Source organism: Elgaria multicarinata, chromosome 2 (genome assembly GCF_023053635.1).
Source record: "Elgaria multicarinata webbii isolate HBS135686 ecotype San Diego chromosome 2, rElgMul1.1.pri, whole genome shotgun sequence".
In the NCBI taxonomy this organism is placed as follows: domain Eukaryota; kingdom Metazoa; phylum Chordata; class Lepidosauria; order Squamata; family Anguidae; genus Elgaria; species Elgaria multicarinata.
In genome coordinates, this window is record NC_086172.1 from 2825997 (window position 1) to 2884275 (window position 58279).

Below are 58279 nucleotides of genomic sequence, written 5' to 3' on the forward strand. Positions count from 1 at the left end.
CTAGAAAAACTGAACTCTAAGTCCTACCCCATTGAAATGAATGGAACATAAGATAACTAGTTTAAGCCCCATTCATTTCAATGGGGTAGGGCCTTAGAATTCACAATTCTTCTAGCTAGTCCAACTCTTATTGGAACATTTTAATTCAAATATTACAGAGAGAGTACTTATGTGGAGTGCTTTGTACGCTCTAAAACATTATATAAATGGTACAATTAGGCTGTAATCCTATATTCACTTACCTGGGAGTAAATTTCATTGAATTCACTGGTACTTACTTCTGAGTAGACATACCTATGATTGCATTGTTCTTATATTAGAGTTGTAACCATTTCACAATCCCAATGATACTAATAACATGCCATAGCAGTGCTTGACTACATTTTTATTTAAAGATCCAACTTTGGAAATAAAAGAAAAACGCTTAACTCTTTTAAGACACTTTATTAACTTTAAGAAGAAAAATACTTTGTCTGCCCAGCACTAAAAGAAATAAGCTTTATTTATTCATATAAATAAGTACCAGAAATCATGAACACTTGTGTCAGAGTGCATTAAATTATAATGTTCAAGAAACTGTTACTTCAGAAAGCATTGAGTGTATTCTATAAATATAGGCTCATAAATACATGTGATGCACTCAATTCAATTTACTGCAGAATATAAATACTTTAGATATATTTATTTATTTATTTTATTACATTTATATACCGCCCCACAGCCGAAGCTCTCTTTTTATATATATTCCTCTATTTTACCAATCATAGTATTACCTGTCTTTCCTGAATAATTTTCTCCAGCCTATGAAAGCTGCAGTGGGTATTACTAGCGAGTCTAGTCATTAAATTTCTTAATCACACTGACAAAAACAGAAGTTCTGTGGACTCCAGACTTTTATTTGGAAGAAATACATTTTCAGCTGGGTATTATTTTTGTTTACAAACAAAAACATCAAGAACATCCTTCTGCAGCTTTAAAGCTGCAATTAAGTAGATATAAACAACAATACTTTTATAATGAACATTTTCAATATTACTAGAAAGGTGATACATGTGAACCTGTCAAGCATGAAAACCACCACAAAAGTGGGGTGAGAAATAAAAGAAAAGCAATTTTAAAAAATAGGGGGGGGGAGAGAGAAATGTGGGCTTTGGGGACATGAACCATATGTCTGATCAGATTGGCAACTGAAATTTAACATCCACTTGAGCTTGCTTTGCTAATGTCACTATTTCAGAGAGTTTCACAACCTAAAAGATAAACAAAAGTGAAATCATGACATATTCTGTTCAAGTAACATATCAATAAAGTTCAACAATAAACGAAGTTCAAAAATAATGATAAATAAATCATTTGGGTAATCAACAGCATGGGCAATCATAAAGTTCTATGGATAAACACATAGAGTGTGTGGGGGGGGAACAGCATACAATTTGTTACAAACCACTGAACAAAAGTCACAGTAAGCAGAAGATAGGCATGAACACACCTGTCTAGGCAGAGTCTCATACCTTCAAGTTATTGCTTGATTCATGATAAACAGCATCCAACAGAGATTCCCCAATCTGAAGCACACCAAACTCAGAAACTTAAATCCTGAGTAATATGTGGAAAAGGAATCCACCTTATTGAAACTACAGCCCACTCTGACCCTCTTTGGTCTCCTCTGTCCAGAGTATTTGCCTCTCGGTGTCCTTGGTCAAAACACGAGGCCCAGCTGGGCAGGCAGCATTTTCCTCACCTGACCCCACTGAAGACAGCTGCAAGCTGATGAAGCAAAAGGAAGCAGCTTGTCTGAGGAACAAGGACTTGCCTCGGTGAGCAGATGGTGAAGGCCACTGATGCCTTTGCTCACTTGCCCCTTCTAGCGCCCCTGAGGCAGAGGGTCAAGGGAGGAGGAAATGCAAGCAAGGAGGAGGGACGGAGGCCCAGGTGGCTGCTTTTGCTCTTTGTAGAGAGGGGAATCCCCAGGATGCTGAGGCCAACGCATGGAGATCAGCAGCATACTGGAAATGCTGGAACGTTGTGAAGCTCGTGTTAGCCCCGTTGTTGTAGAAAGAGCATGTCAGAATCTACTTTGGGGACTATCTGGGACTACCCTTGGTTTATCTTCTCCCAAAGGATCATTGATGAGGTTTTAATTGTTTTAATAATTATTTTAAAGTATGTTTCCTTTATTTTGGGAGGAACTATTGTGATTGGGCTCAGATGTCACAATAACTCATGATGGGTTATCGTGTTTGGAATTTTTTAATCCACAATGGCTTATTTGGCTAATTTATTTATTTATTACATTTTTATACCACCCAATAGCCGAAGCTCTCTGGGTGGTTCACAAAAATTAAAACCATGAAGAGAATAATAACAACCAACAAATTTAAAACACAAATACAAAATACAACCAGAATAAAACCACACAGCAAAAATTAATATAAGTTAAAATATGAGATTAAAACAGCAAAGTTTAAATTTAAGTTAAATTAGGTGTTAAAATATTGAGAAAATAAAAAGGTCTTCAGCTGGTGACGGAAAGAAAACAATATAGGTGCCAAGTGAACCTCTCTGGGGAGCTCGTTCCACAGCCAGGGTGCCACAGCAGAGAAAGCCCTCCTCCTAGTAGCCACCTGCCTCACTTCCTTTGGCAGGGGCTCACAGAGAAGGGCCCCTGTGGATGATCTTAAGGTCCAGCCAGGTACATCTGAGAGGAGGCGTTCCTTCAAATAACCTGGCACCAAACCGTTTAGGGCTTTGAATGTTAATACCAGCACTTTGAATCGGGCCCAGACTTGGACTGGCAGCCAATGAATTTGTAGAAGGACTGGCGTGATATGATCTCGCCGGCCAGTCCCCGTTAGTAAACTTGCTGCCCTGTTTTGTACCAGCTAAAGTTTCTGGACCGTTTTCAAAGGCAGCCCCACGTATAATGCATTGCAGTAATCTAAACGAGAGGAATAGAGTTCACTTGAATGGGATGGTAGCGGCCACTTTGACTGCTCTTGCCTCATGACTCTGTAGCTGATGAAAATGCCCAGTGGTGCCTGCCGCATGACACAATATCCAACGATGGTTAAGTAACCCGCTCTGTATATCGTTCAATATTTGCCTGGGTTATTTTGGCACAATATCCCATCATGGGTTAAAAAAAATCCTGCTACACAAAATGATAAACTACGATGGGTTAAATAATCCACGGTGGGTTATTTAACCCATTGTGGGTTATCCTGTTGTTCAACTCCAGTCACAGAAATAAGTCCTAGTGTGTTCAGTACACTTGCACAGGATTGTGCTTTCTGGAAAAGTTACTAGTTCAACTACTGTTGAACTAGTAGTTGTAGGTTTTTATTACCTTCCCAAATACTCTCCTCTGAAATGTTGAAAATTGAATACAAATTGTTAATATAAAGTGTACCCTAGATTAATTAAGAATCTAGTAGAAAAGGAAAAGGAAAGGAACCTCTCGTGCAAGCCCTTGAGTCATTGCTGACTCCTAGAGGGACGCCTGCTTTCGCTGACGTTTTCTTGGCAGACTTTGTAGTGGGGTGGTTTGCCATTGCCTCAGTAAGAATCTAGTACATCTGTACAAATCAGGTAAGAATGCACATAGAGAGATTCTTATAACCATCTCAGTGTGCATACGTACAGCATGAATGCCATAGTCAGTGTAGTACGTGAACATTTTCCTAGATATATAATGCTCTTATAATGCTAGAAAGTTAAGAATGCTATTTCATCTCTCATAGGTTATCAATGACTTATAAGAGTATGCCATAGCAAGGAATCTGTAGCAAAAATAATTGTAAATAACTTTTTAGCTCACCATTTTAGCAGCTTCATCCAAGTCATCACAGGCAAGTATTTTCAGACCACTATCTGTTATCAAAGCTTTGGCATCATCAACTCGTGTACCTGCATAGTCAATAGTCAGAATTAATAGGTTATTTCAGGATTAACGGTGTTACCTGACACCCTCCATTCAGAACATGCGCAACACACACTACAGCTGCCCTGCTTCTTTATGGCCCTGTTCAGAAGGCACCTTAAACCACGGCCTTAACCATGGTGGATAAGCCAGAAAGCCGGGCTGGGTTCAGAAGACACTTTAAACCATGGCTTTAACCACAGTGAATAAGGCTTTTTTACTTTATTTACTATGGTTAAAGCTGTGGTATAAGGCGTCTTCTGAACACGGCCTGGCTTTCTGGCTTAACCACCATGGTTAAAGCCATGGTTTAAGGTGTCTTCTGAATGGGGCCAATGATGTTTTCAATGCTAATGTTAAGGGGACGGGGTGGGAAGCTAAACTGCCCATGAAGCTGAAGTTTTGTCAAGACTGGACAAGTTTTGTCAAGACTTCAGAATCACTTTTATAATTACCATCCATTTAGAGACAGACAACTTGACTTTCTATTAATCCACCCCAGTCTGCCAGGAAACAACAACCATCAGCACCTTGACTGAGCCGGAAGCCTGCCTGCCACTTCAGATGCAGGCAGATTCAAGCAGAAAAGACCAAGTGATCATTCTTGGCAAAACCATGATTCATTACTAAGAAAAAGGATTAATTACCCAACGATTTTTACAATCAAATACAATTACAAACCATCTTCTGCAGGATTATTTCCAATACAAGAACCCACACAACATACCAGACACGCTACTCAGACGTTAGGGCTCATGTTTTCAAGAAACACATAAGCCTTGAGTGATGCCACACTAGCTAACCCTGCCCTCAGCATGACTTCCTTTGGACCACCCACCACGTTGAGCAGACATTTGAAAAGAGCAGCCTACACCCAAGCAGATGCTCACTTGTGGGCAGTTCTTTTCAGTCACTGGGGGGATATGCAACATTGTGTGTGGAGGGGGTGCTAGCCAGTGTGGTTTTACTCCAGAGGCAATCTCTTTTTAAAGGCAGGAGGCAGTGAACTGCCCTTCCCTCAGAACCTACAGATTTATTTGTGGATAGGTGGTTCTCAGTGCACTTAAAAAACAAATCTTCCCATGAGTGCTGGGCCATCCAAGGAGACTGGAGGGAAGGAAGGCCACAACTGCTGCCATAAAGTATGCTGCTTCCTTAAAGAAAAATTATTTAAAAAGTGTTGGGAGGTGTTTCTGACCCTTGTAATTTAAAAAAATAATTCATTATTATTATGTTTTTAAAAAACCTGGAGACTTGGGAGGTAGGAAATCATACGAGGTCTCCCTGGAGCTCCTCCCCTCCCCCACAACCTATTCCCCGCCCCCATTTTTCATTTTCTCCATTTCTTATCTTGACCAGCTGTTTTGGGGTTGTGTGTCGGCTGTTCAGATGTCTGCAACTGCAATGGGTTGCTGTGACGGACTAAAAGGCTGCTTGGGTGTGTAGATGTGGACACCTCCCACCCCAATCCACTGCTTTGCGGGGATGATCTCTTTTTCTGTGCAACGCTCTGCTGCCTTGGCTCTATCCACTGCAGCCCCCCACCCCAAGCTGCCACTGCAAGATTCAAATATTCCTTGAATATGCAAATAGGATTTAAGATTTTTTCTGTACAGATCATTAAACTGATGGAGAAAGCAAATTATGTAACATAAAAATAACTCATTCACTGCTTTTGGATGTCACTTTAACCCATTAGATTTTGAAAATAAGCTACTCATCTCCCCCACACAATCAGACAAGTAAGACACTGCGCACAATTGGAGCCGGCCCTGCTGCAGCCACCCTCCCACCTGAGCACTGGCGCAGTTTTACCCATTGACAACATCGCAGCAGCCTGTTTTAACCTTCCACAATATCCCGATGAGAGGGGAGAGGTGGGGGATAAAGTACAGGGGTTTAATTCAGTGCTTTCAGTATCACCCCCAAAAGGGGAGTGGTGGCTCTAAAGCCCTAGAGGTTTGCAAGATCGGGACAAAACCTCATACCCAGCCTCCTCTACTCAGGAGGCATCTAATGCACCATCAGATCACTGTGCAATTACACATAAAGGAGGAAACCTCTGGGTGCCTCGAAAAGGGGGTGGCAGCTATAAACTCCATGGAAGTTTACAAGGTTGGGACCAACCTGGCGCAGCTGCTGCCACCCAACCGAGACAGTGTTTAACGGTTGAGGAGGTTGCAGAGTGCATTGCCGGGGGAGGGGCTCGGCCAGTGGCGGGCTGCAAGCACAATCCATTACTAGGACAAATCATGGAAACAAAGGTTTGCTGGCTGGAGGAGAGCTGGCGACAGCGGTTTTGACCGCTTTTGCCAAGCAACTCTGTAGGTGACCAAAATAACCCACTGTGACCAACACATGACATGCTAACCCATGATAAGTTAAATAACCCACTCTGCAGACCGTGGGTTATCAGAGTGGGTTATTTTGGCCAAATAAATCATCATGGATTAAAAAAAAACCCTGATAGATGACACAATAACCCGCGATAGATTAAATAACCCATCATGGCTTATTTAGTCCATCATGGGGTATCCTGATGTCCGAAAGCAGTCATTACCATACGTTTGAATTCACAAATACATGGAATGCTCACCTTGTAATCGTACAACAATAGGTATTTTTAGATCCAAATCTTTTACTGCCATAATTATGCCCTGTGCAATTACATCACATCGCATAATGCCTCCAAAAATATTTACCAGAATAGCCTGTACCTGTGTAAAGAAGCAGTACATAGGATTGAGAGCTTAAGAATGAACAAAGTACAGATTATTATTATTATATTTATTTGTACCCTGCCTTTTGCCCAATGCTGGGCCTCAAGGCGGCCTTACAAAGTTTAAAACATACATTGGGGCGGGGGGGGGGGGGACATAGTTTAAAATACACAACAAAATTATAAGACATTAACATAGAGGAAGGGCCAGATTATTCTCCAAAGGCCTGCTGGAACAAAAAAGTTTTAGCCTGCTTCCGAAAGCCCATCAAGGAGGGAGCCAGCCTAGCTTCCCCAGGAAGAGAGTTCCAGAGCACTGGAGCAGCCACCGAGAAGGCCCTCTCCCATGTTCCCACCCAGCGCGCCTGTGAAGATGGTGGGACTGAAAGAAGGGCTTCTCCAGAAGATCTCAAAGCACAGGCAGGCTCATAAGGGAGAATACGGTCTTTCAACTAACCTGGACCTGAGCCATATAGATTCTTTAGTTCTTTTTGTACTCATGAGAAAATAGTTTTAAAACAATTAATCTTTCTTTTGCTAAATAAGAATTTCTGAATAGTTTGCCTTTTTGTATAACATAATGAAATAAAACTTCAGCACAGTGAGTGGCAAAAGAGTGTAACATAATATGCTTTTGTTAATGCCTCTGAATTAATAAAACTTCAAGCTTTGGAAGCATCAGATGTTAAAACATACATGAAATGCTAATGACCACCACACCCTCCCTTTAAAGTAAGATGGCCCTATCCAGGCTCCTGAGTGGATATGTACCACAAGACTATTTTGTGAAACAGTGCAGCATTCTGTACCCAGACATGCTAGGCAAAAGAATAAACATATGTTGACTACAATTGAAATTATACCAACTCCTGTGGAATACATATCCTCTTCTATTGGTATATATTCTTTTCTACGTTTTTTTTAAAAATCCTGTTACACCGTTATATAAAGTGCTGGTTGGATGGATGTGAGTTCCTTATTTCATTAGAAGTAAGAGGAACGGTAATTGGGTGAATGCTTTTTTAAAAAATAAACCATTAGTTGTAGAACATATAATATCTAAAAAACTCAAAACAGATAATATATCATGTTACAACAAAAATGTAGGCAAAGTCATGTTAATCCAATGGAAAATCATGGCGGGCAGATTTGTCTTTGACCTCTCCCTTGTTTGGTGTTTGGGATGGGGGGTGTTAGAAAGCTGTGGAAGCTAGGGAGAAGAAGTAACCAAAATAAGGGAATTTTTCTTGCTATATACCTCTGTTCTCTGAACATCATGAAGGGCATTCCCCTGGGATGGCACCTCCTGCTGGAGCAAGTGGGCAGGGTCCACTTCAATCTTTTTCCAACTCTAGGGAAAGGAGCCATCCTGATCCCCAGAGCAGATTGGAAGACCAAGATGGTCCCCTCATCCCCTTTCTGGAACAAATCCATCAGCAATTACTCACTTCTGTAAACTCTAACTGCCACGAACTATGAATTAGTTATTCAAAAGGAATAGAAAACCCATGACCAAGTTGATTGGAAAACAGTCTGCCACTCCATATGTATGCAACTGACCAAAGGTTCTAAAACCATTTTGTCTTATCTGGTTTTCCATAGTAGGATGGCAGAGGTAAAATGAGAGGAGAGGTGTAGAGAAGTCCTTTTGGCCATCTTTCCCCTTTGGCATTTTCTCCCCCTGTATCTGGGCATGGAAACCTTGAGAATTCAGGAACATGCTCAAAGACATTCAGAACTAGCTGTCTGAAACAGATTATCATCTGAAAAACTTGAGGATTGAGCATCCACTCAGATGGTTCTGCTGGGCCATTATGCCAGACTGTTATCACACATAACTGCAGCCAACGGATACTCCATTGTGTCTCTGACAGCAATCGCATTATCTGAGTCACCCTGTTGTTCAGATGACTCCCCCCTCCTCTAAACAGGGTGGCTGTGAACACACTTTTGATCTGTTCACCCCTTCAGACAGTCTGCTGAGAAACCACCAGTCCAACTGATGAGAGCCTGGCCAGTTCTAATATGGAAATCTGCAGGGACACTTAATTAGCTATTTTAGTCTTGCAAGGGAGAAGCAGCTTCTTGAATGAAATTTGGTCCAGCTGACCAATTCCTGATTATCATGACCATTAGTTTGGTTAGCAACATGAGATCCAATCATGTCACTAATCCTGGTGACTTTTCAGCTGGGGAAACTTTGTCTTCTTCGGCCTTGTCAGAAACATTCTGGACTGTGAGATGTTGATTAGCACTCCCATGTGTTTCAGCTGTTGGGTAGCAGCCAAGAAACTCTTCTTCAAATTCACCCCAAAGCCATGCTCCCTTAGAGTGTCCAGGGTGATCTGAATGCTGTCAAGACACTTCTGCTTGAATGGGGTCTTTATCAGGATATCATCAAGGAAGGGGTGGAAGTACATCCTCTGAATCCTGAAGTATGTGACTAGGTCTACCAAAACTTTTGTGAACACTTGAGGATCTCAAGTGAACCTCAAAGGGAGCACCCAATATGGTAGTGTCTATTGTAGCAGAACTGGAGGTATATGCTATGTTTCTCCTTGATGGGTAGATATGCCTCTAACAAGTCTATCGATGCTAAGAAGTCTTCTGCTGAAGGAATGCCAGTATGGATTTTAGCGTTTCCATTTTCAAATGCGTCTTTAGTAGGTGTTTAACTAGTTAAGATCCAAGATTATCCTGACAGCTTTATTTTTCTTGGGAACCAAAAAGAAAATTGAATTTACTCCAGACCTGGCTTGGCATTTCAAGATGGCCTCTACCGCCTGAATGTTGGTCAGATGTTGAATTGCCATTAGGAATTCCTGGTGTCTTTCTGGCCTTTAGGCAAGGCATTTTTCTTTATGGTTCCAACAAGATAGGCATCCAGTGGATCCCCAAAGAGTTTAACTGCAGTAAAAGATCAGATACTTAGTCTAGCCTGGGATCCTGGATCCACTTCCCAGTTATGCAGCCACATATCTAATCTTGCCACAATGTTGGTGACCATGGCCCTTGCTCCAAACTGGATGGCACCCACGTGACTAAGGAGTCAACCAGCAAGGCTGCTGAGAGAGAAATCTTCTTGAGTTAATTCTTGACTTGCATGAGTACATAATCCTACCAGCTCCTGAGTCCACAGGAACCCAGTAAAGCAGGAGTTGGTAGCCAACTCTCTGAATGTTATTGCCAATACTTTGATCTTTGTGGAAGGCAGCTTTCACTCTTTTATAGCATGTCTCTTTCATCTGCCAGAATAACTGTGGAAGACATGAGGGTTGCTAATGGATCATCCACTGTGGTCCATGATTGCAGGGGAAAAGAAATATAATATTTTGGCCTACACGTGGGTGGATTAGATTTTACAGGGGTTGGCGCTTCTGCCTTCCAGATCTTGTCAAAGGAATCCGGAAAAGAAACTGTAAGGGATTAGGGGTGAGAGTTGAAAGGAAAACGGTCTTGTTCCCCATATTTGAGTTTGTGGCTTTGCCTAGTCATCATTTAATTAAATAGCTTGTATTTGCTAGTAGAGAAACAAGTGTGCACACTGCAGGGTAGAATCCACCTTCTCTTTCAAGAGCTTCCCACCCTGTCCGCTGATTCTAGGGCATCTCCTGAATCCTCAGGGCTCAATGAAACTTTGGTTCAGTTCCTCCATTTGCCTTTGCCCCAGTACTTGCCCTTCATGTCCCTTGATTTCACTTACGGGTTTTGTTTGTTTGTTTTTTGTTTTGGCACAATTAGGGGACCGAGTTGCCAGAAATGAGTCATATGATGAAGATGAGTGAACTCTTCCTGTGTGTTTACTTAGATCTCTCCATAGAGCAGTGTTTATTTTCCTCTTTTCGCCCTCTTCCTGCTTTTGTTCAGGAGGGGGAACGGATTTGCAGCGGATCTGGCCTTCCTTTTGCCAGAGACCCCCCTTATGCATTTCATAAATTGTGGCACTGCCTCTTGTGCCAAGAGCTCCAAATTGGGGGTAAAAGATGGGATAGTACTCACCCCTGCCTTGCTCCAGCACCCAACCTGATTTGACACCAAACCTATGCTCAGTCTTGTGTTCTTTGCTGGGCTTTCTACCTCTGATGCACTGGAATCTGAGTGCTCCACGGCCCCGACTTCTCAGCATGATGGCCTCTTTCCTGACCTGCCATGTGGTTAAGAGGAGGGAGTTGGGATGGCTTACAGCAGCTTCTATTTGGCTTTGCCTGATGTTTGGTGAACCGTGACAGGCCTAATACCTCTGAAATTGTGTTTCCCACAATTGGGGAACCATACAGAAAAGCCACCCAGCAGCTTCATGCTCCTTGCCCTGGAGGAATTCAGAGTGTGAATGCTAAGGCTGCGGAGCGGCTAAGATCCACCCCAAGCACTTAATGCAGCTCCATCTTCCCTTCTGAAGGTGTAGACCAATGAGGGAGCCAGGAAAAGTAGAGAAAAGAGATGAAGAACAAAATCGTTTTAAAGTATTAAAGTTTGGCCTCCTAAAAGCTCCCAGTTGAACCAATGTCTCTGCTCAGTAAGCAGGTTCCATCTGGGGATCAGGAAAAAAGACAGAAGTGGACCCTGGAGAGGGGAAAAAGACTGAAGAGGAACTTTCTACATGCTCCAGGAAGAGGTGCCATCCTGAGGGGACGAATATGCTTGTTTTGTTCTAGAGAAACTGTGATTCTCAGAACCTATGCAATAAATTATTCCATTCAGTGTAAGCAAGTGTAAAGTGAGGCACACTGGGGCAAAACATCCTAAATTTACATTATTATTATTATTATTATTATTATTATTATTATTATTATTATATGTCAGTAGGGTCTAAGCCAGCAGTGTCTGACCAAGAAAGAGATCTTGGGGTTGTGGTGGAAAGCCAACATGTCTATCCACTGAGCGGCTGTTATGAACAATACAAATCCCATTTTGGCCATAATTAGAAAAGGAACTACAATATCATAATGCCCTTTTACAAATCTGTTGTGTGTCCACACTTGGAATACTGTGTACAGTTCTGGCCATCGCACATCAAAAAGGATATTGTAAAACTGGAAAAGTTTCAGAAGAGGGCAATTAAAATGATCAAGTGACTGGAGCAACTCTGCTATGAGTTAAGGTTACAACATTAGCTTAGGAAAAAGGCAAGTAAGAGAAATATTTCAAAGGTGTATAAAATAATGCATAGTAGAGAGAAGGTTTTCTTCCTTTCTCATAATAATAGAACAGGAGCGGACAACCACTTTTGGTCTGGGGACTGTACTGCCTTCCTGGGTCAAGCAGGTGGGCCAGATTATATCAAGAGCGGGGGGGGGGGGCTCCCATGATGCCATTAACCCCACCCCCTTTTCTATTTTTCATTTTATATTATGTTTATGTGGGCTATAAATACGAGAAATACGTAACTGCATGTATTTAAAATTCTCTGTTCACTGAGGATTTCAAGGTTTCCCCTTTAATATAAAAAGTGAACAATGCAACTAGGAAACACCTACAGAAAATATACAGAACTAAAGTTTTCAGTGGTGAACAACCAAGAGGACAAGTGAACAACCAAGAGGACAAGTCTGCTAGACTACAAGATTACTACCCTAATTACTACACACTTACTAGTGGGAAATCTCACTGAACATAGGATTGCATAGGATTGTGCTGTTAAGTGGTCAATCTGTTCCTTGATAGAAGAATGTTGCTTTTTTATATAAAGGAAAAGCTAAAGGAGAAGGTTTCACAGAACGGTAGGAAAACAAACAAATGCAAGAAGCACTAGGAACCCTCAAAGGTGTTATTGAAAAGTTACATGAAAATATCTGTGTGTATAATGAGTATATTTCCGTTTCAACAGATATATGGAAAGTACCTCGTCAGAACTAGAAATTTATCATGGAATTAGGAGTGTGGAATTTTACAAGTATACCGGGTTATAACTTGTTTCAAACACTTCTTCTCTGAGAAGGTTTTCATATATATTTTTTAAATAAAATTTGATTATTTTACTAACTGTAAAGGTTTTTTTGATAAATGAAAGTTAAAACTAAGGAAGATTCATGTCAGTAAAGATTTATCTCCCCATGGAAGATTCTCTCCAGATTGTCTCCTTGTGGCCTCGAGGATGAGATTTTTGTTCAGTCCTAGTATACTTTATATAAATCTTCATATACATTTAGTATGTAGATAACAAAAAAACCTTCCTTGTTTTAGTTAACTCTGAATTCACTGGAACCAAGTGAGGCTAATTGAAATAATAACTGTAAGAACTGCCGAGATGATGATGATGATGATTTGAAGAAAACTATACAGAAGTGTTTTTCTGAAGAAGTTTTTGAAATAAGTTACAAACTGGTACAGTTGTAAAATTCCATATTCCCAATTCCATGATATCTTTCTAATTCTATTGAGGTACTTTCCTGAAATATATTCAATTTCACAAATATTTACATGTAATTTTTCAATAACACCTTTTAAGATTCCTAGTGATTCTTGCATTTGCTTATTTATGTAAGACATGGTATTTGTAATCTGTATTTCCGCCCATAAGGTTACATAGTGAACTCCAAATAGCAACTGTGTTCTTACCTTTTTATCTGAAGTAATAAGTTTAAATGCCTCAGTTACTTGTTGCACTGTAGCACCACCTCCAACATCAAGAAAATTTGCTGGTGTGCCTCCATGAAGTTTAATTATATCCATTGTAGCCATCGCAAGACCAGCTCCATTCACTAAAAGTGGGAGAAAGAGCATGAACACTCATAGGCATTAGCACTTCTATCACTCCTCTCTTCAACATGTCCAACATACCCAAACATCCGATGCTGCCATCTAATCCTATATAATTGAGGTCTGCCTTCGCTGCATCCCTGTCTCGCTGATCTTCCTGGGTCCAGTCCTGCAGGTCGAAGATTTTCTGCTGACGATAAGCCGAATTGCTATCAAAATTTATCTTTGCGTCCATACACATCACTTGGAAGACAAACAAATTGTGTTTAGACCCCTTTCAGAACATTTTTTTCTTTGAAAACAACAACAACTAGGAAATTATCTTCCGCAAGTAGGATTACATCATGAATCTTTTGTCCATTGGTTATTTTATTTTAGATTCTTTCAGGAGTTGCAGCAGTCTATTATTATTTCATTTTCTTAAGTTTGTGGAGGGAAAATTATTCCGATTCAATTTTTATATATTGCTTTATTTAAATTGCATTCTAATATCACCCCTTAAAATGTATCTAAAATACACAACGTTTCTTTTAAAAATATAATTGTTTACTGTTGGGACTACATACAGAACCCAGCATTATTTTTTCTGTAGACAAGGAACCTTGGATAAATATATACCTGCCTTTTGGATTGGAAATCTTGTCTAGCAGAACAACATTTATTATTTTTACTATCACTATATTTATTTTATTTATTTATTTATTTATTTATTTATTACACTTCTATACCACCCCCATAGCCAGGGCTCTCTGGGCGGTTTACATATAAGGACTCAATTAGATTTTGAGAAGCTTGGAGCAAAGTATATTTCACCTATACTTGGGGGTCGTCCTCCCCACACTCCAGTTTCCCCTTCCTGCTGAATTTCCTGAATCATAACAACACCTGGAAGTTCTTTCATTATTGTAATTTGAAGTCTTGCATTTTGCAACATTCCCAACCGCTTAACATTAAAAAAAGTGAATTTTAAGGTCTATCATACCTCAGTTATGACTAAGGGCAGTATCCAATGGGGCTGCTCACGTGGACATTGATTTGACTAGGAAGATTCCAAACCCAAAGAATTGGATCCATCACATTCCATTAACGTCAGCACACAGTATTTTAGATTGCAAACATTGCTGACTGACACAACAATGTGTTTACTGCAGTTTGTACCGCAATTTGGGATATAAGAATTGCTTTTCTACCAGACCATATTTTGGAGTACATTTTTCAGTTAGTTTTTTTAAACATGAACCCAATTACAAGCCTTCCAAAAGTCAAAACATCAAACAGTTCCATAAGAAAATACTTTACCAATCCCTGTGGAATCTTCAACCATGGGGTTAATTTCTACCATAGTTGCATCGAATTTAATGAAGAGGTTGTATATCTTAATCATATTATCAGCTGCTTCATTTACCAAGTTAGCAGGAAATCCCATTTTCTTGGCCAGCTAGAAATAGAAACAAAAGGGTACAAGAAATCTTAATAGCAAGCTAAACAGCTAGATAAAGCACTCTGCCTGTGTTTGGTTGTTCTATCACACTTTGGGTGTGTTCGGTCAACATGTTAGCCAACCCTGTCCTCACAGACCACTCCACAGTTGACTATTTGCATGGTGCACTTGGGCGACATTTTATTTATTTATTTATTATTGCATTTCTATCCTGCCTTTTTTCCTCTTAACGAACCCAAGGCGATGTACATAATCCTCCTCCTCCTCCCCCTCTCTATTTTATACTCACAACAACCCTGTGAGGTAGGCTGGGCTGAGTGTCTGTGCCTGGCCCAAAGTCACCCAGTGGGTTTCCATGGCTGAGTGGGGATCAGAACCTGGATCTCCCGACTCCCAGTCCAGCACTTTAGCCACTACACCACACTGACATGCAAAGCTTCTCTCCATACTCCGCCTCCCCACCGATTGGCAGTGCTAGTTCCCCCTTTCCTGATCAGGGTGCTGCCATCCTGTGGGGAGAGGCGGAGAGGGGAGAGAAGCTCCCCCTCCTTTTTGCTGCAGGGGCAACCCGCAGGACCTGCAGCGAGTGTCTTTCTGTGGCGGCAGCCGCAACGACAGGTAGGCAAATCTCCTCCCGAGGAGACCTGCCTGCTGGTTCTTGTGGCAGCGGCCGCAGAGGGAGAAGTGCCGCCTCTGGAGCCATAGAAACAAGGAAGGGGATGGCTCCAGCAACAGCTGCTAGGGTCGCTCCCTATGATTCCAGCGTTAGCACGTCTCCCTCCATGGCCACTGCCGCAAGAACCGGCAGGCAGGTGTCCTCGGGAGGAAGCTCCTCTGCCTCTTTCTTGCTGCAGCCAAAAGGAGGTGGGGCAGCTCCCACTGAGACCAGATCACACACATCCTTGGGTCCTCCCCCTCCTTCTAGCTGCTGCTTTATTCTCAATCTCAGCATTAAAACAAATGAGAGCTGCAAGCAACATGGAAGTTTACAAGCCCTGAGCTTGCAACCTTCCGCGTTGCAAGAAGCTCCCATTTGTTTTGATGCCAAGTTTGAGGGGAGAGCCACAAGCGGCAGCGCAGGCATCCCATCTTCTGTCAGGGGATGGGGTCAGTTACATCATGCTCAAGCGACGGCCAACGCAGCAAGAACCAGCAGGTGGATCTCCTCCACTGACAGTGGAGCAATCCGCCCACCAGTTCTTGCCATAGCAAGAACTATGGCAAGCCTCTTAGTAGCACGTCTCTTTCTCCAGTGGAGCCATAGCAACATGGAAGGGGGCGGCTATAGCAACACTCTATGACCCTGCCAAGGAAGGGGGCATTGTGGAATGCCTCCTTCTCCATTTGTTGCTATGCTGAGGTCTATGCTGACAGCGTCCCCCCACGCTTGGCATAGCAACAAATCATGAGCGGAGGGGGGGGGACGCAGGAGAACGCACTCATCCTGCCCTCCTTCACTGCAAAATGCTGGGGACAGGAAGCAGCTGCAGGAGTTCCTAGCAACCCCCGCACTTTGTGGCGAATGAGGAGGGTGTGACAAGAAGGATATCTCACACATCAAGCCACGGGGACGTCCTTCACCCCCCACTGCCCTGCGAACCATTTGGAGATCGGCTCAAGTGATTGGAAAGAGCTCCTTCCATCCCCTTGAGCCAATATCCAGATAGATCACAGGGCGGGGTGGCAGGGGACGTGCACGTCCCTGGGAACATGTGGGGCACCGCGATTGGTGGCGCCCTACCCAGGGATGGCATGTGCCTCTTCTGGGAAGCGTGTGGGGTGCCGCCAATTGCGGTGCCCCACCAAGGGATGGTACGATCGGAGGCTCCCCAAATGCTTTCTGGGATGGGATTATTTCCCATGCCTATAGAGCCCTTCTGGACAAGAGCAGCAGGGGTTTCTTCCGCTCTTGCCTCGTAACTCTGCAAGCATATGAAAAAATCAATGGAGCCCGCCACATGACACAATAATCAATGGTTATGCAGCTAATCATCTCTGCAAACCGTTGACTATTTGCGTTGCTTATTTCATGGAAATAACCAACCGTGGTGTGCGTTTTTGCCAACAGATGACACAATAGTCAACGGGGGCCTATTTAAGCAACATGTCTAGGCTATATTATCAACACAAAAAATATGAGTACATATAGCTTTAACCTATCTCAAAAGGACATAAAGAAGATGTGCCTGAATAAAGAGTGCACATTTCAGTACCCTGATGGCTTGCTCCTTTTTTATGCCTTCCACAATGTCAACAGGTTCCTTAGCTATTGCATCAGGATTCTCTGCAGCCACATCTTCAATATTGACACCACCCTGAGCACTGCCAATGAGCACTGGACCCTAAAAAGAGGAATACTGTTTAGCAAGATGATACTTATAAATGTCAGAAATGTTCAAGTAATTATGTATTTACTTGTAGACTGTAAAGTTAAAGTAATTGTAGACTGCATTTTTTTAAACCATATAATTTAAGATAGAGGGAAGCAATGTAGACACAAAGCCACTCCTGTGCCTGCACAGTGCTTTGCTATGATTTATTTTTCTAGATGTCTGGAAGGATTTCAAACAAAAACACTTCAAACAAGATCTGTCAACTTTACTTCCCAGAGATGTATTTAGGAAATAAATATGGTGGGCAGCTGGAAGCCAGTGCTTCTCTCTGTTGTGACTGAAAAAAACCAAGAGAATAAAATATTTCATTGCCACTACCTGGTGAAGGTGTGGGAAGGTTTGGGCTCAACAGCAAGTCAGCTGGGGAAGGGCTGGGCTGACCTGGGAGAGAGCTGGGAAAAATGGAAGGAGGAAGTGGAGGGATCTGGGAATGAGATTGTGTAGGGAGGCTGCAGAGGGTTTATGGAGGCCTATGGAGAACCCAGTGGTGGGGAAAGAAAGTGGGAAGGATGTGTGTGTGTGTTTTGGGTGTGGAATTGTGTGTGTACCTAATATATTATGTATATATTGATCATGAAAGAGAGAGAAAAAATGAATGATTGTGGTGAGAGGACCTTGTGTGCCACAAGTGTTCAGTAAGAGCTTGCATAAGATTAGCATAGATACTGAAATAACTTTTAGTCTTGGGGGTGTGGGGAGGGGAACTCAAATAAATAAAATATCTGGATTTTAGGAAAGTTGAGCCCATATGTGTGAATGCACAGATGGCCACTCAAAGAACTATGGTTACAGGTAAGCAACCTGCCTTTAACACCCTATTATTATTATTATTATTATTATTATTATTATTATTATTATTATTATTATTACTAGTATCCCGCCTTTTGCCCAATGCTGGGCCTCAAGGCGGCCTTACGAAGTTTAAAATATACATGGGGGGGGGGGGGAACAAAACCATAAACAATTAAAAAAATACACAACAAAATTGTAAGACATTAACATAGATGGAGGGCTGGATTATTCTCCAAAGGCCTGCTTGAACAAAAAAGTTTTAGCCTGCTTCCGAAAGCCCATCAATGAGGGAGCCAGCCTAGCTTCCCCGGGAAGAGAGTTCCACAGCACCAGAGCAGCCACCGAGAAGGCCCTCTCCCATGTTCCCACCAAGCGTGCCTGTGATGGTGGTGGGACTGAAAGAAGGGCCTCTCCAGAAGATCTCAAAGCACGGGCAGGCTCATAAGGGAGAATACGTTCTTTCAAATAACCTGGACCCGAACCATATAGAACTTTATAGGTCATAACCAGCACTTTGAATTGTGCCCGGAAACAGACTGGAAGCCAGTGGAGCTGTTTTAACAGGGGAGTTGTAAGCTCCCTGTAACCAGCCCCGGTCAACAATCTGGCTGCAGCTCTTTGAACCAGCTGGAGTTTCCAAACACTCTTCAAAGGCAGCCCCATGTAGAGCGTGTTACAGTAATCCAATCGGGATGTAACTAAGGCATGTGTCACTGTGGCCAGGTCCAACATCTCTAGGAATGGGCGCAGCTGGCGCACTAGCTTTAACTGTGCAAATGAACTCCTGGCCACCGCCGAAACCTGGGCATCCAGGCTCAGGGCTGAATCCAGAAGCACACCCAAGCTGCGGACCTGCGTCTTCAGGGGGAGTGTAACCCCATCCAACACAAGCTGAATCCCTATTCCCTGATCTGCCTTTCGACTGACCAGGAGCACCTCTGTCTTATCTGGATTAAGCTTCAATTTGTTCGCCCTCATCCAATCCCTTACTGTCAACAAACAGCGGTTTAGCACAGAAACCGCTTCCTTGGAATTGGGTGGAAAGGAGTAGTAGAGTTGGGTGTCATCAGCGTACTGGTGGCACCGCACCCCACAACTCCGGATAACCTCTCCCAACGGTTTCATGTATCTGTTAAATAGCATGGGGGACAAAACAGAGCCCTGAGGGACTCCACAGGCCAATGGCCAAGAAGTTGAACAGGAGTCCCCCAGTACCACCTTCTGGGTCCGTCCATCCAGGAAGGAATGGAGCCACTGTAAAACATATGCAACCCCGAAATTCTCCAGCACCAAGGTAGACAAAAAAACAAATAAATTTTAAAAATGTGAAGGTAACATTTAGATATAATTTCTTATAATCTTGGTCATCCCCTTAATGTTGATCTCTTGTTAAAAACAAAGAGAATGGCCCAAATCTTTTTCTGAACATATTTCAGCAGCTATCCCCAGTGAACTCCAAACATACTTGTAAAACTCAACAGTATAAAAAGCATGCCACTGATGCAGAATATTTCCGTACATTTCCTCTTTAACATATCTCATGCCAAATCCCATTTAATAAATTTGTTCTAGTAAGAAGCAATTTGTCTCCTTATATACAATTACGCATTTAACTGCATTATTGTATTGTAATCAGCATTGGCAATGTTTGATAGAATGCTTCCTAACATTATTTTTTATATATATATCAGGGTGAGGACATGTGTACTATATTCCCTCTTTCCCATTATAAACTAACATTATGCTGCAGAATCTTCATCCCACCCCAGCCAAGAACAATGTGCTTTAAAAAGTATTTCTCAAAACAGATTACTTGCCTGAAATGATCGTTCCATTGTTATTGCAAAATAATATTCTCTCCTGGGATATCTCCGCTCACAGATAAATACTTGATTGCATATCCTGCCCTTTTCTCCAGTCTGCTTGGTGTACAGCTTTTTGCCAATCATTTTGGAGGAAATCTCTTTTGCTTCTTCTGGACTAAAATTAAAGTAGTGTTCAAGTCAGGTCAATTGGAAATTCTACATCATCATAAAATCCATATTATTCTGTTACATATTCATGAGGATAAAAGCATTTATGGCTACATATTACCCCCTGGATCAGAGAAAGCATGCCCCTACACGCCCATTCTGGGAATACAAGCAGGAGCAGGTGCTGTTGAACCCATAGCCTGCTTGTGAGATTCCCATAGGCATCTGCTTGGCCAGTGTGGTAAAAGAATGCTGGACTAGATAGGCTTTTGGTTGGATCCAGCACAGTGCTTCATATGTTGTTACATCAAAAAGGAATGAAAATCCAAGAGTTAAAGCTAGAATTCCATTTCAAACAAAAATAGGTATACTGAAATAATTTCAGCAAATGGGTGTTTATAGTGCATTTGATTCTAAAGTGTCTGTTCATAGGTTCAACTTACGAAAATACTATTTTCACTCCTCCTTTGAGGCCACCTTCGAAGGTTCCTTTTCCCCTGCCGCCAGCTAAAACTTGTGCCTTTACAACAAGATCTTTTGTACCTAGAATAGAAGGTTAGACAAGAACTATGTATAAATGAAATATTGTGTGAATACTGAATGAAGTCTTCTAACCTATAGCAAAGGTAGATCTAATTTTAAACATACCTGCAAAATAATGCATACAAGCAAAGAGACAGGAAAGTCTCACTTAATGTTTTCTCATGAAAGGAGAAAAACACGTTGGATCCAATGGGGCTTTTGCGTGAGCACAATATAGCACTTCCAGGGGCAGGCACCAAAATGACCAGAACTGCTCATTTCTGGAAGGGGCCCTCTGGTTAAATCAGGTCTGAACTGAACGTACAAAATTCCCTTGTAACAGTGGAGGAGGTATTTAATTCAGTCATATGTGCTCCCCATCACAGATGCTACTGCAAGAACCCAGTAGCAACTCCTAATATTTTCCAAGACTGGGCAGTCTTTACTTCAACATAAGATCAAAATAAGAGTACCAATTAATACAATATTTCAATTTATTATAATCCAAGAAAGAATATTTTAGCCCTTTTAAAGTGAGATTAAAAAGTTAAGTGGGGAAGAAGGAGCTTCTTTGCAATAACCAAGAGAAATTTCCCTAACAATGTTTTACTTCTTGCCTTTCCAATATTCCAATAGCAAAAAAGCTATTACAAAAATCCATCAGTTCCTTTACTTGCATGATTTATTCTAAACATACAATTGAAATCTTATAATAGGTAGATGGCATCAACTGATTTAAATCAAGCAATTATTGCTGATCTAAAGCAGCAAGAAAAAGTTAGATATAAATCACTAATTTAAATGAAGTTTCCTATTAAACTTTTTCAGACATTTCTTGAAAAATGGTGCAAATCTAACCACAATTTACAACTAGAGTTTCAATTGTACTGTTTTATTCTTACAAGCAGGCTGTTTCTTCAATTCATTCTGGTTCATGTTTAGTGCAAGATTGTTGAAGCTGCAGTGCACTGTGTCAAGTGGCTTATGTCATTCAAAACAACTCTTGCATAATGCTAGAACATGACATGGGTAAAGCAAGGGTTGTTTAACACTCCCACAACCCCACGACCTGGGTTTGGGCGACACAACAAGCCATAAAGACAGGTTGCTTTCCTATAACTGTAGTTCTTCAAGTGGTCATCTGTGCATTCACACATATATGGGCTCTGCGCCTGTGTGGAGTCCAGGTTCAGGAAACTTCTACAGCTATAGAGGCGTTTGGGGGGAACCCCTCCCCCACCACTCACTACGCACATGCTAACGTTTTCCGCATTCTCCTCAGTCCTCGAAGACCAAAATAGCCTTCACGGTTAGTTTGTTAATCAATCTTCTCTGATTAACAAATTAGCTAAAAGTGGGCTAGATGGAACAACTATTAGGTGGACTCACAGTTGGCTACAGAATCGGACTCAAAGAGTACTTATCAACGCTACTTTCTCAAACTGGGGGAGGTAACGAGTGGGGTACCGCAGAGCTAAGTCCTGGGCCCAGTGCTCTTCAACATTTTTATTAATGATTTGGACAAGGAGGTGCAGGGAATAAGAAAAGATTGAGGGGAGACATGATAGCACTCTTCAAATACTTGAAAGATATATTTATTTATTTCATTTTTATACCGCCCAATAGCCAAAGCTCTCTGGGCAGTTCACAGAGGAGGGCCAGGATCTGTTCTCAATTCTCCCAGAGTGCAGAACACGGAATAATGGGCTCAAGTTACAGGAAGCCAGATTCCGGCTGGACATCAGGAAAAACTTCCTGTTAGAGCAGTATGATAGTGGAACAAGTTACCTAGGGAGGTTGTGGGCTCTCCCACACTAGAGGCATTCAAGAGGCAGCTGGACAACCATCTGTCAGGGATGCTTTATGGTAGATTCCTGCATTGAGCAGGGGGTTGGACTCGATGGCCGTATAGGCCCCTTCCAACTCTACTATTCTATAATTCTATGACTCCCATCAATATAGAGCTACAAATTGCTTCCCCCTCCCTTAGCTGGGATTCTTTTCAACTACTCTATAGTTGAATTTACAGCAAGAGCCCTCCCTGATACTTAGCTTTCTACTGTAAGTTTGAAAGTGGTTACTCCTCTGTGATTTAGTTCCCTTTGCTGTGGCATTGCTATTCCTCCTGCAACAGCCATTATGTGAGTAGTCACATCCTTCTTGGAAGACATTTTGTGGTGATGCCCACAGCAGTTTAGCAAATTCTAAAAATGTCCATTGGTCTAAAAAGATTGGGGATCCCTAATCTATATTGTCTAATGCAGAGGTGACCCTCCATCCTTTTGGCGGCTATTCCCATCCTCAAATGGCGGCCACACCTATGAATTGCCACCAAATTACAGCTGCGTATGACACCAGTGGTGAAAAGCTGCATATTCCTTTAAAACAAGGTGCACATGGATTGTACGCCCTGCTTTAATTCAAAATCATGCTACTCAGACTTCTGGAACATGGTTTGGCATTAAAACAAGGTGCACACTTCCTGCACACCTTATTTTAAAGCAAAATGCTGCATTTTTCTAGCTGTCAATATTCCAGAGTAATTTAGCAGTGGCAATTTCTGAGGTGGTATGTGTGTTTTCCAGGGGAAATGGAACCTGGCCCTCATAGCCCTCAAAGTTGCCCTCTCCTGCTCTAACCACTGGGCTAATATTTTTAAACTTGAAGCTACATAATAAAAATATTTGCACAATTAAACTATCTTTCTTGATGGGTTTTTGCAAAGTTGTTGCATAGACTCTCCTTTACTTATTTCACAATCATTATTTCCCCCCACTTATTTAATGGAAGTATTCATATTGATATAAGAACATTTTCAAAAATAAATATAATCCTTGGCAAGATGAATATCTTAACCAAGATGCCACTAATCCAGATTTCTTTGTCTTCAATTCCTCATAAAAGTTGGGTATAATTAGCTCTTGATAGTGCACGTGCGGGGGTAAAATATGCTCCCGATTTGGAAGATTTATTTGTCCACTGGTTAACTTGGTTAGCTATCTCCTGTCTAGCTACATCTGAAATATTATGTAAAATGTTGGGAATTAATATTTTACAAACAGAAACCTCATTATACAAAGCAATACTTTGCAAGAGTTCTTTAGGGTGCAATCCTATGATATCCACATCCGAAACTTGGGAGGCTTCCAAACATCCATAGCAGAGTGGTTATCCCACAGAAAAGGAATAGCTTATTCAGGCTAGAGATGTAAAATTTCCGGAAATTTTGAAGCCATGGAAAATAACGTTTCTTTCGGGGGGGGGGGGGGGAGATGGAAATTTCCGGAAAAATTGAAATAATGCAATTTTAGCACTTTTTACAGATTGAAAGTCACTTTGTTACTTTAGGAACATAAAATGTAATTATGTTCAAGTTGGTTTGGCATAAAATTATTACATTTGGTATATTAAAAGTACAATGTAGTCAAACAATTATTACAAATTGAATTTACTTTTTTTACTTTTTTTTAACCTTTTTTTGGTAACAAATGGAGCTACAAGCTCCTGAACTGTTAGGAACACCTGAACTGTAAGGAATCTCTTTGGTTCTGCCAGTTTATGAGGACCAGGCAAAAAATCAATTAAAAAACAACAACAAAAGAAGAAACCACCAACATTAGTAACAAAGAAAATTATTTGTCTCCCCTAATCCTCCAGTGTCAAGACATAAAGCACCCATTCCCATAAAAAGAACTGACAAAAAGGGGTTCCAAGGTTCAATTAATATGCATAGAATTTAATCAGACTCATTCCTGAGCTATAGCTGTCACTATCAATCTCTGCTTCAATGGCAGTGCCCCCTAGAGGCAGAAATGCATCTTGCTCTTGCATTCGAGAGTTGTAGTCTCAGTTTGCAACCTAGGACTAGCTTGTCCTCAGTGCACAGAAATTGTAATAATCTGATACTGTAGTTTTTAGAAATCATTTGGAGAAGTAGATATCTGAATACCTTGTCTTAAACATTTTATTCATCATGCTAAAATAAAACATCCCATAATCCATTTTTTCTTCATTTTTTTTTACAATTTCCCCAATTTTTCAGGAGGAAAAACAAAAAAGGCTTCAGGGGAAAAACGGGGGCAAGAGGAACTTTTCCCCCCCAAGTTTTTCCAGTTTTTTTTCCAGGCCTTCACATCTCTAATTCAGGTTTTAGCTATTTACTTTCTCCTTAGATTTCTCTTAGTCCTTCTACACCACCACCCACCACAGATTGGGCATGCCCATTCATCACATTAATCATGGTATATACCGCCCAGAGAGCTTCGGTCATGGGGCGGTATATAAATGTAACAAATAAATAAATAAAATAAATAAATGATGGTTTATAAAGCACCCAGGGTAGGAAGTTTAGTGAATAATCCACCATGGGTTTGCCCAATCAAACTCAGTCCTCCATATAACCTTCCCTCTCACAAGATGGAGGTCTAGCACAATCTTATGCTGGTTTAGACAGAAAAATGTCCTACAACTCCCAGCATTCCCCAGCCAGCACTGCTTTTTTATGACAAAACATGCATAGGATTGCAACCTTATAGTCTTCTACCTAGATCTGACACAAGAAATATCTCCAAAATGTTCTTTCTTCTCTTCCAAGACTCTTGCAATGCAGCACAGGATATGCGTGTAAATAACCGATACTAGAAGCACAGACATTTGTTAAGTGTCAGTAACATACTACCCAAAGAGAAAACCAAAGTGCAACTTTAAAGTTTTTGGTTGACAACTCTTTAAATGGCACTTTCTCTTTCATTACACAACTGTAAAAGTCTGAGGCACTGAGTAAAAAAATCCAGAATTTTAAAGTATAAGCAACATTTGTTTCTCCATCCAAAGGAGACCCTCTTTAACATTAAACAGCAGAGGATTACATGAAAAAAGAACAAAAATATACATTTATTGCATGAATTATTCAATTTTATACCTATTTCTTTTGCAATTTTGTAAGCTTCCTCTGGTGTCTTCGCAACTAATCCATACGGAACAGAAATTCCAGCTTCCTTCAATAGTCCCATGCTGAGGTATTCATGCAGTGATAAGTTCCTTCGCTGCTGCACTTGAAACACGTAACTATTAAACAAACTTGAACTTCCACCAAAAACCTAGGAAAATTGGAATACAATTTTTAATTTAACAAGTCTTTTCATCATGTAAGTCATATGACCTACACTAGCAATATTACATACTTACCAAATGAAAACAACCCAACCACCTGCTGAAATAGAAGGCTACACTCAATCAAGCAACATCAGGCTTCTAACACAGAAGCCTTCATAACCACTGATGTTTATCCAAGTCAATGGTTATGCAAACTAATGGATGCTTAAATGGTCTTTTACGCATGGGTCAGGTTTCAGGCTTAAACTCAGTCATACCATCAACTGTTATTATTATTACAATTCCTTCCATACTTTTTTTTTAAAAAAAATCCTTGGCTTCTACTTGTGCCACATATGGAATAGCAAAAGCAGTGAGGGCTCAAAGCTACATATCTTACCTCTGTAATCTGAATCTATTTCAGCACCACTGACTCACAGTGTTTAAACGAGGAGTAGGCAAAGTGTGCCCCACTCCAGATATTGATTTCTCACCACAGTTTATCCTGTCTAGAGCTGATAGAAAGTTGCAGTGCAACAACTGATGACAGGCCACACATTGCCCAGACCTGGCTTAAACCAGTCCTACGCTTGTTTACTTGGGAATCCCACTAAGCCAGCCTCCTTTAACCTGGTGCTCTCCAGAGGTGTTCAGACTTCAACTCTCATCATTGCCAATCAGCATGGTCATTGGGCATGCTGACTGGGGATGATGGATGTTGGTAGACAAACACATCTGGAGGGTACCAGGTTAAGGGAGGTTGCACTAAGAATGAGAAAGTCTAAGCACTACTCACACCTGAAAGAATGAATAAATGGTTTTTAATCAGACGCTGGTTGACAAAAATGTTGCTGCGAAGATACAAAATGAAATGAGTTTCTTTACATAGTGGGGCCACATCTCCAGAAGAACAAGTTTTCCCATGAAGTATCTATATTATACTATACTCCTGGAGGCAACGATATGGATTTCCCAAAAACTGTTAAAACCAATGGAAATCAGATTTGGCATGTTTGACTTAATTTTAAAATTTTGTTTACTAAATGTATGTCTTGTTAATTTAATGTGCTGTATTTGAACTTTCTTCCCCAATAACCAAATGAAATTGAACTGAAATATTCTATATACCCTGCTAAAATGCACACTGGTTAAGCATTTTGAGCTAAACATTATAGCTTCACGTCTTCTGTGAACCATGACTTAGCGTGTTGTGTGAACCAACTCCTAACCATAGTGGCTACATAACCACACTAACACACTCACTAACCATTTGCTGCAAATGGGCTACGGGCCTAACTATGGCATAGCATGTTGTCTGAAGAGGCCCAATGTGATTTAAATTTAAAATTTTAGTTGGCAATAATTTTTAAACTACTTGTAAGCATTTTAATGGAAAATACTAGGGCTGTTTATCACTTTGGATCCAAATGCAAGGCAAATCGGGCTTTGAAAAAGATCCGAATCAAAACAGGTCCAAATCACTCGGAAGCAAATCGCATGATCCAAATCAATTCAGCCCTTTTTCAAGCACAGATGGACATGAAAATTGTCACTATGATAGGCATTCAGTAGGGCTTCATTCCTGCCAAGTTTGAAGCACATTGGTTTATTCCCAGTTTTTTAGGATTTTTTTTTTAAAAAAACTGAGGTTTTAAAATTATTTTAAAATATGCTGTCATTTTTAAAGATAAGATGAACCTTAGCACCATGATAGCTCCTATGTAGGGCTTTAAGCATTCCAAGATTGAAGCATATCAATTTTGGAGGGAATTTTTAAAGTTCAAATTCAAATACTTCACAAACTCATTCTGATTCCTGACTCCAAGCTGAGCAGAAGCAGAGAAGAGGAGCTGCCCCAGCTGGACTAGAAGCTACAAAAGGAAGCCAGCTTTTGTGAGCAAACAGGGAGGGCAAACAGGAGTTTTTCAGGGGGAGTGTGGTGTAAGAAGAGACCAAGGTGAGGAGGAGACAAGAGGCCTCAAGTAAATCCAGGAGGCTACCTATTCAAAGAGGCCATGTGCTTGCCATTTGCTCCTGAGTGCTAAGTCCTGAGAGTTGCTGCAGGGCCTGAAGGGGTGTCTCCTGCTTGCTTTTAGCAGCTAAGTGGGCAGGAGTCTCATTCTGATTCCTGAATCCAAGCTGAGCAGAAGCAGAGAGGAGGAGCTTACCCAGCTTGAATAGAAACTACAAAAGGAAGCCAGCGGTGGCAGCAGATGCAGGTAAGTGGGGAAGGGGTCTTACCTGCTGCCTCCATCTTTCTTCTGGCAGCTTCTGGTGCCGCCGGAAATGAAAGGGAGTAGGCTGTGTGATAACTTAAAATCGCGCAGCGTACTTTCTTTCATTTCTGGCAGCGGCACTGGAAGCCGCCAGAAAAAAGATGGCAACGGAAGCAGCAGGTAAGCAGACCGGGGGGGGGGGCTGCGAAGCACCGAGGCAGCCCCAAACTTCAGACCCTTGGCATTAGCTTCAGACCACCTCAGCCTTCGCCCGAACCACCTTGGATCTAGTTCGGAAGGGTCCAAACCACCCCAATCCGCTTCGGATTCAGGGTTCGGATCCGAGGCAGTGCACAACCCTATAAGTAAGGTCCCATGGCAAGGGACCCTAATGAGAAAACGAGTCCGAGATGGGTTGGAGTATATAAAAAATGAAATTTTAAAGGCACAATTACAAACTATTCCAACAAGGAAAAAAGATAGAAAACAAAAGAAGAAACCCATGTGGCTCCACAAAAAGCTTAGAGATGACCTGGGAAAAAAGGATACATATAAGAAGTGGAAGGAAGGCCAGGCTACAGAAGAAGAGTACAGAAAGGTAGCACAGAAGTGCCAAAATGGCGTCAGGAAGGCTAAAGCTGAGAATGAGCTGAGATTAGCGAGGGATGCTAAAAGCAATAAAAAGGCTTTCTTCAGATAAAGTAATAGTAAAAGACAGAGGAAAAAAATGGTGGTTCAACTCATTAAGGATGGCAAATTGATAACAGATGACAAAGAAAAGGCTGAAGTGCTCAATTCCTACTTTGGCTCTGTCATCTCCCAAAAACAGGTCTATGACCTCCCCTGGAAAAAGTGAAACACAAGCTGAGGGGGCAGGATTGCAGTTTGAGATTGATATACAAATGGTCAAGAAACACCTAATTTCTTCGAACAAGCTCAAATCTCCAGGGCCCGATGAACTGCATCCTAAAGTAACGAATGAGCTGTCAGAAGAACTCTCACAACCATTATCTATTATCTTTGCGAAATCATGGAAGATGGGTGAGGTGCCGGACGACTGGAGGAGGGCTAACGTTGTCCCTATCTTCAAAAAGGGTAAGAAGGAGGAACCTGGGAACTACAGACCAGTCAGTCTGACATCCATCCCTGAGAAAATTTTGGAGCAGATTATAAAGAAGTCAGTCTGTAAGTACCTTGAAAACAATGCAATGATTACTAGAAGCCAACATGGATTTGTCAAGAACAAATCCTGTCAGACTAATCTGATCTCATTTTTTGATCAGTCAACCTCTCTTGTGGACTGTGGGAATTCTGTGGACATAATATATCTTGACTTCAGCAAAGCTTTCGACAAAGTGTCCCATGATATTCTGATTAACAAACTAGCTAAAAGTGAGCTAGATGGAACAACTCTTAGGTGGATCCACAGAATCAGAATCTGTCTACAGAATCAGACTCAAAGAGTGCTTATCAATGGTACCTCCTCAAACTGGGGGAGGTAATGAATGGGGTACTGCAGGGCTCAGTCTTGGGCCCAGTGCTCTTCAACCTTTTTATAAATGGTTTCTCCAAGGAGGTGCAGGGAATACTGATCAAATTTGCAGATGACACAAAATTGGGTGGGATAGCTAATACCCTTGAAGACAGAAACAAACTTCAAAGTGATCTTGATAGGCTGGAGCACTAAGCTGAAAACAACAGAATGTTCTATACCTAGGAAAAAGAAACCAAATGCATAATTACAAGATGGGGGATACTCGGCTCAGCAATACTACAAACAAGTAAGATCTTGGAATTGTCATAGATTACAAGCTAAATAGGAGTCAACAGTTAGATGGAAGAGGAAGTCAGGGACGCAGACTTTGATTGAAGGAATACTCGCCCAATCAGGAGGTGACACAGCAGTCAGTGACTCAGCACTCTCAGGAGTCAGTCAGGGCTGGAGAGAAGTTAGTTAGAAGCTATGTTTGTTTGAGGCAATAAAAGTTTTATTTTTATATAATACTGCATTCCTCATTTGCAACAAACCTATCTTTGAAACATGGTGAAATTTGAACTCACAGCGTTACTACCCTCCTGCAAGGGTGAGGGACCCATTCGGATGGTCCACCCCAGGAGCCTGATGGAATCCAATGGATTTCTGAATGCTCTTGGGGATTTTCCAGTGGAGAGAGCTGGTGATCCAGCTGAGGCCCTAGCCTCACTGTGGAATGGTGAGATGCGGAGGGCCATCGACTTGATCGCACCTGAGTGTCCTCTCCGGTCCTGTAGAGCCCGCTCTGCTCCTTGGTATACTAAGGAGTTGCGGTCAATGAAACAGGCTGGACGTCGGCTGGAGCGCAAATGGCGCAAGACTCGAAGCGAAGATGACCGAGCACGCTGTAGAGCGCATAATCATGCCTATTGCGTGGCAGTGCGGGCAGCAAAGAAGGCTTATTTTGCTGCCTCCATTGCGTCCTCAAGTAGCCGTCCAGCGGAGCTCTTTCGGGTGGTCCGGGGGCTGCTAACATTCTCCCCAGCAAATGGGGCCCTGGCTCCGTCCCTGGCTCCACTGTGACCTTTTTGCATCACACTTTGAGGACAAGATCGCTTCTCCGCAGCGAGCTTGACGTTGTTTTTAGTGCAGCTCCAGTTGAGGTGTCCGATGCCACCATCTGCCCAATTTTGTGGGATCAGTTCCAGTTATTGCGGCCTGATGATGTAGACAAGGTGCTTGCAGCAGTGCGACCGACCACTTGCCCTCTCGATCCCTGTCCCTCCTGGCTTATAAAAGCAAGCCGAGGGGGTCTGACTGGGTGGGTCCAGGGGGTGATAAATGCTTCCCTCCGGGAAGGGGTGGTCCCTGCTGTCCTTAAGGAGGCAGTAGTGCGACCACTCCTGAAGAAGCCCACACTGGATCCGATGGTATTAGGCAACTACCCAGTTGCTAACACTCCTTTTTTAGGGAAGGTACTTGAGAGGGTTGTGGCGGAGCAACTGCAGGCACTCTTGGAGGATACTGATTATCTAGATCCATTCCAGTCTGGGTTCCGATCTAGTTACGGGACTGAATTGGTCACCCTGATGGATGACCTTTATCAAGAGAGGGACAGGGGGAATGCAACCCTGTTAATCCTGCTCGATCTCTCGGTGGCTTTTGATACCATTGACCATGGTATCCTCCTGGATCGACTCTGTGGGATGGGCATTGGAGGCACTGTTTTACAGTGGTTCCGGTCCTACCTACAGGGTCGTTTTCAGAGAGTAGCATTGGGTGACCAGTCCTCGGCCTCCTGGCAATTGAGCTATGGAGTGCCGCAGGGCACCATCTTGTCCCCAATGTTATTTAACATCTACATGAAGCCGTTGGGAGCGGTCATTAGGGCATTTGGAGCTAAATGCCATCAATACGCTGATGACACGCAGCTCTATCTCCCTGTGACAACTGAATCAGGTGAGGCTGTGCAAGTCCTGGACCAGTGCCTAGACTCAGTAATGGGCTGGATAAGGGCCAATAAACTGAGACTAAATCCTGGCAAGACGGAAGCCCTGTGAGTGAGTGGTTCCCGAGTCCGGGAGACAGGCTCATTGCCTGTTCTGGATGGGGTTGCTCTGCATCTGAAAGAACAGGTTCGTAGTTTGGAGGTACTCTTAGACCCATTTCTGTCGTTGGAGGTTCAAGTAGCCGCCACGGCTCAGAGTGCATTTTACCATCTTCGGTTGGTTCGCCAACTACGGCCTCTCCTGGACAGGGATAGCTTGACCACGGTGGTACAGGCATTGGTAACCTCAAGATTGGATTACTGCAATGCGCTCTATGTGGGGCTGCCCTTGAAGCTGCTCCGGAAGCTGGAGCTAGTGCAGAATGCTGCAGCTCGGCTGTTGTCTGGAGCTGCCCCTTTCCAGCATGTAACTCCTCTGCTGAGGGAACTGCATGGGCTGCCTATTCGCTACCGGGCCAGGTTTAAGGTTCTTGTACTTGTGTACAAAGCCTTAAACAACTTGGGACCAGGATACCTGAGAGAGCGCCTTCTCCCTTACCAACCTGCCCGGTCACTGAGGTCATCCGAGGGCCTGCTCCTGGTGGTTCCACCTAGATCCATCCTCCGATTGGAATCCACCAGGGGAAGAGCCTTCAGCGTGGTGGCGCCCCTCCTGTGGAATTCCCTGCCTCTGGAGGTCAGACAGGCTCCAACCTTGTACTCTTTTCGGCGCCTCCTGAAAACATCTTTATTCCAAGAAGCCTTTCTTTAACATGCAGCCTTGGATTTCTGTGTTGTTTTTTGCTTCTTTTTAAATTTTGTTTTAACTGTTTTATTCTGTTTTTATTTTCATTTTACCTTGTACACCACTCCGAAATTTTTTCAATGAGGAGCGGTATATAAATATTCTAAATAAAATAAATAATAAATAAAATAAACAGTATGATGTGGCTGCAAAAAAAGCAAATGCTTTTGGGCTGCACTAATATAAGTATAGCTTCCAAATTGTGCAAAGTACTGGTTCTCCTCTCTTCAGCCCTGGTTAGACCTCATCTTGAGTATTGTGTCCAGTTCTGGGCACCACACGTCAAGAAGGATGCAGAGAAGCTGGAGCATGTTCAGAGGAGGGCAACAAGGATTAACAGGCCTGGAAATAAAGCCTAATGAGGACAGACTGAAAGAACTGGGCATATTTAGTCTGGAGAAGAGACGATTGAGGGGAGACATGAGAGCACTCTTCAAATATTTAAAAGGTTGTCACACAGAGGAGGGCCAGGATCTCTTCTCGATCATCCCAGAGTGCAGGAAACAGAATAATGAGCTCAAGTTACAGGAAGCAAGATTCCAGCTAGACATCAGGAAAATCTTCCTGACCGTTAGAGCTGTACAACCAATTACCTAGGGAGGCCGTGGGCTCTCCCCCACTAGACTGCCATCTGTCAGGGATGCTTTAAGGTGTATTCCTGCACTGAGCAGGGTATTGGACTTGATAGCCTTATAGGCCCGTTTTAGCTCTTCTTTGATTCTTTGACACCCTCCAGATGTTTGTGTAAGGTACCCTGGGAGTGATTTTTGGCTGAACAGCAAGGTCAAAATGCCATAATAATAATAATAACAATAATTCCCGTCACCCCAGCTAGCATGACTATACTGATTGGGGGGGCAATGGGAGTTGCAGTCTGACATGTCTGGAATGTGTCTGCAGACATAAACAAGGCATGTGTTTCAACATTTTTCACATAAACAGAGAGACATGGATCCCTATTATTACCTCATTCTTAATTGTGTTTAATCTTATAATGGACCTCCATTCTTACTTCCAGGATAGCTGTGACTCAAAACATTTTCAGCATCACTTATTGTCTGGCTGGACAATTATGTGGATAAAAAGAAAAGCAGAGTCTAGTAATATGTCCATACATACACACTAGAGAAAAGAAGCTTTCCTCTCCATGAAAAGTTGAACTTCAAAAGACCCAAGGAAAAGGCCCGAAACTTAAACAGAACATTTTAAAGACGCATCGGCCCAAAAGGCAAAGCAAGGCTTGAAATTTAGAAGGGGGCTGGTACTTAGAGGCGTGGAGACGTCCCGAGTGAAAAAGAACAACTAGGGACACGACATGGGTTAGAAGGAGAAAAGAGACGGGCAGGGAGCGGCGGGGGTCTTCGGGGGCCCCGCGCGCCGCCGCCGCCTCCTCCTCTCAGCCGCACATCTGGGGGGGGCGGCAGCGGGGCAGGGTCGCTCCAAGGTCTTTCCGCGTCGTCGTCGTCGTCGTCCCCTCCCCACGCGCAGCAGTGGCAGCTGAGCGGCGAAGGGCGCCCCGTCCCCCGCCCGCCGCCATTTCCAGGGAGCGCCTGAAGCCGCAGGGCCTCCTCACCTTGGCAGCGGCGCTGAGGCCGGCGCGGGGGCCGTCGTGAACCCGCCCCAGCTGTCTCGCGGCGGCGCTGACCCCCCCTCGGCAAAACATGGCGGCAGCCATGACGACGACGCTGCCGCTGCCCCGCTCCTCTCCGGCCCCGGCGCTCCTCGGACGCGGCCCTTCCGCACTGCGCTTGCGCAGCCAAGGCACCTCGGCGAGGACGGCCGGAAGCTTGTCGGCTAGACTCGCGGGACTCCCGGCGGATGTTCCCGTTCCTCTAAGACCCCGGGGACGGTGGAGGGGGCTGAGCTTCTGCGTCCTCGCTGCGCAGGGTTGGGGGTCCGTGTTTGAGAAGGCAGCTGTGACTGGGCCCCCTCGTGCCCCCCCCCGGCCTGGTCTCGCCAAACAGAAGAGACCCCCCCCCTGCTCTTTCCAAGTCAGAGCTTGTTTTGCACGAAGCAGTTAATTTTAACGAGTTCGCTGTGGACATTTAAAAGTGCTAACGATTTATATGAGGTGTTTACTGCACTGTTGGCAGCATCTTTCTCAGCTTCGGATCAACCTCCAATATAGGAAAAAAAGGGACTGAACAATATTTTTGGGAAAGTGCCCTCTCTGAGGCAGAGTTGCTACGGTAGTTGCTAACGAAATGTTGCAAAGTCGGAATATCTGGGCCGGAGCATTCCTAGATAACCAAAAATCAAGTTAATGTTCTCTTAAAGAACAGTGAGTACCTATCTCTTTGTGTTGATGCTTGCCAAAAGAAAATGCAATGTATTCTCCTTTTCAGCTAGAAATTTCCTGTTAGATGGTGTCTACACATGCAGCACCAAAGAAGATAGTGTATAAAACCTAGCTGCCTCCCTCTGCATAATAAACATTGTTAGACCCATACTTCATCTCCTCTCCTCCTTGTGTGCTGTGTTGGACTTGGTACACCAGGGAACAAGCTATTTTTGCAACAATATTGCGACAGCAGTATAATTTGACTAGGTATAATTTGAATTAATCTTGACTTCAAAAAGGGATTTCCCAAAGTGCTTCGTGGTATTCTCATTAACAAACTAGTTAAATGTGAACTGGGTGACACTACTATTAGGTGGATCCACAGATGATTGGAGAACCGTACTCAAAGAATGCTCATCAGTGGCTTGTCCTCAGACTGGAAGGAGATATCAAGTGGGATGCTCTCAGGAGTCCAGTCCTCTTCGACTTTTTTTTATTAATGACATAGGAGAGGTGGTGGTGGTGGGGCAGTTATTTTTATTCTTGTCTCTGATCAATTTCATCCTATTAATTTTCAGCTCATTTTCTGATCAACAAACTAGCTAAAAGTGGGCTAGATGGAACAACTATTAGGTGGATCCACAGTTGTCTACAGAATCGGACTCAAAGGCTGAGTTTGGATGACACACTAATCAACTATTGTTTTCCATTTTGTTCGTATCCCCACCCCTCCGTTGATTAGCATGTTGTCCAAACTCAGCCAAAGAGTGCTTATCAATGGTACCTTCTCAAACTAAGGGGAGGTAATGAGCGGGGTACCACAGGGCTCAGTTCTGGGCCCAGTGCTCTTCAACATTTTTATTAATGATTTGGACAAGGAGGTGCAGGGAACACAGGGAACCCACAAACAAACTTCAAAGTGATCATGATAGGCTGGAGTGCTGGGCTGAAAACAACAGATTGAAATTTAAAAGGGATAAATGCCAAGTTCTACACCTAGGAAAAATAAACCAAATGCACAGTTATAAGATGGGTGATACTTGCCTCAGCAATACTACAAGCGAGAAAGATCTTGAAATTGTTGTAGATCACAAGCTGAATATGAGTCAACAGTGTGATGTAGCTTCAAAAAAAGCATTCACACTAGAGGCATTCAAGATGCATCTGTGAGGTATGCTTTAAGGTGGATTCCTGCATTGAGCCTTGATGGCCTTATAGGCCCCTTCCAACTCTACTATTCTATGATTCTATGAAGATTTGAATTAACTATCCCAACCAATTTTGTGTCATCTGTAAATTTTGCATATTAATAAGTATTATTAGTTCTTTTAAAAGGCATATTGTATTTGGGAAAAATGCAGGACATGTTTCAGATTTAGGGCCTATTCAGATAACATGCTAACCCACCATGGATTGCTCAAAAACATGATGCGTTGGGTTATTGTGTCATGTGGGGGAAGAATTCCCTCCTCACGGTGGGCAGACTACCCACACCCGCTACCCATCTTCTGCACCAATGGTAGTTCCCGTATCATCTGGCAAGAACCTATGGGTGTTTTGGCAAAAATAAATAAATAGTATGACCACAGAATTAGTTGCCAAGAGCAGTCACCAGTTCCAGCAGTGCTCTTGCTGCTGCGGACTATCTCTATGGCTGTTGGCCACCTGTTCAGTACATGGAGGACAGCAGGATGCATGGTTAAACTGCATGGTGGTAAGTAAATGACTGTGGCCTACAATAGTTGGTTGTAGAACTGACCACAGGGGAGGCGACCCTGGACATAATCCTAAGCAGTGTCACCCAGGACCTATTGCAAGATGTAAATATTGTTGAACCAATTGGTAACCTCTGTTAACCACCCTTAACTTCTGTAAACTGCCCAGAGAGCTTTGGCTATGGGGCGGTATATAAATGTAAATAAATAAATATGATCACAGTGTTATCATCAGATTCAATATATATTTAAGTGGGAAACTGCCCAGGAAGTCCATCACAGTCACATTTAACTGCAAAAGAGGAAACTGTTGAGGTTTTATGATTGAGGTTTATGGGAGATTTTCTAACTTCATTAGTTATTGCACAGACTAGGCTTCTGGCCAATAACTTTGTAGCAGAGTATTATAGCGGTTTCTAGCTAAGTCAGCAAAGACACTAATTAAGACTGAGATTTTAATTGGTTTAAATAAACTTTTATTGGCATATAAAAATATAATTTAGTTATGGCAATCACAAATAACAAATATTTATAAACGGTCTTTTAATACAGCTCATATGATATTTTTTGAGTGATATATTTTGAGTGATACATGTACATGGAAATACATTTATTTTTATAGACTACTTGTATAATGATGCAACTTCTTGCAACTCTTAATTGAAGACGATCAGTTTATTAATTATTCAATTATGACATCAATGTCCAGGTGCAAAGTTGACTTTTAAGTTTTCTGCTGAGTCTTCTGTTTTTCTAGCTCTTCAGCAATTAGCAAATTAATGGAAACATAACCAGGATCCATTCTAGGATTCCAATACTTCTTCTTATGTTTATACTTGATTAAATAACATATTGTATAGTTATTTATATATATATTTTTGAAACTTAACGTTTCACAAACTTTTTTGTGTTTGGTGGGATTTAGTGGTTTTGTGAATATGTCTGCAAGGTTTTCTTTAGACTCATAATAAACTATACAATAAACTATTTGTTTTGTGTTCTTTCATGTTTTGAAAATTTGTGGCTATGTGCTTCAACTTTAATTGTTATTGGCTTTTTTATTGAGAACTTAAAGTCTTTTATTTATTGGATTAGCTAAGTAACTTTACTATATACTAGCACAATACTTAGTTTCATAGGAAAACGTCACAAATTCTTGCTTTTTATCTTTTTAAACGTCATCATAAACTTGCTGAGAATAGTAACAGAAACAGACAAATAAATTGTTCATTGAACATAACATTTTCTCACTACCACATGATACAAGCCTGAAGTTGCTAAAGCTGTTTCTTTGCAGGTTGCTTCACATATTCATTTCCATGGGGGTTTTTCTTTTTGCAATCTTGCATTCACATTGCTTAGCAAAACTTCTTTCATTTGCTTGATCACTTTTTCAATTTTAGGAAAAATTCTTTTCAACAACAAAAGATTTAAACATTTTTGGAAGAAAATTCAATTTCAAATTGCTTTTTTAACTTTTCTGGCGACTAGTCGAGGCTTTAATTTCTTCATTTTTTCTTAAACTGCTTGTGTTTAAATACTTTCTTGCAGTTTAGAGACTTTTGCCCTGCTGGCAAACTCGTCTCTTCAAACATTCTGTTTTCTTTGAGACTGTCTAACTCTTTTTGCATGGCACGTTCTCACTGCTGCTTCTCTAAAAAATTCAGCTTCTTTACTTCAGAGTAAGAATTAGGCTCATAATTTACACAGCAAGCTTCAAAGCCGTACTTTTTAGGCGGTACGCCTTTATTTACTCTTTGACTGCGTCTAGGAGCTTCTTCTTGCTGTTCTTGCTCTGCTAATTCTTGAGCTTCTATATTAGAACGGTTAACTAATAAATCAGGCTCTTGCCTGCTATCAAGTTCTACCAGCACTTCCGGGTTGTCATGCACATTTTTCTAATTCGTCTCACTAAAGTTAGCTGACTTAGAGACTATTATCTTACTTCCTTCGCACAGGAACCGCCAGTTGTTGTGGCAATATCTGATAAAGCGTAATCTGATCCCTTTGGGAGAAAAAGTCCGTCTCTGTGAGAGTGGAACATTTACAATTGCAAAACTCTCTTAAGTTCTCAAGTGCTTGAGGTTTGGCTTTTTGCTGTAAAGTAAAAAGAAAGGAATGTTATTTATGGTTTTAGTCCAAGTCCTGTTGCAAAGATAATTAGCTGCTACAAACGCTTCTCCCCACAGTTGTGGCTTTGCTTCTGCGTCTTTCATCAGGCATTCTATTTTTTCTTTCAGCAAGCCGATGCGCCTCTCTATATTGCCGTTTTGGTGTGGAGTCCTCGGGCTGCAGAATTTATTACTTATGCTAGTCTTTTTACAAAATTGCTTGAAGTCATGCGATTGGAATTCACCTCCACAATCTGTCATCAGCTCTTGGACCTGCTTCTGGAGTTTTCTCTCTATGAATTTAATTTATTCTTTCACTGTGCCTAAACATTCAGATTTGTGCTTTAACAAATACACTCACGACAAATGGGTCTTATCATCTAGAATGACTAAAGCATATCTGGCTCCTCCATAGTTCTCTGGAAACGGGCCAGTTAAATCCATGTGGACCAGTCTCAGAACGTGTTGACTCTGCCAGTCTCTGACACGTGGAATATTCTTCATCTTGGATTTAGCAACTTTGCATATCTTGCAATCTAAGTAATTTTTGCACCCCTGAACTTTTATACTTTCTGAAAAACTCAGAGTTTTGTTCAGAACTTTAAAACTTGAATGTCCAAGTCTCCTATGTAAAACATGGATGCAATTGTCATGGTTAGGAACATTTTCATAAGTTTCCATACAACCTGCTTGCACCTCTGGAATTTCTTCTTCATTTGGATTGTCCTCTATGAATTACAATCTATTTTGCAGCTTTGCAGTTCCTCTTAGGAGTCTATGCTTACGAATAAAGCATTTGTCTTTTTCAAAAGACACACAGAAACCTTTTTCTGTTACACTTGACACTCTTAGAAGGGAAAAAATTAAACTGGGAACAAACAATGCATTTTCAAAGCACTCCTTCAAAAAAGGTAAGCTGCACGTTCCTTCGCCAGACACTTGGATCTTCTTGCCATCAGCTAACGTGATAAATTTTTCAGAAGAGTCCCTGAAGTCCTGGAAGAACTCAGATCTATTCGAAATTACAGTAGAAGATCTTGAGTCTACAATCTACCGGAAGCTCTTTCCTTCCGCTTGCTTGCAGAGTTGACTCCTTGCTTCTGCCGTGACTAGCTGCACTGATTTATTCTTCTTTCGGGGGTTTTCTTCTTTGTTGGGCTCTGATTGTAATCTGACTCTACAATCTTTTTGCATATGTCCCAACTTCTGGCACCTGAAGCACCGTAGAGGTTTTTTAGGTTTGGGCTTTCTCGAAGTTGAAAACGCTGACTCATCTTCCTCCTTCTTCACCAAAGCCTTAACCCCTTCATATCCAGACCATTTTGAAAACGCGTCTGGTTTGTTGCCTGAACTGCTTTGGGCTGACTTTCTCAAAGTCCTCTTTTGACATTTTTCTATCAATCTGCCCGATATCATATTTAAAGTCATGTCCTGGATCCACATTGCTTCTAAAGTTGTCACCAGCACGTCCCAAGACGGTGGTAAGCTCGACAGAACCACATACACTTTCATTTCGTCACTCAGAGGTAAGCCTGCTGCATTTAGACTTTTAAAGCAGTCTCTTAATTTCTGCAAATGGGCTTTTACATCTGCTCCCTCTTTCATAAGTGTACGGTAGACCTTTCTGGTTAAACTTATTCTAGCTCCTGCAGTATCTCTAACATAAACAGCTCTAAGTTTAGTCCAGATAACATCAACAGTGTCTTCTCTGCTTATATAAGGCAGTTGGTCATTCTTCATGGACAAAACAATGTGGGCTTTTGCCCGCTCAGCGCGACGTCTCCACTCCTGTAAATTTGCTGCATTCAAATCTTCTGCTGGGGCATCTGTTATAACTTCCTACAGGCCAAGATTTCTCAGGCTCATTTCTATTTTAAATGACCATGACATATAATTTTCATCTGTAAGTAATTCAATAGGGACAGTGTTCTCAACGTTTAATGCCATACTTTCAATTTAACAGGTTGTTTCAGGTTTACAACCCCTTCAGTGGTTTAATTTCTTTTAGGGCCTGACCGGCTATACAGTTTCAGCTTCCTCAGTGCCCCCTTAAATTCAAAACTACTCTTGCCAGTTCTCTCCGTGTGATTTTCAGACACCTGCTATATGAAATAGCTTACTGGCTGGCTGTTCCAACAACTTTCAACAAAGACGCTCAGGAATGTAATCAACTACGGCTTAATTCTTCAGTCCTACTGTACTTGCTGTAGCCACTGTACTTGCTTATCGTTTTCTGGGCCCATAACCTGTTGAGGTTTTATGATTGAGGTTTATGGGAGATTTTCTAACCTCATTAGTTATTGCACAGACTAGGCTTCTGGCCAATAACTTTGTAGCAGAGTATTACAGCGGTTTCCAGCTAAGTCAGCAAAGACACAGATTAAGACTGAGATTTTAATTGGTTTAAACAAACCTTTACTGGCATATAAAAATATAATTTAGTTATGGCAATCACAGATAACAAATACTTACAAAAGGTCATTCAATACAGCTCACATGATATTTTCTGAGTGATATATTCTGAGTGATACATGTACATAGAAATACATTTACTTTTATAGACTACCTGTACAATGATGCAACTTCTTGCAACCCTTAATTGAAGACAAGCAGTTTACTAATTATTCAATTATGGCATCAATGTCCAGGTGCAAAGTGGACTTTTAAGTTTTCTGCTGAGTCTTCTGTTCCTCCAGCTCTTCAGCAATTAGCAAATCAATGGAAACATAACCAGGATCCGTTCCAGGATTCCAACAGAAACCTCTCTAAAACAAGGGAACTGGTGAAAATAAAGTTGAATGGGTTAGTCAAGAGGGTTAAATCCTTTAAAAATGCATGGAGGTGACCACACTATTATGCATGGTGTGGAGAATGTGGATAGGGAGACATTTTTCTCCCTCTCACATAATACTAGAATCGGGGATCATCCCATCAAGCTGATTGGTGGGAGATTCAGGACAGATAAAAGGCAGTACTTCTTCACACAGCGCATAGTTAAACTATGGAATTCACTACCACAAGCGGATGGGTTTAAAAGGGGATTGGATACATTCCTGGAGGAGACGTCCCAATGGCTACTAGTCTTGATGGCTAAGTGCAACCTCCAATATCAGAGGCAGTAAGCCTGTATACACTTGTTACTGGGAAACATGGGTGGGAGGGTGCTGTTGCACTGTGTCCTGCTTGTGGGTCCATGGTTGACAGCTGGTCGGCCACTGTGTGAACAGAGTGCTGGACTGGATGGACCCTTGGTCTGATCCAGCATGCCTCTTAAGTTTTTAAAAGTACAATAATATAAGCTCAGCTAAAATGTATACCACAGATTAGGAAAGGCAGCACCAAGACTAAAAGGTTAACAAGCTGTGTCAAGGATGCTATTATAGAAAAGAGGGCTTCTTTTAGAAAATGGAAACCTTGCTGAAGTGAAGAAAATAAAAGGGAGCACAATCTTGCACAAAGGCAATGCAAGCAGACAATAAGAAATGAAAAAAAAAAAGCATTTCGAAGAGCATATTACTAATAATATAAAGGCCAACAATAAAGAATTCTTTAAATATACCAGAAGCGGGAGACCAGTTAGGGAAGCAGTTAGACCGCTGGATGAGAATGGAGTAAAGGGGGTACTAAAGGAGGACAGGGAGACTGCAGAGAAGCTGAATGAATTCTTTGCATCAGTGTACACTGCAGAGGATATGGGACAGATGCCTGTGCCTGAACTGATGTTTTATTTATTTATTTATTTATTTATTACATTTTTATACCGCCCAATAGCCGAAGCTCTCTGGGTGGTTCACAAAAGTTAAAACCATAATAAAACAACCATAATAAAGAGAGTCTGAGGAACTGAGGCAAATAGTACAAGTGAGAAGGATCTTGGAATTATTGTAGATCACAAGCTGAATATGAGCCAACAGTGTGATGTTGCTTTAAAAAAAGCAAATGCTATTTTGGGCTGCATTAATAGAAGTATACTTTCCAAACTGCACGAGGTACTAGTTCCCCTCTATTCAGCATTGGGACCAATTCTTTTAATCTTGTTCATAAATCATCTGGAATTAGGAATGAGTAGTGAAGTGGCCAAGTTTTCTGATGACACCAAATTATTTAAGGTCGTTATAACAAAAAGGGATTGTGAGGAACTCTAAAGGGATCTCTCCAAGCTGGAAGAATGAGCATGCAAATGGCAGATGTGGTTGAATGTAAGCAAGTGTAAAGTGATGCATGTTGGGACAAAAACATCCCAACTTCAAGTATAACCTGATGGTATCTGAGCTGTCTGTGACCAACAAGAAAGATATATTGGTGTTGTGGTGGACAGCTCAATGAAAATGTCAACTTTGTGTGCGGCTGCTGTAAAGAAGGCAAACTCCGTGTTACGCATTTTAAGAAAAGGAATTGAGAATAAAACTGCCAATATCATACTGCCTGTATGGTGTGACCACAGTTAGAATATTGTGTTACAGAGCTAGAGAAAGTGCAAAAATGGGCAATTAAAATAATCCCCTATGAGAAAAGATTACAACAGCTGAGATTCTTTAGCTTGGAAAAAAGGAACCTAAGGGAAGACATGATAGAGGCGTACAAAATTATGCATGGTGTGTATAAGGAGATATTTTTCTCCTTCTCCCATAATACTAGAATCTGGGATCATCCCATAAAGCTGATTGGCAAGATATTCAGGACAAATAAAAGAAATACTTCGTAAGACAGCACGTGAACTATGGAATTCATTACCACAAGATGTAGCGATGGCCACCAATTTGGATGGCTTTAAAATGGGGTTGGATAAATTCTTGGAGGAGAAGGCTATCAGTGGCTACTAGCCCTGATGCTTGTGTGCTGCCTCCAGTATCCAAGGTGTAAAGCCTATATGCACCAGTTGCTGGGAAACATAGGTGGGAGGGTGCTATTGCACCGTGTCTGCTCTGTGGGACCCTGGTCAACAGATGGTGGGCCACTGTGTGAACAGAGTGCTGGACTAGATGGATCCTCAGTCTGATCCAGCATGGCTCTTATGTCCTTGTGTACTCTAACTACTGGGGGTGGAGTAGTGATACCATGTGGTGCAGCATGGTTCCATTTTCGGGTGGTAGGCCCCCTGGTCATGGTTCCATTACCCCTCCCTTCTCTGTGGCTCACCTACCCACCCTCTGTGCGAGTCTGAACAGGCCCTTAGAAATGCTTCTTTAGATATAGAAAAACATTATATACTACAGTCATGATTAGATTTCTCTTTCATTAACAATAGGGTTTTCCTTTATTTAATAAAATGGAGAAAATTAAAATAAAGTAATTCAAACTTATTCCATAAAAAATATGTCAATGCTATTTAAAAATAATAATACTGAAAGATAAATATTCTCTCCCTTCCTCACACATACACTTTAAGAGCTATTTCAGATAATTTGTTGATACTCCTGTTACCCATTAGGAGTGGCAAAACAGTTAAAATGAGGAAATTGTGATAAACTGGTGGTGGAGGGGGAGACCCACCCCTGATGTACGTGTGTGTGTGTGTGATACAGGTAGGAAGATGAAGCCCCTGTCTGCTCGTGCCCTTCCTTGCCCAATCTTTGGTGTGCAGGAATTTCTCATTTGGTATTAACTGCAGTCTTGCACGTAATTACCCCAGGTAGCAATTCACTATAAAACTACCCTAAAGTTGCTTGTATGGATGTGATAGTGACATTTAAACCAAAGCTTAACACACATCCTTCGTAGTTGATTTTTATGACTTCAACACCTGTGGCTTCTGGGCTGCGATCCAATTTGGTTAAGGTGTGTATGAATTACCATGATTTTAATTGTGGCAAAATGGCTGTGCGACTTGTTTTGTTGTGCTAGTATAGGGTGACCATATGGAAAGGAGGACAGGGCTCCTGCATCTTTAACAGTTGCATAGAAAAGGGAATTTCAGCAAGTGTCATTTGTATTTATGGAGAACCTGGTGAAATTCCCTCTTCATCACCACAGTTAAAGCTGCAGGACCTATACTAGAGTGACCAGATTTAAAAGAGGGCAGGGCTCCTGCAGCTTTAACTGTGGTGATGAAGAGGGAATTTCACCAGGTGCTGCATGCCTACAAAGGACACCTGCTGAAATTCCCTTTTCTATGCAACTGTTAAAGATGCAGGAGCCCTGTCCTCCTTTCCTTATGGTCTTCCTATGCTAGTTGTTCTGTATGACTGCTTAAGAAGGCGGGGAGGGAAGGTCTCAGGAAATGTATTCATGGGGAAAGTTGGGGCAGGGGGATCCTACGCCAGCGGCGTTTAGAACTCGGAGGTAGGAAAGACACTTGCGCTCAATTTCTCCGGATTATAGAATCATAGAATAGCAGAGTTGGAAGGGGCCCACAAGGCCATCGAGTCCAACCCCCTGCTCAATGCAGGAATCCACCCTACAGCATCCCTGACAGACGGCGTTCTCTTGGAAGCCATGTTTTCATCTCAGCCGGAGGAAACAATGGAGCTGTCATCGGGCGGCGCCCATCGCTCCCTGCCGCCCGCAAACGCGCCGGCCAGCCTTAAGGGTTCTCGCTTGACGCCTCTACCCCCAGGAGGCCGCTAGAGGGCGCTGTTCCACCCACCCCCACCCGGGCCCCCTTCCCAGTCGGAGCCGCCCTCTCGTTGCTCCACTGCTTCCTCCTGATTGGCAGGAAACGGCCGCCTTCGGCCTCCGGGCGTGATGGCGGCGGCGGGAGACGCGGAGCAGCGCAGCACCCGGGACCAGCTTTTCGCTGCGTTGGACGACCTGGAGCTGCTGGCCAGGTAGGCGCCCTCTGGCGCGGCCCTCCGGGGTCTTGGACGTAAAGTCCGCCGCGGGGCCCCCAAAGCCGCCTCGGGGGAGCCTCCCCTCCCGTGGTCACACCTTTTCTATCGGAGGCGCTCGTTTCGAACTCATCACACGTACAAGATCGTTCATGGCGCCGTCCCCTCTGCGTCCTCCCCCGCTTTCCTCCCCGCTCATGAGGCTAGTTTTATCAGCAGGCCCAAGCCAGCCTTTATCGAATGCCCGTGCATTCACATTTAAATAAAAAACATCTGCTCCTTTCGTATTTCATTGGTATGCACGCACGCACGCACGCAGGCACAAAAACGAAGTTAATTCCGCTGAAGAGCTCTGACTGGGCCTAACAAGGGTGGGTGGAAGGGCTCCCCTTGGAAACGAGGACACGGCCTGAAGCCTCACAGGGGAAAAATGGGAAAAGAGAGTGACCATGAACACGACCAGGCTTCGTTGAAACCAACACCAGCCACACATAAACGACAAACGTGCTTGTCCTGACGTATTCCAGTTCCCCAAATTGGGCCCACTTAATTTGTGTTTTAAAAGTCCCCCCCCCTTGAAATACTAGGTATAAATGTGCAACATACATAAATAATACAAATATTTATTAGCAGTCCAAATTAGATGGTGTGTTGGGGAAGGGTTAAGCAATTCCTCCCACTCACATGCATGTGTGCACACACACTGACCTGGTTCACACAATCAAATCAAGCTACCATGACTTGATTGTGTGAACTGGCCCACTAATTTTCTGTTCTAAATTCCCCACTCTCAGTGATACTCTGTAGCAAGGAAATGCAAACCCTAAATGGATAAGACATATACTATATAAGAGGTCTGAGACTGCAATCCTAGGACAAAGGCCCATTGCATTCAGTTAGTCTTTCTTTTGGTAGAAATACATAGAATGTACTCATTTGCTGCAACTGCAGCTTTATTAATCTGTATTTCTAAGGTGGGATACATAATTTTTAAAAAATACATTCACGTGGCAGGCTGCAACATTCTTCCTACTCTGAACTCCACCTCTACTACTATTACATGTTCTTGAACACTTTTGAAAGCCTCTCTGTGTGCTGGATTCATTTACTCTGTCCTCCATGGTTTCAAAAGCCAGGTGGCTGTTCCTCTGTAAAAAAGACATATGTGAAGAACATAATTGACCTAAGTGTTACCAACAGTTGAAAATATACCTCATTAGGTCCAGTATGAATTGCAAAGTACCTTAGCATTCATGTTTATGCCTTTACCTACATGGGGCTGGAGACAGTACTAGAGACAAGACACATTTATTCCCAACTCTAGAGAGAGGAGATTAAGAGCTGAGCCCTAACTAATGACAATTCAAGGAACAGTAATTTCAAATGGCAAAATGAGAGCTAGTGATTTCCCAGGAACAGGACACTGAGACTAGGTTCGGATGATACAATAACCCTTGAGAGGTTAAGTAAGCAACAACATGGGTTATTGTGTCATCTGGTGGGAGTTCCATAACCCATGATGGGTTATGTGGACAAACTAACCCCCTCTAACCCATGGTCTGCAGAGTGGGTTATTTAACCCTCTGGCTGAGTTTGGATGACACGCTAACCAATGGGGGTGGGGGTGGGGGTGGTAATAGGAACTGAATGGGAAACATGGCCATCAAGTCCAAACCCCTCCCCCCCGCTCAATGCAGGAATCCACCTTAAAGCATACCTGACAGATGGTTGTCTAGGTGCCTCTTGAATGCCTCTAGTGTGGGAAAGCCCACAACCTCCCTAGGTAACTGGTTCCATTGTCGTACTGCTCTAACAAGTCAGAAGGTTTTCCCTGATGTGCAGTCGGAATCTGGCTTCCTGTAACTTGAGCCCATTATTCCGTGTCCTGCACTCTGGGAGGATCGAGAAGAGATCATGGCCCTCCTCTGTGTGACAACTTTTAAAGTATTTGAAGAATGCTATCATGTCTCCCCTCAATCTTCTCTTCTCCAGGCTAAACATGCCCAGTTCTTTCAGTCTTTCTTCATTGGGCTTTGTTTCCAGACCCCTGATCATCCTGGTTGCTCTCCTCTGAACATGCTCCAGCTTGTCTGCAACATTCTTGTAGTATGGTGCCCAGAACTGGACGCAATACTCTAGATGAGGCTTAACCAGGGCAGAATAGAGAGGAACCAGTATAGCGATTTGGAAGCTATACTTCTATTAATGCAGCCCAATATAGCATTTGCTGTTTTTGCAGCAGCATCACACTGCTGGCTCATATTCAGCTTGCGATCTACAACAATTCCAAGATCCTCCTAATTTCTAGTATTGCTGAGCCAAGTATCCCCCATCTTCTAACTGTGCATTTACTTTCTATTTCCTAGATGTAGAACTTGGCATTTATCCCTATTAAATTTCATTCTGTTGTTTTCAGCAAGGCACTGCAGCCTATCAAGATCACTTTGAAGTTTGTTTGTTTGTTTCTGTCTTCCAGGGTATTAGCTATCCCACTCAATTTTGTGTCATGTGTAAATTTGATAAGAGTTCCCTGCACCTCCTCGTCCAAATCATTAATAAAAATGTTGAAGAGCATTGGGCCCAGGACTGAGCCCTGCGGTACCCCACTTGTTAACTCCCCCCAGTTTGAGAAGGTTCCATTGATAAGCACTCTTTGAGTCCAATTCTGTAGCCAACTGTGAATCCACCTAATAGTTGTTCCATCTAACCCACTTTTATCTAGTTTGTTGATCAGAATATCATGGGGCATTTTGTCAAAAGCTTTGCTGAAGTCAAGATATATTATGTCCACAGCATTCCCACAGTCCACAAGGGAGGTTACCTTATCAAAAAATGAGATCAAATTAGTCTGACAGGTTTTGTTCCTGAGAAATCCATGTTGGCTTCTATTAATCACTGCATTGTTATCAAGGTGCTTACAGCATGACTTTATAATCTGCTCCAAACATTTTCTCAGGGATGGATGTCAGACTGACTGGTCTGTAGTTCCCAGGTTCCTCCTTTTTGTCTTTTTTGAAGATAGGGACAACGTTAGCCCTCCTCCAGTTGTCCGGCACCTCACCCATCTTCCATGATTTTGTAAAGATAATAGACAGTGGTTGTGAGAGTTCTTCTGCTAGCTCCTTCATTACTCTAGGATGCAGTTCATTGGGCCCTAGAGATTTGAACTTATTCAAAGAAATTAGGTGTCCCTTGACCATTTGTTTATCAATCTCAAACTGCAATCCTGCCCCCTCAACTTCTGCTTCACTTGTTCCCGGGGGGTGGGGGTCATAGACCCACTTTTGGGAGAAGACTGAGTGAAAGTAGGAATTGAGCACTTTGCCTTTTCTTTTTCATCTGTTACGAATTTGCCATCCTCGTTAAGCAGCTGAACCACCGTTTCTTTCCTCTGTCTTTTACTATTCACGTATCTGAAGAAAGCCTTTTTATTGCTTTTAGCATCCCTCGCTAATCTCAGCTCATTCTCAGCTTTAGCCTTCCTGATGCCATTTCGGCACTTCTGTGCCACCTGTCTGTACTCTTCTTTTGTAGCTTGGCCTTCCTTCCACTTTCCATATATATCCTTTTTTGTTTTCATGTCATCTCTAAGCTTTTTTTTGAGCCACATTGGTTTCTTCTGTTATCTTCTATTTTTTTCTTGTTGGAATTGTTTTTTTTATTGTGCCTTTAAGATTTACGTTTTTAAATACTCCCACCCTTCTTGGACTCCTTTTCTCATTAGGCTCACTTGCCTTACTTATCATAGTTCTGAGTTTATTAAAATCAGCTTTCCTAAAATCCAGAGTATGTATATGGCTACACTCAGGTTTTGCTTCCTTTATAATCAAGAATTCAAGTATGACATGGTCACTTTCCCCCAGAGTTCCCGTAACTGCCACTTTATCCACTAAGTCATCCCTGTTGGTCAATATCAAGTCAAGGATTGCCGATCCTCTAGTTCCTTCCTCCACTTTCTGTAGGAGAAAGTTATCACCCACACATGTCAGAAATTTCTTGGAAGGGCCACTTTTTAATCCAGAATTAAAAATTGAAAGAAAATGTTATTTTGAAGGACATGGACGGATAGGATGATTTTTACTTTGAATCAATTAGTGGGTCTGGATGATATATATTTTTTACATTTTCTGATTTACATGCTAAATACAATTTACCCAATACGCCTGAACTGCAACACTTGCTAGAATCTAGGTTTGGTCTGGCTGCATTTACAACTTCAGAGCCCCTATTATTATGGGAAACACTTAGAGTGGCTGAACAATCATATTGACCCATGATCCATGTATAAAATTGTTATCAGTAAATAAATATGATACTCAAGAGTCTAAGACAGGATCGTTGTTTTAGCGTCTGTAGCTGAAGTATCTATGGATCTTAGACTATGCCTTATTTAGCAAAAAATACTGTTTTGGGTTTATTGGACTCCACTATATTGACAACCAATATAGAATTCTGACTCATTTCAAAAATTCCACCAGAAAACCAAAATTACTCAATGTAGCAAGCTTAAATTTCCAATGAATTTTGTTGCAGGCCTTTGATGAAACAAAGCATTGAGATTTTAGAAATATTTGCCATGTATAAGTAGAGGAATCCCATGTATAATATAAACAATCCGAGTTATAAGATTTACCTTAAGTAAATTTACTTAAATTTACCACAAACTTTAAGGATGCCCACCTGTCTATATCTCAAGAGATCTCATTAAACAGTTTATTTAAATGTAGCTTGATCATTTGAAATATATCTCTGGGGTTAAGTATTCCCAAATAGGTAATAAAATCTGGGCACCATCAAAATTGCCAGTTAGCTAATATGCTAGGATATATGCTATCTCCAGTCAGCATCAGTTTATCCTGAGCTTCCTCCAGCCTCCTTTCCTTCCTATCCAAAGTGCCCTTACTGGATGGGCTGAAAAGCCCATCTAGTGAAAATAAAGGAGATCTGGGGGCGCAGAGGCAAAGTTCGCTCTGCCACTCCTCCCACCCTGCCAGCTTCAGCATAGCAGGGCACAGGAATCTCAAGAACCTCTGGGTTTGGGGCTTTTGAGTAGTCTTTCCCTATTGATATTGACGTTGCTATTTCTCTTGCATTTCAAACCTAGCTGTGGCTTCCCTCATTGGGTAAGAACAACGGAAGGCATAGTGGGATTTCTTACTGGTATGAAAGAGTTCTGTGGGTCTAAAGAGTTGTGATATCCTAAGATCTGTTTTTTATTAATGGAGATGTAACTCCATTGTCAAAAATTATAACTCTTTTTTTCACCTTGTAATATTACTTTTGCTTCAGGGAACTGATTGAAGTGTTGGCAATTTCACGAAACCAGAAACTTGCACAACCTGGGGAAGAGAGTCAGGTAAAGAAACAGTTTAAAAAATGTATACAGAATATCAAATGTGTTCCATCTTTTCTTCCTTACCTAGTATGTTGACCAGCTTAGCAGAGAAAGAAAACAAGTTTGGCCCTCTCTACCATCACAAGAAGCTTTTTTACTTGAAGTAGCATTACACTTCTGTTTTTTTCAGGCCCTGTGTTCCTAAAGTATATTTCAAGTTACCAAATTGCTGAATATTTGTTGGGAAGGAAAACTCAATCAAACATATTCCTGCTAGCCCTGAAAGAGATCAGCATTATTTATAGCGTTGATAATCTATTGGAGCAGGATGGGGATTCTGTCCAGAACAGATAAGCCTTTTCAGTGGTGGCTTTCTCATCTTTGGAATGCTCCCTGGAAGGCCTGTGGTGCTCCCTCATTAGATGCTATCTCTTAGGTATTAAGCAAAAATATTTGTTTACCCAATAACTTAAGAGTTATTGGCCCTGTGCAGACAACACATTAATCCATGGTGGTTAAGCATTTTGAGCTAAAGATTATGGCTTAGTGTGTTGTGTGAAGAATGAATCATAGAATTGTGGAGTTGGAAGGGTCCACAAGGATCACCTAGTCCAACCCTCTGTAGTGTGCAGGAAAACCAGTTAAACCATCCAAGAGAGGTGGTTGTCCGGCTTCTTCTTAAAAACCTCCAGAAATGGAGAACCCACAACTTCTGTAGGTAGACTGTTCTACTGTTGTACAGATCTTGCCGTCAGGAATTTTTTCCTTATATTTAATCAAATTCAAGCTAGCTGTAACTTTTACCCATTATTTTGGGTCCTAATTTCTGTGGCAATGGAAAATAGTTCTTGACAGTCTTCCCTGTGGCATCCTTTTATGTACCTGAACACTGCTATCATGTCTCCCCCTCAGTCTTCTTTTCTCCAAATTGAACATCCCAAGTTCCTTCAGCCTTTCCTCATATGGTATATCCTCAAGTCTCTGCATCATCTGTATCATCCTTGTTGCCCTCTTCTGAACCTGTTCTAACCTGTCAGTGTCCTGGAAATGTGGTGCCCAGAATTGTACAAAATACTCCAGGTGTGGTCTCACTAGTGCCGAGTAGAGAGGAATAAGGACTTCACATGTCTTTGATACAATGCTTCTTTTAAAGCAAGCCCAGCCCTTCTAGTGGCTATTTCGCACTGCTTCCTCATATTCAGATTGCTGTTGAGTTCTGTGATGTAGTGCTTTCATCTTGTATGTGTACTTTGCATCCCCCCCGAAATATAATATAATGCCTGTTAAAGGACATCTTGTTCCTCCCAGTCTAGTCTTCCAATCTGTCCAAACCAGATTACAGTCTCATTCTGTTACCATGGGTGTTGGCAAGACCTCCCAGTTTTGTGTCATCTGCAAATTTGGTAAGAAGCCCATCAATCCTGTCATCTAGGTAATTAATAAAGATGTTGAATAATACTGGCTCCAAGACAACCCTGTGGCACCTGTGTCGACGGCTGGACATCAGGAAAAACTTCCTGACAGTTAGAGCAGTACAGCAATGGAACGAATTGCCTAAGGAGTTTGTGGGCTCTCCCACCCTAGAGGCATTCAAGAGGCATCTTTCAGGTATGCTTTGAGGTGGATTCCTGCATTCAGCAGGGGTTGGACTTGATGGCCTTCCAACTCTACTATTCTATGATTCTATGCTCTCCAACTCAATGTAGAGCCATTAATGGGGGCTCTCTGAATGTGGTTAGCAAGCCACTTGTGGATCCACCTTACTGAGGTGCCATCCAAGCCAAACTTTAGCAGCTTGCCAATGGAAATGTCACGTGGAACTTCGTCAAAAGCTTTGCTGAAACCCGGGTAAATTATGTCCACAGCATTCCCCTTGTCCACTAGAGTAGGTACCCTGTCAAAGAAGGAGACAAGATTTGTCTCACATGTCCCATTTTTGACAAAGCCATGCTGATTCTTAGTTATCACTGCATTGTTAATTGGTGTGGCTGTTATTTCTATGATTGAACCAGTTGCCAGTCTGGGAAACAAAAACAATTAATTCAAATCAGTGTAGACTACCCATTCCTCCATGCCTAACTGAGCAATACTGACAAAAAACAGCAGCTGTCACAGTTCTGATGTTAGGTGTGCCTCAGTTTAATCACAGCAATCCTTCACTGAGCCAGACGGACCTACGACACGACATCATGCAGTCAGGAACAGTGCTGCCAATACCACCATTCACACTCATTTGGTAAGGGCAGGACTGAGCATCAGTGCTCCTCTCCTCAGATTACTGATGCTTTAACAGCACTGCTGCTAGAGGAAGTACTGTTGCACTACTCCTTACCTCTTCCAAATTGTATCCCATTCCTCCTTCAATTAGTATCAGGCTGTAGCAAAGGGAGGAAAGGAAGCAATGCGGGGCTGACGCTCTACTGGAAAAGGCCCTTCTTTCATCAGCTGTGACATGACAGTGGTGATTCTGTCAAGCTACAGCAGAAGAAGGAAGAGAGGCAAAACAGCTATTCCGTCAGCTCAACTGAGGGACCAGCAATTTCTGGCTCCTCTCCTTGGGCTCTTTTCCATTTCAGTTTGTCATTACAAAAACTTTGTAACTTAAGAACTAATGCCTGAGTTAGAACTGAGTGAAGCATATAGCCTTTTTAAAAAAAATGTGCAAGAAAAGTTCTCCATAGAGTAGCTGTGGTCAAAGTAAAGACAAATAGTATTAAAACAAATTACCTCCAGAGGCTAGATTTGGCCAGCATTTTATGTATGTGTGTGTTGGGCAGGGGGAAGGGTAAGAATAAAGAAAAAATATTTCAAGAAACAGCCCCAAAACTGACAGTGTTAGTTTTTCATCCACCATTGCATTTCCCTTTAACAATAAAAAATCACATTTGTTGAACAGATCTTGGAATTGTTGATTCAGAGAGATAAAGAGTTCCAGGGATTAATGAAAGTGGCCCTTGATCAAGGAAAAATCCACCATGAAATGCAGCTGTTGGGAGCAATGGTGGAGAAGAGAGACAGTGACATTCAGCAGCTTCAAAAACAGCTGAAAGAAGCAGAGCATATTTTGGTGAGTGGGTAAAATACTGACATCTGCGAAGGCAGACATATTCTCAGTTCTGCAAAATGCATGGACATTTTTAGTCTCCTGAATACATCTCTTGACGTACATATGTCAAACACAATTGTACATGCCACAAATCATCCTAGTAAATGTTCACCTTCCGTGGCCCTGGTTACTCTATCATCCTAAGCTTCCTTTGTTTTTCTTGAGAAATCTTTAGTTCCTGTTCCTGTTCCTCGGATTCTCTCATTTTAGTTTTCACTTTCATCACTTCTGTTCCCTTTTGAATGTGAGACCTCCAGTTCTACCCTGCTATTGCTCTCCTTTGTTGCGTGTCTCCTCTTTGCTAGAGTTGACTTCTGTATTCATGCCTCCTCCCTATATGTTTCCTTTCCCCTGCAGTCCAGCTCTTGGCTGAATAATTCCTGATACCACAGAAGTGCTATCCAGTAACCGTGGTTACTGTGGACAAGGATTTCAGTATGTAGCTATAGGAGTCATATTGTCTTAAGGTTTTCCCTGCAACTACAAAGGCTAGAAATATACCTTGATAACAAATAAAAGGTACATTATTGAAAATTCTGTCAAATATGATGGTCATCACACAAAACACTTAGTTCAGCTACAGTGACTTGGGAATTTCCTTCTACTAAACTCCTGTGGGTTGCAAAGCGGTCTTCAGAGAGCCCACCTTATTGAGTCTCTGCTTACAAATCAGTTCACTAATAAATATCATTTTATACTTAGGCCACAGCAGTTTATCAAGCAAAAGAAAAACTAAAATCAATAGAAAAGGCAAGAAAGGGTGAGTATTACATTTTCATTATATTTTAGGGAGTTTTAAGGCCAGTTTCACAACTGTATACCTCCTGTGTGACAGCTTTCCTGCATAAAACATTTACTACAAATAAATTAGGTAATATGAAAACTATTATTTTAATGCCCACCATTGAGAGATAGTCTTATTGTCAGATAAATGTGGCTTCGGTTGACTGTCATTTACTTACTTAATTATTTATTATTTATTTATTACATATTTATACTACCCAACAGCCTAGGATCTCTGGGCAGTTTACAACTAAAACTGTGATGTGACAATCCAATTTAAAACTTTAAAATCCCATAAAACCAGAATAAGATACAGTCCAGGGAAGGCTTGTTTTTAGAGTTGAGTTTGGATTTTAGGATTTGTGATAGATGAGTTTTATATTGAATTCTTAGTTGAGTTTTTACTGTGGAGTGCTTGATTTTCTGTTTTGTTGGAATCCTAAGTATTTGTATGTTTCATTTTCTTCCATGTTAACTAGTATTTTGTTGTTGTTGTTGTTGTTATAGTTATATCCTGCCTTTTGTCCAATGCTGGGCCTCAAGGCAGCATTACAAAATTTAAAACATACATTTAGAACTTATAAATAGAGATATACAAAAGCTAAAATTATATTAAACATATTCCAATATTAAAACATTTAAAATGACAATTTTAGAAGTCCTTGGCACAGACCGGAGGTCCAGGTAGATTTGGGTTGAGAGTCTGTGACTGGCCCAAAGTCACCCAGTGGTTTCCATGGCCGAGTGGGTACTAGAACCTGGATCTCCCAACTCCAGTCCAACACCTTAGCCACTACACTACACTTGCTGTTTTTAATTTTAAATTGCTGCTAATAGGAAAGAAAAATCTCTGACTTTTTCAGGAAGTCTTAATGTGAGAACTTGAAGAGGATAATACATTTTAGAATACATATACAGTTCCATTTCTTCCAAATATCAGAATCTCTACTCTTTTGAGAATATCTAAATGTAACTTGCTGTTTTCTTGCACGTATGTCCCATTGTCCCACTGAACGTAGTGGAACCTATTCTCAAGCAACATTAATAGGATTGCAGCCTTGATATGTGTGTATATCTATCTATATTCCTTATCTATAATGTATACTATATACTCAGCAGATATAACTCACAGCGCATTATTATATATATTAAAATCCTTCTCCATTTTAAACCCCTTTCTCCACATAGTTTGGAGGAAGGTGGGCTTTATCCCTTGCCTCAGGCGTATCAAGTGGTGGTGCTTGGCTTGAGCAGGGAGTAGCCTCGGCCGGGTCTGGTGTTCAGAGCCTGTGTCGCCCCATAATAAGTGGTGGCAGACGTGAGGTCTGGTGTTCATGCGCTCTATGTGGGGCTGCCCTTGAAGCTGCTCTGGAAGCTGGAGCTAGTGCAGAATGCTGCAGCTCGGCTGTTGTCTGGAGCTGCCCCTTTCCAGCATGTAACTCCTCTGCTGAGGGAACTGCATGGGCTGCCTATTCGCTACCGGGCCAGGTTTAAGGTTCTTGTACTTGTGTACAAAGCCCTAAACAACTTGGGACCAGGATACCTAAGAGAGCACCTTCTCCCTTACCAACCTGCCCGGTCACTGAGGTCATCCGAGGGCCTGCTCCTGGTGGTTCCACCTAGATCCATCCTCCGATTGGAATCCACCAGGGGAAGAGCCTTCAGCGTGGTGGCGCCCTTCCTGTGGAATTCCCTGCCCCTGGAGGTCAGACAGGCTCCAACCTTGTACTCCTTTCGGCGCCTCCTGAAAACATCTTTATTCCAAGAAGCCTTTCCTTAATATGCAGCCTTGAATCTCTGTGTTGTTGTTGTTTTGCTTCTTTTTAAATTTTGTTTTAACTGTTTTATTCTGTTTTTATTTTCATTTTACCTTGTACACCGCTCCGAAATTTTTTCAATGAGGAGCGGTATATAAATATTATAAATAAATAAATAAATAAATACTATTCCAGGAAATGGTGCTCAAAGTGGCTAACAGTAAAAGCCAACACTTAAAATAAAAATGTAATTAAGACAAGAATAGAACAAGTACTTTAAAAACACAATAAAAACACTAAAAGCATAAAACAGCACCCAGCGCAAAAGACAAGCATACATGCCAAAGGCCTGCTTGAATAAAAATGTATTTGTCTACTGGCAGAAGGACAGCAGAGAGCGAGTCAACCTGGCCTTCCTCAGCAAGGAGTTCCAAAGCCTGGAAGCAGGCATAAAGAAGCCCCCCTCTCATGTCCCCACGGAAAAGTGCCTCTGATAGCAGTGGCACTGAGAGTAGGGGCTCTTCCAGTCATCAAGATCCAGGCAGGCTCATAGGTGAGAAGGAGATTTTTCAGGTAGTCTGCTCCCAAGCCGTATAGATTTATAGATCATAACCAGCACTTTAAATTGTGCTCAGAAGCTAGTGAAGCTGGTCACGTGCTCCCTGTAACTGGCTCCAATCAACAGTCTGGCCATAGCATTCTGGACCAATTGACGTTCCCAAACAGTTTTCAAACCCTGTTTGCAGATTCATGTAGCATGTTACATTAGTCCAAACGGGATGTCACTAAGGCATGTGTGACTGTAGCCAGATGAGACATCTCTGGTTGGTGCACTAGCCTCAGCTGTGGAAATGCACTCTTAGCCACCACCAAAACCCGGAGATCCAAGTTCATGATCAGGTTCTAAAGTATGCCCAAACTGTGAGCCTGAATCTTCAAGGGGAGTATAACCCTATCCAGCACAGGTGGAGCCCCAGTTCCTTGATCTGCCTTTTGACTAACCTGGAGCACATCTTTGCCTTGTCTGAATTAAGCTATGGTTTCTTAGCCCTCTTTACTGACATCAAACACTAATATAGAACAAGAACAGCTTCCTTGGATTTAGATGGGAAGGAGAGATAGAGTTGGATGTCATCCGCATACTGGTTGCACTGAACCCCCAAACTCCAGAAAAACTTTTCCACTATTGTATGTTAAATAGCACAGGAGCTATGATGGAATCCAGAGGGACACCCCAGACCAACCCATGATATTGAACAGGAACCCCTCTAGCACTACCTTATTAAAGGCCCAGAGCTACCATTTATCAGTGCTCCTTAGTCTCATTGTAGGAAGATGCTTCAGAAGGATACCATGGTTGATGGTATCAAAGGCCATGGAGAGGTCCAGCAAAAACTTGAGGTGCAGTAGGGATTGTAGGGTGGGTATAAAGTAACTCACGGTACCGCATGCCCTGGTTTCACAGAATACATGGGGGAGAAGAGCCACGGCAGTTTCTTTTCCCCCTGCAATGGTCCAAGCACTGGGTTAGTGTGTTGTGTGTCCTGACAATTAGTGGCTTAAGTGATGTGCAAAGAATAAGCTTATGAGAACAATGGTCTGCACTGTAAGAAAGTTTAAAAAATCAATGCACATTTATGAAAAAATAAGTCGGGATTGGTAGTTCAGGAAACTTGAGCAAATTCCTGCAGTGATATCTTAATAATATCAGTGCTTTTACGTTTCTTTCCTGAAAAAACTACCTAAGGTAGGGAATCTTGTATTGCAAAGTTGAAATTCCCTGATTTGTTTTTCCTTCCATTTCTCACAGGGGGCATTTCGTCTGAAGAAATAATTAAATATGCTCATAGAATTAGTGCCAGCAATGCTGTTTGTGCTCCTCTGACATGGGTGCCAGGTAAATAAGAAGTTTCACAACTATATATTTTTGTCACGTTTTCATTGATAGTTGGGTATATAAATGTTTCCTCACTTGTAGTTGCAAGTACATATTTTATGTATACTATTTTTTGTTAAATTATGCCAGAGATAATAGTGGAATTATTTGTGCTAATATTTAGCTGTTAAAGCTGTTAAAAGCAAAGATCATTGACAGAGATTGTATACCATACAAAAAGTTATTCATTCAGAATTGCAAACAAAGCCATTTATTTTGAAGGGGATCCACGAAGGCCCTACCCAACTGACTTGGAGATGAGAAGCGGTCTGCTGGGTCAGATGAACAACCCATCAGCAAATGGAGTCAATGGACACTTACCAGGGGATGCCCTTGCAGCAGGCAGATTACCAGGTAACAGAAATTTAAGAGAAATGAAACCTCCTCATTGAGTAGATGAATGATCCAAAAGCTTGCTAGCAAATGTTTGAGAAGTAGTTTCAAATAGTGCACA

At 42.1% G+C, this 58279-nt stretch overlaps 2 protein-coding genes across 2 annotated transcripts in view; one reads left to right on the forward strand and one right to left on the reverse strand.

Annotated features, from left to right (window-relative positions):
- Positions 1–424: 424 nt before the first annotated feature.
- SUCLA2 (succinate-CoA ligase ADP-forming subunit beta) lies at positions 425–33724 on the reverse strand. The gene is made up of 11 exons (XM_063115915.1): positions 33608–33724; positions 25380–25557; positions 20380–20479; positions 19781–19943; positions 16992–17120; positions 14637–14775; positions 13419–13580; positions 13197–13339; positions 6516–6636; positions 3818–3906; positions 425–1250 (listed from the first exon to the last, which is right to left on the reverse strand). The coding sequence occupies exons 1-11, from the start codon at positions 33707–33709 to the stop codon at positions 1176–1178; spliced, it is 1401 nt and encodes a 466-aa protein (XP_062971985.1). The 5' UTR covers positions 33710–33724; the 3' UTR covers positions 425–1175.
- An 11085-nt stretch (positions 33725–44809) lies between these two features.
- MED4 (mediator complex subunit 4) overlaps positions 44810–58279 on the forward strand; it is an 18888-nt gene continuing 5418 nt past the window's right edge. Inside the window, exons 1-6 of the mRNA XM_063115916.1 lie at positions 44810–44908; positions 50198–50264; positions 53140–53310; positions 54052–54109; positions 57700–57786; positions 58048–58179. Of these exons, the coding sequence (XP_062971986.1) occupies positions 44826–44908; positions 50198–50264; positions 53140–53310; positions 54052–54109; positions 57700–57786; positions 58048–58179 (598 nt within the window). The 5' untranslated portion in view covers positions 44810–44825. The remainder of the gene's footprint in view (positions 44909–50197; positions 50265–53139; positions 53311–54051; positions 54110–57699; positions 57787–58047; positions 58180–58279) is intronic.

What these genes read in the sequence shown, in the direction of transcription:
- SUCLA2 (XM_063115915.1), bottom strand. Translation starts at nt 33,709, where the DNA reads ATGGCTGCCGCCATGTTTTGCCGAGGGGGGGTCAGCGCCGCCGCGAGA. An exon ending in CAAAATTGCAAAAGAAATAG is followed by an intron (nt 20,480 to 25,379) that starts GTATAAAATTGA and finishes CTTCTATTCTAG; the next exon opens with GTACAAAAGATCTTGTTGTA. An exon ending in CAATGGAACGATCATTTCAG is followed by an intron (nt 17,121 to 19,780) that starts GCAAGTAATCTG and finishes TCCTCTTTTTAG; the next exon opens with GGTCCAGTGCTCATTGGCAG.